The 58,281-nt window shown below is 42.9% G+C and overlaps 1 protein-coding gene across 1 annotated transcript; it reads left to right on the top strand.

The window, feature by feature from the left end:
• Nucleotides 18,978-26,476, top strand: LEUTX (leucine twenty homeobox). The gene is made up of 2 exons (XM_018063175.1): nt 18,978-18,983; nt 25,997-26,476. Exons 1-2 carry the CDS (start codon nt 18,978-18,980, stop codon nt 26,474-26,476), a joined length of 486 nt encoding a protein of 161 aa, XP_017918664.1.

Genomic DNA, 58,281 nt, shown 5'->3' on the forward strand with positions numbered 1-58,281 from the left:
TCAGATGTTAGAGAATAATGCAAGAATGGTATTTCAGAAAGGGTCGTTCCTTTCTGAGAGTTGCCCCCAGTATGTGCCAGTGATTAAGCTAAAGGTTTCACATATACTAGCTCATCTGTTCCTGAGAATGCCCTGGAAGGAGGACTTTCTGATAATCCTCCTTGTGCCAAGGAAACTGAGACCGGGGGAGTTTAATGAATCTTAAGGTCTCACTGTTAGGAAGGAACCAAATCAGCACTGAATGCAGGCAGCTGACTTCTGAATCTGTGCTCTTAATCTGATGTGAGGGGCCAACTCAGTGCAAAAGACCCTCATGCTGGGAAAGACTGAAGGCAAAAGAAGAGGGCAGCAGAGGGTGAGACGGTTAGATAGCATCAGTGACTCAATGGACATGAATCTGAGCAATCTCCAGGAAATAGTGAAGAATGGGGGAGCCTAGCGTGCTGCAGTCATGGGGTCACAAAGAGTCGGACACAACTTAGCGACTGAACAACAGCAAGAGTCTGCCCTTTGGTGTCTAACCTGCTGCCCCCCTGGGAACTGCTGTAGGGCAGGAGCCCACACCTGGCCTTGACCATCATTCACTCTCATTTCCCCTGGTAAGTCCCTTACACACAGGGTATGTCCTTGACTGTTGGATCTTCAGTGACAATCAAAGGGAAAACTTGCCATCTCCTTCAGGTAGGTATGTTATAGCCCATGGGTGTGGAGGTGGAGGAGGAGTGAGAATACTAGAGTACGTGTTCAGTTCAGTTCAGTTGCTCAGTTGTGTCCGACTCTTTGAGACCCCATGAATCGCAGCACGCCAGGCCTCCCCGTCCATCACCAACTCCCAGAATTCACTCAGACTCACGTCCATCGAGTCCTTGATGCCATCCAGCCATCTCATCCTCGGTCGTCCACTTCTCCTCCTGCCCCCAATCCCTCCCAGCATCAGAGTCTTTTCCAATGAGTCAACACTTCACATGAGGTGGCCAAAGTACTGGAGTTTCAGCTTTAGCATCATTCTTTCCAAAGAAATCCCAGGGCTGATCTCCTTCAGAATGGACTGGTTGGATCTCCTTGCAGTCCAAGGGACTCTCAAGAGTCTTCTCCAACACCACAGGTCAAAAGCATCAATTCTTTGGGGCTCAGCCTTCTTCAGAGTCCAACTCTCACATCCATACATGACTACTGGAAAAAACCATAGCCTTGACTAGATAGACCTTAGTTGGCAGATTAACGTCTCTGCTTTTGAATATACTATCTAGGTTGGTCATAACTTTTCTTCCAAGGAGTAAGCGTCTTTTAATTTCATGGCTGCAGTCACCATCTGCAGTGATTTTGGAGCCCAATAAAATAAAGTCTGACACGGTTTCCACTGTTTCCCCATCTACTTCCCATGAAGTGATGGGACTGGATGCCATGATCTTCGTTTTCTGAATGTTGAGCTTTAAGCCAACTTTTTCACTCTCCTCTTTCACTTTCATCAAGAGGCTCTTTAGCTCCTCTTCACTTTCTGCCGTAAGAGTGGTGTCATCTGCATATCTGAGGTTATTGATATTTCTCCCAGGAATCTTGATTCCAGCTTGTGTTTCTTCCAGTCCAGCGTTTCTCATGAATATAAGCAGCATTTCTCTGCATGTAAGTTAAATAAGCAGGGTGACAATACACAGCCTTGACGTCCTCCTTTTCCTATTTGGAACCAAGTCTGTTGTTCCATGTCCATTTCTAACTGCTGCTTCCTGAGTGTGTGTGGGGATGGCCAGTTCACACGTGAGTGATGTTCAAGTGTGTAACCAGCTTCAGGGACACACAGTGCAGGCGCAGGGCTGCTGGCAGGTTTCGGGGTCTGGGAGAAGGCTTAGGGCTTTGGTTCTTTATCAAAGGACATAGAACGTCCAGAAGATGCAGGCCCAGGCCAGTGACTGCTGCTCAGCTTGAATCTCGGGCCAAGGACCAGGGCATCCCGCCTCCCTGGGCAGGGTGAGTTGAGGAAGCAGGTCCCCAGGAAGAAGGATGACAGCACCCCCAGGAAGGCCGGCCTTCCAGGAGGGAGGAGCTGGCAGAGGAGGTGTGTGTGTGTGTCCAGTGTGGGTTCCCACACAAAGCTGTAATTGGTTGTTTGTTCTAAGGATGTTTATGTATATCAAGCCCCTGCCTGGCTTTGTGCAAAATGCATGGGAGAAATTAGAGAGAAAATGACCAAGTCAGCACTTGAAATTTTTAATGAAAGACAGAGTTAGAGAACCATAGAAAACTGACCTTAAAGAATCTCTTTTTTTCTTGTATCCAAACAATTGCAAGTTTTTTTTTTCCCCAATTTTTGTGGTCAGAAACCTAGGTCTTTATGTTTGGAAATGAGTTGTCAGCATTTTAGACTGAGGAGGACAGAATTTATTGTTAGAACAAGTACAGTTATACACATGGATGCAGTGACCAGACTCTGGTTTTGATGTTCCACTTACTCATTGCAGAATAAGAAATCTCCTGAGAATACATTGGTTCAAAGCAATGATTTATTATCTCTCCCAGTTTTGCAGGTTTGTTGCACTCATATGGGTATCATGTGGCTTTAGTCAGATTATGGTGGGAAATCCAGTTTAATTTAAATCTACTTTTAATTGGGTTATTGATATGGTTAAATATTGAGTCTAACATATTGCTACTTGTTTTCTATTTGTCTCAGCTATTGTTCCCACCTTCACTTTTTCTCTGCCATTTAAAAAAAAATTTACTTTATTTTGCTTTACAATACTGTATTGGTTTTGCCATACATCAACATGAATCTGCCACGGGTGTACATGTGTTCCCAATCCTGAACCCCCCTCCCACCTCCCTCCCCATACCATCTCTCTGGGTCATCCAAGTGCACCTGCCCCAAGCATCCTGTATTCTGCATCAAACCTAGACTGGTGATTCATTTCTTATATGATATTATACATGTTTCAATGCCTTTCTCCAAAATCATCCCACTCTCTCCCTCTCCCACAGAGTCCAAAAGAATGTTCTATACATCTTTGTCTCTTTTGCTGTCTCGCATACAGGGTTATTGTTACCATCTTTCTAAATTCCATATGTATGTGTTAGTATACTGTATTGGTGTTTTTCTTTCTGGCTTACTTCACTCTGTATAATCGGCTTCAGTTTCATCTACCTCATTAGAACTGATTCAAATGTATTCTTTTTAATAGCTGAGTAATACTCCATTGCCAACATCTGCTGGATCATGGAAAAAGCAAGAGAGTTCCAGAACAACATCTATTTCTGCTTTATTGACTATGCCAAAGCCTTTGACTGTGTGGATCACAATAAACTGTGGAAAATTCTGAAAGAGATGGGAATACCAGACCACCTGACTTGCCTCTTGAGAAATCTGTATGCAGGTCAGGAAGCAACAGTTAGAACTGGACAAGGAACAACAGACTGGTTGTTGTTTCCAATTTTCCAAATTGGAAAAGGAGGACCTCAAGGCTGTGTATTGTCACCCTGCTTATTTAACTTATATGCAGAGTACATCATGAGAAACACTGGACTGGAAGAAACACAAGCTGAAATCAAGATTGCTGGGAGAAATATCAATAACCTCAGATATGCAGATGACACCACCCTTATGGCAGAAAGTGAAGAGGAGCTAAAAAGCTTCTTGATGAAAGTAAAAGAGGAGAGTGAAAAAGTTGGCTTAAAGCTCAACATTCAGAAAACGAAGATCATGGCATCCGGTCCCATCACTTCATGGGAAGTAGATGAGGAAACAGTGGAAACCGTGTCAGACTTTATTTTATTGGGCTCCAAAATCACTGTGGATGGTGACTGCAGCCATGAAATTAAAAGACGTTTACTCCTTGGAAGAAAAGTTATGACCAACCTAGATAGTATATTCAAAAGCAGAGACATTACTTTGCCGACTAAGGTCCATCTAGTCAAGGCTATGGTTTTTTCCAGTAGTCATGTATGGATGTGAGAGTTGGACTGTGAAGAAGGCGGAGCCCCAAAGAATTGATGCTTTTGACCTGTGGTGTTGGAGAAGACTCTTGAGAGTCCCTTGGACTGCAAGGAGATCCAACCAGTCCATTCTGAAGGAGATCAGCCCTGGGATTTCTTTGGAAAGAATGATGCTAAAGCTGAAACTCCAGTACTTTGGCCACCTCATGTGAAGTGTTGACTCATTGGAAAAGACTCTGATGCTGGGAGGGATTGGGGGCAGGAGGAGAAGTGGACGACCGAGGATGAGATGGCTGGATGGCATCAAGGACTCGATGGACGTGAGTCTGAGTGAACTCCGGGAGATGGTGATGGACGGGGAGGCCTGGCGTGCTGCGATTCATGGGGTCGCAAAGAGTCAGACACGACTGAGTGACTGAACTGAACTGAATACTCCATTGTGTTACGTACCACAGCTTTCTTATCCATTCATCTGCTGATGGACTTCTAGGTTGCTTCCATGTCCTGGCTATTATAAACAGTGCTGCGATGAACATTGGGGTACACATGTCTCTTTCAATTCTGATTTCCTCATTGTTTATGCCCAGCAGTGGGATTGCTGGGTCATATGGCAGTTCTATTTCCAGTTTTTTAAGGAATCTCCACACTGTTCTCCATAGTGGCTGTACTAGTTTGCATTCCCACCAACAGTGTAAGAGGGTTCCCTTTCCTCCACACCCTCTCCAGCATTTATTGCTTGTAGACTTTTGGATCACAGAGATTCTGACTGGTGTGAAATGGTACCTCATTGTGGTTTTGATTTGCATTTCTCTGATAATGAGTGATGTAGAACATCTTTTCATGTGTTTGTTAGCCATCTGTATGTCTTCTTTGGAGAAATGTCTATTTAGTCTTTGGCCCATTTTTGGATTGGGTCATTTATTTTTCTGGAATTGAGCTGCAGGAGTTGCTTGTATATTTTTGAGATTAGTTGTTTGTCAGTTGCTTCATTTGCTATTATTTTCTTCCATTCCGAAGGCTGTCTTTTCACCTTGCTTATAGTTTCCTTTGTTGTGCAGAAGCTTTTAATTAGATCCCATTTGTTTATTTTTGCTTTTATTTCCAGTATTCTGGGAGGTGGATCATAGAGGATCCTGCTGTGATTTATGTTGAAGAGAGTTTTGCCTATGTTCTCCTCTAGGAGTTTTATAGTTTCTGATCTTACATTTAGATCTTTAATCCATTATGAGTTTATTTTTGTGTATGGTGTTAGAAAGTGTTCTAGTTTCATTCTTTTACAAGTGGTTGACCAGTTTTCCCAGCACCACTTTTTAAAGAGATTGTCTTTAATCCATTGTATATTCTTGCCTCCTTTGTCAAAGATAAGGTGTCCATAGGTGTGTGGATTTAACTCTGGGCTTTCTATTTTGTTCCATTGATCTATATTTCTGTCTTTGTGCCAGTACCATACTGTCTTGTTGACTGTGGCTTTGTAGTAGAGCCTGAAGTCAGGCAGGTTGATTCCTCCAGTTCCATTCTTCTTTCTCAAGATTGCTTTGCCTATTTGAGTTTTGTTGTATTTCCATACAAATTTTGAAATTATTTGTTCTAGCTCTGTGAAAAATACCGCTGGTAGCTTGATAGGGATTGCATTGAATCTGTAGATTGCTTTGGGTAGTATACTCATTTTCACTATATTGATTCTTTCAATCCATGAACATGGTATATTTCTCCATCTATTAGTGTCCTCTTTGATTTCTTTCACCAGGGTTTTAGAGTTTCTGCCATCTTTTAAACTAATCAAGTTTTATTATTGTTTTATCTTCTTTGTTGGCTGTTGAGCTAAAAATCTTCATTTTGTTATTTTAGTGGTTCTTCAGGAATTTTAGTGTACATGTTTAACTTACACAATCTATGTCAAATGATATATCACCTTATAAGCAATATAACTTTACAATAGCACATTTTCATTTCTCTCCTCTAACATATGCTATGATTCTCATGTGTGTTATTTTTGTGTTTTCTTTTTAACTAGAGGATAATTGCTTTACAGTGTTGTGTTGGTTTCTGCTGTACAACAATGTGAATCAGCCCCAAGTATCCATAGAAGCCCCTCCCTCCCTCCTGAGCCCCTCCCCATGCCCATCCCATGCCTCTAGGTCATCACAGAGCTCCCGGCTGAGCTCCCTGTGTTATACAGCAACTTCCCAGTGCTATCTCAGTCTGTCACTTTATTTTTATATGTTATAAGCTCTGCAATGCATTGTTATAATTTTTCTTTAACAATTATGTTTTCCGATGTAACACCCATTTCCATTGCTCTTCATTCTTGTGTAACTCCAGATTTCCAACTGGTATCCTTTTCCTTCTGTCTGAAGGATGTACTGTAACATTTCTCTAGAAGGGGTTTGTTACTGATGACCTTTTCTGAAAAAGTCAAGGTTTCCCCATTGCCTTTGAAAGATATCTTCCCTAGATTGAAAAAGTACACTTCAGATTCTGTTGGAGAATTCAGATGTAATCTGTGCATCAGATGATATCCAGGGAGTTTTCTGGAACATTGTAGTGGTAGTTGTGATTATGTTTTCAAAGTCCTTATCTGTTAAGATAAATTCTGGAGTGTTATATGAAAAATGATAGTATGACTGAGATTTATTTTAAAATTCCCCCCCCAAATAAGTGGGAGGAATAATGAGACAAGAATATTCATAATTAAAGTGGGAGAGTAGGTACATAGGCATTCTTTCTATTATTTTTTCTTGTGAGAATTAATCAAGGAAAAACCTCATTAAAATGAAGTTGGGCAGCCAGAAGAGGGAGCTCTTATGCACGTGCCACTGGCTGTCATCACAGATCCCAGCAGGAAGAGATGTACCTCAGCTCTCTGGCAGAAGGGACCTTACTTTACGACCCCCAGCAGGAAGAAGATTTTCTCTCTGCCTGGAAACAGCTCAGCCAATGAAAATACACTGTACTTCAAACTCTCAGTTTCCTCCAATGGACTTTTTGTTTACAGCAGCTCCTCGAAACTTTCCCTTTTCCTCAGTAAGAGTTTTCTTTCCTTTTTCTTTAAAAAAAAAAAATTTTTTTTTAAATTTTTTTGTCACGCCATATGACCTGTGGGACCTTATTTTCCTGATCAAGGATCGAACCCATTCCCCCTGCATTGGAAGCTCAGAGTGTTAACCACTGGACCTCCAAGGAAGTCCCTCTTTCTTTCTTTTTTTTTTTAATTACTTACTTGCTTGTGCCAGGTCTTCGTTGTAGCAGGCGGGATGTTCCATTTTGTTGTGTTGTATGGGGGTCTTTAGTGGTGACACACAGGGCCTTTTACTTGCAGCGCTTGAACTCTTAATTTGAGAGCACGGAATTTTAGCCACTGGACCACCAGAGAAGTCCCCTCCTCTCCTTTTGTTTATGGCCTTGCATGTGGTTCACCATAGCTGCAAGTCTTGGATCGTACTTCCTTCGGTGCTTCTGAATAAATCTGTTTGGCAGGTAAAATAACTGACTGTTTTATTATTTTAGGTTAACATTCTTCTTCTTTTGGTGCTTGTTGGAAATTTTTCATTAGAGAATGGGGGAAAGCAGTTAGAATCACTGCTTTCCTGTTCTAGATATGGAAATGTTGCTCAGCAACCCCTCAAAAAAAAAAAAAAAGTCAAATGTGATGATTGTTACAAAGGGTAGGTACAGGGCTTTGAGGGCTAATTCTAGGATGGGTTGACCTGGCCAGGGAGGTCAAGAAATATTTTCCTGAAGGAGATTGTTTAGGCTCTGAGAAAAGAGTAAAAGTTAGGATAAAAGGGAAGAATTTACAGGTGGAAAAGCAGTTTGTGCAAAAGTGTAATCAGCATGACAGACCTAAGCGTGAGAGGGACTTCCCTCATGGTCAGAGGTTAAGAATCCACCTGCCAATGCAGGGGCACGGGTTCAATCCCTGGTTCAGGAACTAAGATCTCACTTGCCATGGAGCATCTAAGCCTGCAAGCTGCAACTACTGAAGCCCTCACTCCCTAGCTGTTTTTGTTGTTTAGTCCTTAGTCATGTCTGACTCTTTGTGACCCCAAGGACTGTAGCCTCTGTCAATAGGATTTCTCAGACAAGAATACTAGAGTGGGTTGCTGTTTCCTTCTTCAGGGGATCTTCCTGACCTAGGGATCCAACCTGAGTCTCCTGCATTGGCAGGTGGATTCTTCACCACTGAACCACTGGGGAATCCCACGCTTGATGGGCTCACTCCCTAGAGCCCATGCTTAATACCACTGCATTTAAGACAGGGAAATTTGGGTTCAGACTGGCTAGGTGCAAATCTAATTTTGCCACTTGATGTGAATAACATGAATAACATGAGTAACAACAAGTTACTTAAGTTTTAAGGCAGAGGTCCTCTACCCCCAGGCCAAGGACTGGTACCAGGCCACAGCCACTCCCTCTCTCTCACTTTACCACCTGAACTCCATGCCTTGTCAAATCAGTGACAGCATAATAAATGTAATGTGCTTGAATCAACCCAAACCATCCCACTCCTCCCCGCCCACCATCTGCAGAAAAACAGTCTTTCACAAAACTGGTCCCTGGTGCCAAAAAGGTTGGGGACTGCTGCTTTAGGGTCTTCATCTGTAAAGCCTAAACATCAGTAAACCTGCAGGACATAGTTTCTATGAAGATTAAAGGAAATATATGAAATCACCTTAAAATTTTAACTCTTATCCTGAAACTGTGAGAGTATTGTCTTCTCTAGTAAATAAAATAATCGTGGGATGCTGGTTTCAGAGCTTTGAGTCATTTAAAGCAGTTAGATTTTACAAATTTAATTTGTGCAAGTAGATTTGTATGAAAAGATCTCCTGGTACGCCTGCTAGATTTTTAATAAAGGGAGTGTTTATATATATATATATATATACATATATATATGTATGTATTTTAGATGCAAGTGTTCTTAAAGCTTTAAATTCTGTTATCAACCTCTACGTGGATTAACTTTTCTAAGTGGATTAACTTTTCCAGACAAGGAGATCAAACCAGTCAGTCTTAAAGGAAACCATTCCTGAATGTTCATTGGAAGGACTGATGCTGAAAGTGAAGCTCCAATACTTTGGTCACGTGATGCAAAGAGCCGACTCTGAAAAGACACTGAAGGTGAGAAAGACTGAAGGTGGGAGAAGAAGGGGACTGACAGAGGATGAGATGGTTGGATGGCATCATCAGCTCAACGGACATGAGTTTGAGCAAGCTCTGGGAAATGGTGAAGGACAGGGAAGCCTGGCGTGCTGCAGTCCATGGGGTTGCAAAGAGTCAGACACTACTGAGCAACTGAACAACAGCAAGAGTGAGGACACATTCTTTCATCCAGATAAAAACAGAGCTGATTAGATTCAGTCTTACTTGCTTTGAGAGGTGATTGATACACTTAATCTCCAGGACAGGGATCAAGACCATCCCCATGGAAAAGAAATGCAAAAAAGCAAAATGGCTGTCTGGGGAGGCCTTACAAATAGCTATGAAAAGAAAAGAAGTGAAAAGCAAAGGAGAAAAGGAAAGATATAAGCATCTGAATGCAGAGTTCCAAAGAATAGCAAGGAGAGATAAGAAAGCCTTCTTCAGCGATCAGTGCAAAGAAATACAGGAAAAAAACAGAATAGGAAAGACTAGAGATCTCTTCAAGAAAATTAGAGATACCAAGGGAACATTTCATGCAAAGATGGGCTCGATAAAGGACAGAAATGGTATGGACCTAACAGAAGCAGAAGATATTAAGAAGAGGTGGCAAGAATACACAGAAGAACTGTACAAAAAAGATCTTCATGACTCGGATAATCACGATGGTGTGATCACTCATCTAGAGCCAGACATCCTGGAATGTGAAGTCAAGTGGGCCTTAGAAAGCATCACTATGAACAAAGCTAGTGCAGGTGATGGAATTCCAGTTGAGCTATTTCAGATTCTGAAAGATGATGCTGTGAAAGTGCTGCATTCAATATGCCAGCAAATTTGGAAAACTCAGCAGTGGCCACAGGACTGGAAAAAGTCAGTTTTCATTCCAATCCCAAAGAAAGGCAATGCCAAAGAATGCTCAAACTATGGCACAATTGCACTCATCTCACACGCTAGTAAAGTAATGCTCAAAATTCTCCAAGCCAGGCTTCAGCAATACGTGAACCGTGAACTTCCTGATGTTCAAGCTGGTTTTAGAAAAGGCAGAGGAACCAGAGACCAAACTGCCAACATCCGCTGGATCATCGAAAAAGCAAGAGAGTTCCAGAAAAACATTTACTTCTGCTTTGTTGACTATGCCAAAGCCTTTGACTGTGTGGATCACAATAAACTGTGGAAAATTCTAAAAGAGATGGGAATACCAGACCACCTGACCTGCCTCTTGAGAAATCTGTATGCAGGTCAGGAAGCAACAGTTAGAATTGGACATGGAACAACAGACTGGTTCCAAATAGGAAAAGGAGGACATCAAGGCTGTATATTGTCACCCTGCTTATTTAACTTACATGCAGAGAAATGCTGCTTATATTCATGAGAAACGCTGGACTGGAAGAAACACAAGCTGAAATCAAGATTGCCGGGAGAAATATCAATAACCTCAGATATGCAGATGACACCACCCTTACGGCAGAAAGTGAAGAGGAGCTAAAGAGCCTCTTGATGAAAGTGAAAGAGGAGAGTGAAAAAGTTGGCTTAAAGCTCAACATTCAGAAAACGAAGATCATGGCATCCAGTCCCATCACTTAATGGGAAGTAGATGGGGAAACAGTGGAAACCGTGTCAGACTTTATTTTATTGGGCTCCAAAATCACTGCAGATGGTGACTGCAGCCATGAAATTAAAAGACGCTTACTCCTTGGAAGAAAAGTTATGACCAACCTAGATAGTATATTCAAAAGCAGAGACATTACTTTGCCGACTAAGGTCCATCTAGTCAAGGCTATGGTTTTTCCAGTAGTCATGTATGGATGTGAGAGTTGGACTGTGAGGAAGGCTGAGCACCGAAGAATTAATGCTTTTGAACTGTGGTGTTGGAGAAGACTCTTAAGAGTCCCTTGGACTTCAAGGAGATCCAACCAGTCCATTCTGAAGGAGATTAGCCCTGGGATTTATTTTTTTTTTAATTTTTATTTTTACTTTACTTTACAATACTGTATTGGTTTTGCCATACATTGACATGAATCTGCCACGGGTGTACATGAGTTCCCAATTCTGAACCCCATTCCCACCTCCCACCCCCTGACAGCAGGAATAGAAGGAACATACCTCAACATAATAAAAGCTATATATGACAAACCCACAGCAAACATTATCCTCAATGGTGAAAATTTGAAAGCATTTCCCCTAAGTCAGGAACAAGACAAGGGTGCCCACTTTCACCACTACTATTCAACATAGTTCTGGAAGTTTTGGCCACAGCAATCAGAGCAGAAAAAGAGATAAAAGGAATCCAAATTGGAAAAGAAGAAGTCAAACTCTCACTGTTTGCAGATGACATGATCCTCTACATAGAAAACCCTAAGGACTCCACCAGAAAATTACTAGAGCTAATCAATGAATATAGTAAAGTTGCAGGATATAAAATCAACACACAGAAATCCCTTGCATTCCTATATACTAATAATGAGAAAGTAGAAAAAGAAATTAAGGAAACAATTCCATTCACCATTGCAACGAAAAGAATAAAATACTTAGGAATATATTTACCTAAAGAAACTAAAGACCTATATATAGAAAACTATAAAACACTGATGAAAGAAATCAAAGAGGACACTAATAGATGGAGAAATATACCATGTTCATGGATCAGAAGAATCAATATAGTGAAAATGAGTATATTACCCAAAGCAATCTACAAATTTAATGCAATCCCTATCAAGCTACCAGCAGTATTTTTCACAGAGCTAGAACAAATAATTTCAAGATTTGTATGGAAATACAAAAAACCTTGAATAGCCAAAGCAATCTTGAGAAAGAAGAATGGAACTGGAGGTATCAACTTGCCTGACTTCAGGCTCTATTACAAAGCCACAGTCAACAAGACAGTATGGTACTGGCACAAAGACAGAAATATAGATCAATGGAACAAAATAGAAATCCCAGAGATAAATCCACACACCTATGGACACCTTATCTTCGACAAAGGAGGCAAGAATATACAATGGAGTAAAGACAATCTCTTTAACAAGTGGTCCTGGGATTTCTTTGGAAGGAATGATGCTAAAGCTGAAACTCCAGTACTTTGGCCACCTCATGCGAAGAGTTGACTCATTGGAAAAGACTCTGATGCTGGGAGGGATTGGGGGCAGGAGGAGAAGGGGATGACAGAGGTTGAGATGGCTGGATGGCATCACTGACTTGATGGACGTGAGTCTGAGTGAACTCCGGGAGTTGGTGATGGACAGGGAGGCCTAGCATGCTGCAATTCATGGGGTTGCAAAGAGCCTGACATGACTGAACAACTGAACTGAACTGAACTGAAGGTGCTTATCAAATCTCCCTTTGGCAATCACCAAGCTGCACTTTTAATACCTTCCATAAGATTTCTAGGTGTTCAACTCTGCTCTTGCTTAAGAATTGGCAACTAATACATAACTCATATTTACATTTCCCCCAATTGTCCAAAAATGTCTTTTATAGCAAATTTTAAGCCCAGGATCCAGTCAGATTCTGTGCATTCCATTGGGTTCCTATATCCCTTTAGCCTCTTTTTGTTGTTTTTCACTTGCTCAGGCACGTCTGACTCGTTGCAACCCCATAGCGGCATTGCAGGCTTCCCTGTCCTTCACCATCTCCTGAAGTTGCCTCAGACTCATGTCCATCATGTCGACGATGCCATCCAACCATCTCATCCTCTGTCGGTCCCCTTCTCCTCTTACCCTCAGTCTTTCCCAGCATCAGGGTCTTTTCCAGTGAGTTGGCTCTTCTCATGAGGTGACCAAAGTATTGGAGTTTCAGCTTCAGCATCAGTCCTTCCAATGAACACCCAGGACTGATCTCCTTTAGGATGGACTGGTTGGATCTCCTTGCAGTCCAAGAGACTCTCAAGAGTCTTCTCCAGCACCACAGTTCAAAAGCATCAATTCTCTGGCACTCAGCTTTCAGGAAAGCATCTGCTGGAATTGCAGGAGACCTGGATTCAATCTGGGTTGGGAAGCTCCCCTGGAGAAGGAAATGGCAAACCACTCCAGTATTCTCGCTTGGAGAATCTCATGGACAGAGGAGGCTACAGTTCATGGGATTGCAAGAGTCAGACACGACTTGGTGCTATCTTTCCTTTTTCTTTATGATCCAGTTCTCACATCCATACACTGGAAAAACCATAGCTTTGACTTAATGGACCTTTGTCAGCAAAGTGACGGTTCTTCTTTTTAATATGCTTTCTAGGTTTATCATAGCTTTTCTTCCAAGGAGCAAGTGTCTTTTAATTTCATGGCTGCAGTCACCATCTGCAATGATTTTGGAGTCCAGGAAAATAAAGTCTGTCACTGTTTCCATTGTTTCTCCATCTATTTGCCGTGAAGTGATGGGATCCAATACCATGATCTTAGTTTTTTTGAATGTGGAGTGTTAAGTCAGCTTTTTAAAAAAACTCTTCTCTTTCATCTTCATCAAGAGGCTCTTTAGTTCCTCTTTGCTTTCTGCCTTTAGGACGGTGTCATCTGCATATCTGAAGTTATTGATATTTAGCCTCTTTCAATCGAGAACACTCTTCTGCCTCGTTGTACCATTTTTGTTAAGTTTCCAGGAGCGTTCTTTCAGTAAGGGTTTGTGTACCCATGGCCAAGAAAGACAAACTCTGTTTGGGGGTGTTTGTAGCAAAGTAAGGGTTTATGCAGGGCATCCAGGCAGGGAGTGGAAGACAAGCCCTTACATTTGCTCCAACCTGGTCTTTGAGTTAGGGGGCTTCATAAGGGGGAAGAATGCAGAGACAGGGATTAATCGTCATCTTGTGACATTCCTGAATGTAATTTCAGGAATCAGGATGTGCCTGGTTATGATTCTCTGGCCATGGGGTCCATAGCTCTGGGGTTTCTTAGCTCATTTTGCTCTGGAGAAACAACCTGCATTTGTACATTAGTAATGATACCTGTAACAGCAATGTTAGTACATTAAAGATGTTATCGAAAACAGCAGTTACAGCCATCTGACTCTGGTGGAGAAGTGTTCGGTTAGCACAGGATTGAGATCCAAGGGGACAAGAAAGAAGTTTTGAATAGAGAGATTAATCAGAAACTTGGTAAGGAGACTTGGTTTTAGAGGAATTTGGTTTCAATCCCTGCTCCTGTTTTAACTTCCCCTGAATCTTTGAGGAAACAAGACCACAATTGCTCTAGCTAATTCTTGCTGAAACAGATCATCATCCTGCCTCAATCTGGGGAATTGACCCTGCTTTGGGATCTTCCGTGTTCCAAGTACTGGATCGGAATCTTTCATGGTTTAAGGTTTTTCCCTTGGTCCACAGACCCAATTATGAGTAAGTGGAAGAGGGACGATTGGAAATTTAATAAGTTTCGGGAAGCAGATCTCATTCCCTGAGGAAAGAAGGAGAAGAATCCTGAAGAACAGGCTGGCCTGGGCCCTTCTGGGGAGACTTGTTTTAAGCCTGATAGGCAGCTGTCTAATTTTATCTAAGTAGGTCTAACTTTGTAATCTGGCCATTAAATATAAAACACTTATGACTACTGCCCATACATGTCCTTTTTCTGCTAAAATCTAATCTAAAGCAATTGTCTAGCACTATTCATGATACAAAATCTAGTGGTTTATTCTGAGAGGCTGTAGCTTAAGCTCTATCATTTGTTACTACTGTTTTTGTTTATTTTATGTATTTTTGGCTGTGCTGGGCCTTCACTGTGGCTCTTGGGCTCTCTCTAGTTGCAGTGAGTGGGGACTGCTCTCTCGTTGCAGAGCTTGGCTGGAGAGCGCAGGCTCAGTAGTGTGGCACCCGGGCTTAGTCGCCCCATGGCACATGTGGAATCTTCCAGGACCAGGGGTCGAACCAAAGCCCCTTACATTGGCAGGCGGATTCCCACTGAGCCACCAGGGAAGTCCTGTGAAGAGAAAGATTTCATTGTTACCTTGAGATTATAATGCTGTAGTTGGAAGCTGCTGGCAGATATTGTTTTGAGAATTGATGGTGGTATTCTTGATTCTGATACGCTTCAAAAAATTCACGTTCACAGTAATACAGGCATTTGTCTGAAACCATGTCCACAAGGGCTATCCAGCTTTGTTTTGATTTCTAAATGTATTTTTTCCTTAATGGTTAAAGCAGATGTGCAGTGTATAAGCCAGAATGACTTCCCCATACCTCACTCAATATGTGAACATTTCTTCTGTCATTTCCTGTTTTGATTACAGATCTTTTGCTAGGTCAAAATATTTGCTGCTTGGTGCCAGGGTGGTTGATACATCATGTCCTGTGGTGCTAAGCCTACTTTTGTTTATATATATTTTTTTCGCCTAGCTATCCACATTGGGAGAAAACGGATCAGACATAGTGAACAAACTCAGAGGCATTTTTATGAGGAAACACTTTATAGGCTGTACATTTTATCAATTATACCAATTTATCACAGAAACATTGTATTAATATGCTGCTTTTAGCATCGACTTAAAACAAGCAGTGACGTGTTATGAGTAGCTACACTCTTACAACTTCACTGGACAGTTTTCTTTTCATCTTAAATATTGGGGGTAACAGAATGGTTGGAAGTAAAAAAATAATAATAATTTTCAGTGTTGTAGGAAGAGAGACAACTTGTGAACTGTTCAGTCACATGAACTGGATGGGTCTCACAAGCCTGGCTCCGATTCTTGGATTAGCCACCTATCACTGCTGTGGTCTTATCCTGATGTGGGTGTCTTTTGGTATCAGCAGGCCTTTCTATAGGCCAGTCCAACACAGAGCCCTTTCTTGAGTGGGAAATAATAAACTCAGCAGTCAGTTCCCTTCAGTTTTGTTGCAGATGTGCTTTTTAAGAGTACCTGATGAAGGCCCTTTTATGTAGGTTTCAGACAGTCCTTTACGTGCTGCCTTCTCAAGTATACACAGTCTCCCATTTGAAGTTCTTAGGGCATCTGATCATCCAAAGATAGACTGGTGTGGTCAGCTTCAGAAGTAAACTTAAAGTGTCCTTCAATAATTCAGTTAAACTTTACACAATAATGTAACATAACCATAAGCAGGTGTCTTTGGAGGTGAGTCTTGGGCAGTAAATACAGATCTCAAAACTAGGATTTAATATCTACTGAAACATAATCTTTTTTCTGAGCATCAGTGTGTGTTTGCAGCCAAGTGAAAGCTTATTGAAGGGTGCCAAGCACAGGGGTGTGAGACAAGTCTCAGATCCCTCTGACCTGGTCTTTGAGTTAGGTTTGTTGTTGTTGCTCTAAGAGGAAGCACAAACTGAAATTGTATGGCTCAGGGAGTCCCTGTCCTGACACCTACTGGTAGGTGGGGCTGGGAAACAAGGCTGCTGGCCAGGGCGTCCCAAGGGTCCTGGTGTTAGTGCTGGCCCATTGGCAGGCAGAGCCAGGTTCTGGTATGAATGGCTGAGGGACCAGGGTCCCAGAGCTGGTGTTGTCCTGCTGTTGTATGGGGCCGGATTCTGGGGCAGGTGGCTCAGGAGCCCCAGGTTGCTTGAGGCTGGTACCAGCCAGCTGGTGGGTGATCCAGGTCCCAGCCTGTCTGGCAGCGGGTTGAGGTGGTCCTGGGGCTGATCCCCACACATTGGGGAGTGAGGCGGTGTCTTAGGGCCATTGCTGAACCACTGGTGGGTGGAGCCAGGTCTAGGGGTTTCTGGCAGAGGGCTTGGGGTTCCCAGAACTGGTGTCAGCCCACTGGTGGGTGGAGATGTGTCCTAGGACCTTTGTCGCAGGGTCCTGGGAGTCCTGGAGTTGGTGTCACCCACTGATGGACTAGCTGTGGGGCCCCAGGAGTCCCAGAGCTAATACCAGCCCACTGGTGGATCCTGGACCCTCTGGTTGGTGGGGCCAGGTCCCTGGGGAGTCCGCTGATTGATACTGGGTATCCCGGGACTGGGGCCAGCTAACTGATGGGTGGGTCCAGGTCCTGTGCTAATCGGCTAGAGGGAAGATTCCAGAAGGACACGCACCAGCAGCAGTATCCTTGTAGAATGAGCTCCTCAGAAGGGCTGCTGGCAGGTGAGTCCCAGTCTCTCCTGCCCCTCCAGGAGGCTCTCCCGGATCTATAGGTGCGTCTGACTCAGGTTCCTTTCAAACAACTGCTCCTGCCCTGGGCCTCAGAGCATCAGGGATTCCGTGTGCATCCTTTCAGTTGAGTCTGTTTCCTACACCAGCTGACTCTCCCAAAGTAAGTCCCACTGGCCTTCTTCTGGGGGTTGGTCTTCCTGATGTAGAACCTCTAGGTTGGGGAGTTCAGAATCCTCACTCCTCCGGAGGAATCTCTGCAGTTGTAATTATCCTCTTGTTCGTGGGTTGCCTACCTAAAGTAGGTCTTGACTGCATCTCTGCTTATCTTGTCGTGGTTTCTTTTTTATACCTTTGTATCTTTAGTTGTAGAAGATCTTTTCAGTTAGTTTTTGGGTCATTCTCATGGACAGTTGCTTTGTAAATAGTTGTAGCTTTTGTGTGTTCATGAGAGGAGGTGAGCTCAGGGTCTTCCTACTTTGCCATTTTGGCCACTCAGCCAAGGTTTTTTTGTTTGTTTGTTTTTGTTTTTTTAGTATACCACAACTGACTCAAGAAAAATATATATAATAATATAAACAGAACTACACAAGTAAAGAGATTGACTCAGTAACCTCCCTACTGGAACCCCCCTAGATGAGATGGCCTCACTGCTGAATTATGCAATACATTGTATGAAGCCAACATTACTCTGATACCAAAGGCAGACAAAGATATCACAAGAAAGGAATGTTACAGATCAATATCCGTATGTATTTTTCCACATGCCTGGGAAAGAGGAAATGTGACTGGTGAATATCTAGCTATCCTCTCCCACAGTGACTCATCTGTGATTTTTACAGGTTTGCAAATGGCCCCTTCTAAACTAAATTCTCTCCAAATTATGGAAAATACACAATTTCAGAAAATGTTAAAATTAAATTATATCCATTGTATAAGGTTATTGAATATTGCTAATATTTCTGTGCTCTACAATGACCTAAATTAAAATGGTTCTTTAAAAGAGAAAACTGCCATCAAATTTGGATGCTGAAAATATTTATAACAGATACAGAGTTGACCTGAGGCTTTATAGTTCATCTAGAAAGTCATGAGCAGGTTTCAATATATACGAAAAGACTACCCTGGGATTACAAGAACAGTGGTCCTCTAAGTGTGCTTTCCAGATCAATAAATCAGCTCATCTGGGAATTTATTAAAATGTGTATTTATGGGTCCCAATCTATATCTACATATATAGTGATATATTGAATTCTGGGGGTGGGACCCAGCTTTATATGTTTTTATAAACCTTCAAGGTGACTCTCATGTATGCTAAAGTTTGAGAACTACTGGCTGACAAAGATCTCTCTTCTGGTGAAAAAAAAAGTCAAAACCTTGCAAACTCAAGAGAATGAGAAGAGAAGACACACAAACTGGGAGAAAATAATTGCAGAACACATATCTGATAAGACTCTTGTCAAAACAAAGAATTCTCAAATACACAACAAGAAGAAGAACAAATCAATTGAAAAATGGGCCAAAGAGCTGAAGGAGCTTCTCTGGTGGCTCAGTGGTAAAGAATCTGCCTGCCTATGCAGGGTTCAATCCCTGGGTCAGGAAAATCCCCTGGAGAAGGAAATGGCAACCCACTCTAGTCTTCTTGCTGGGAGAATCCCAAGAACAGTGAAGCCTGGCAGGCTACAGTCCATGGGGTCTGAAAAGAGTCAGACACAACTTAGTGACTGAGCAACAGCAAAGATCCGAACAGATACCTTAACAAAGAAGATACACAGATGGGAAATAAGTATATATGCTGCTTAACATCAGACATCTTTAGAGAACTGTAACTTACAACGACAGGATAACACCACAAACCCTTTAGTATGTCTAAAGCTAAACACAGACGACACCAAACAGTGATGCAGGTATGGAGGGGCAGGGACTCTCTTGTGCTCGTGAGGGTGCAAGATGGTACAGCTACTTTGGAAGACAGTTTGATGCTTTCTTACAAAACCAAATGTATTCTCACTGTGTTTACCGCCAGCTGTGCTCCTATATATGTTTACCCAAAGGGGTTGAAAACTTATGTCCATTGGAAAACTTGCATGTAAATATTTATAGCAGCATTATTCATAATTGCCAGAAATTGAAAGAAATCAAGGCGTTTCTGTGTAGGTAAATGGGTAAATAAACTGGTACATTCAGACAATGGGATATTATTCAGCACTAAAAACTGTGAGCTATGAAGACATGGAAGAATCTTAAAGGTGTGTTACTAAGTGAAAGAACCCAATCTGAAAAGGCTACATACTATATGATTCTGACGTAGGACATTCAGTAAAGGGTACAACTGTGAGGATGGTAAGACGATCAGAGGTTCCCAGGGGGCAGGAGATGAGTAGGTGAGGCACAGAAGATTTTCAGGTCAGTGAAAACCTCCTGTATAATATTTTAAGGATGAATGTATGTTAGTACACATGTCTCTAGACCCACAGGATGTATAACCCCAAGAGTGAACTCTCAGGTAAGCTGTGGATTTTGGATGATTCTGATATGTCAGTGTAACTTCATCTGTTATAAAAAATGTGCCACTCTGATGGGGCATGTGGATAATGGTGAGGGGTGCCATGTATGTGTGGCAGCAGAGGGCACATGGGAAGCCTCTTTATCTTACTCTCAGTTTTGCCTGGGACCTAGAACTGTTCTTTAAAAAAGTCTTTTAAAAAAGACATTAGGGGGAGAGCTAGTGAGATAAAAAATAGTCTGGTAACTTTCCTGGTGGTCCAGAGGTTTAGAATCTGCTGCCAGTGCAGGGGACATAGTTCAGTCCCTGATAGAAGAATTAAGATCCCACATCCTTCAGGGCATCTAAGTCTGCACACCACAACTAGAGAGCCTGCATGCTGCAGTGAAGACCCAGTGCAGCAAAAGAGAAGAAAAAAGTCTGAAATTTAGTTAATATACCAATGTGAATTTGGTTTTGGCAAATGTACCTGGGTATGTAAGACATTAACATTAAAGGGAGCTGGATGAATTGTTTGTGGAAACTCTCTAATTATCTTTGCCACTTTTCTGTAAATTTAAAATTATTCCATTATAGAAAGTTTATTCACACAAACAAAAAACCACTACAAACCCTAAGTGGATAGCTAGAGTTTAGCAGGCTCCAGTGGCCAGTTCAGCACAGTGCATAACAAACTCAGCAAGGTACATATGGTTTTTGAGAAAGTGTAATCTCCCAATCTGGGTCCTGGGAAAAAGTCCTCAGAAAATACAGAAATGTTTACATATGTTCACCAAAATACATGAGTAATACCTCTGGCAGAGAAAAACACTGAGGAAGGATAAATGAAGGTGAGAGGAAAAAAACTGAACAAAGGGTCAGGGAAAGGGAAGCTAAGAGGCAAGAGAGCAGCATGATTTTTTTTAATTTAATTTGAGGATTTCCCTGGTGGTCCAGCAGAATTCCTGTCTTCCCTGGTGGCTCAGCTGGTAAAGAATCTGCCTGCAATATGGGAGACCAGAGTTCAATCGCTGGGTTGGGAAGATCCCCTGGAGAAGGGAATGGTTACCCACTCCAGTATTCTGGCCTGGAGAATTCATGGACTCTATAGTCCATGGGGTTGCAAAGAGTAGGACACAACTGAGCGACTTTCACTGGTGGTCGGTCCATTGGTTAAGAATCCACCGTGCAATGCAGAGGACTCAGGTCCGATCTTAATCAGGGAACTAAGATCCCACATACTGTGGGGCAACTAAGCCCATGTGTTTCAACAAAAGAACCCATGAGATGCAACAAAGAGCTTGAAATGGCCAAAAACAAAAAAATCTTTAAAAATTCAGTTTGTTAAGTTCACTTGTTTAGAATTGTTCATGGACTTTCAGCTGTCCCGAATTTGAAAACTCCTTAACCTAAGTTACAAGGACCTCTGTGATTCAAGCTCTGCCAAGTTCTTCCCCCAAGTCAGCTGCTGTCTTGTGTGGGAAGGCTGGGAAGACCTGATGTTGGGGGGCTTTGACAGTCCATCTCCTCCACAAGCTGTCCCTTAGGCATTCATTCTTGCCCCCCAGTTCACACCGAGAGCTGCCCACCCACAAAACCCCTTCTTCACCTTTTGATTTCAGGTATCTTCCCAACTTATTCTTTCTCCCAGCACCCTGTTTATTTATTTTATTCTGAGTGACAGTGTTGAACATTGTATCCATGTCCTTCTTGACTTTGATTTCTTTTCCTCCACTATTTGAGGTCAGAAATGAAATCTGGACTCACACCGTTATCCCCAGGACCCTGGACAGCACCAGGCACAGCCTAGGTTCTCATTAAGCCTGTTGAGTGGATGATGGGAGGGTGTGGCATTAGGGAGGGGCAGGGTGGGGCATGATTTTGTTAAAATTTTGCTTAAATATTAGGCCTCTAAACCCAGCAGATATATAAGGCTACAGTTCAGAGTCAGGCAACACCTGGTTGAATCACTGTGCTTCTCAAGGATTTCTCATGGCAGGTAAGCTGGGTGAGAGCAGTGCATGCTGAAGATGCTAGAGGTTGAGTAGTTGGGTTGTGATAAACTGAGGTGAGAGGGGTGAGAGTTTTTGGTAGTCTCTGGACTTTGCCAACACTGGCTCATCAGTTTTGGGAACCATTGGGTTATACCAACAGGGAGCATTTGAAAAACATAGTGCTTACTGCATGACAGGTCAATAAATCGACAGACGATTTTCTTTTTGTTGTTTTTGGCTGTGCTGGGTCCTTGCTGCTGCTCGAGGGCTTTCTCTAGTTGTGGCGAGTGGAGGCTGCTCTTTGTTGTGGTGTCGGGTCTTCTCGTTGCTTCTCTTGTTGAAGAGCACAGGATCTAGGGGCTTTGAGGGATGTGGAATCTTCCCAGACCAGGGATCGAACCTGTATACCCTGCATTGGCAGACAGATTCCTATACCCAGGGAAGCCCACAGACAAGTTCTTGGGACAAGGAATATTGACTTTATTCAGAAAGCTGGCAGACCAAGAGGATGGTGGGCTTGAGTCCCAAAGAATCTCCGTGTCTGAGTTACAATTCAGGCTTCTTCTAAAAGGGGAGGAAGTAATGTCAAGCATTTCCTGGTTCCCATCAACCTCTGGAGGGAATGTGTTAATGACGTTCCTGCAGTCATTCTCAGGTGAGCCTGGTTAAGATATTTTCTATATGGTAAAGATATTTTAGCTTAATGACCATTACCTGGGAGGGTTCCCAGAGAGGGGCTGTTATGTATAATTGAAGCTTATAGGCAACATTCCTTTAGTGATTAACACGTAGTAGAAAATTACATCACCAGTAATGTAAGTTTTTGTTTCTCCACCTCCTTTTGAACAAGTGGTACTGTCATACTTCTAAATGTCAACCATTTGGTGGTGTTCCGAAAACAAACTTCAACTGAATAAATGTTAAAGATTTTATTGGCTTTATTCAGTGATTCATGAATCAGGCAGGACCCAGTCTGGCATACCAAAAAGAGCTCAGAGGAGCTGTGTAAAATGAATGATTTTTATTGTACAGGCAGAAGGGAATAGGAACTAGGTTATACAAGGTGGAAAATCAGATTATTACAGGAACTAGGTTATACAAGGTGGGAAATCAGATTATTGCAGGGTTACTTCCCTTTACGGGATAGCAGGGGTCTATCAGGCAGTTACCTAACTAGTGCTGATTGGGCAATTCCTGATTGATGGGCTTAAGATTCCATTTCTGGGAGAGCTGAAACTGTGAATTAAATCTGTTGGCAGTGTGGAGCATAAGTGACTCCATTTTGGGCCTTTTGTTTTCAATAGTGGGTATGTGAAATTTGATCCAGTTCCATTTCTTTATTAACCAATGAAATTCAGACTCTTCACTCTATTTTAAAGTCTGTTTTGCTTTTCTCTTTTGCTAATTTCCTACTTCTTTCCTTTGGCATGTTTCTAGTGTTTTTTTTCTCCCCTTTGAGGCTTAGTAGAACATTTGTGTTGTATTCTGGACACCAATAATTTATTTCTTATATTGGTTGCAGATGTACATGTACATGTACTCAGTCATGTCTTGACTCTGCAATTCCATGGACTGTAGCCCGCCAGGTTCCTCTGTCCACAGAATCTCCCAGGCAAGAATACTGCAGTGGGTTGCCATTTCCTCCTCCAGGAATCAGCTCTGCTTGCTTTCCAGGCCTGTTGTGTAGGACTCACCCTGGAAGTTCCCCTTGTCACCCTCTTGTGAGGATTCTCCTTTCTTCTACACGAATTCCCCCTTGTTTGTTACCACCACCCCCCAACCCCTGCACTGGGTGGCATGGGAGATCTCAGGGTTTGACCAGGGACTGAACCCAGACCTCCGTGCGTGGGAAGCTCAGATTCTTAACCACTGGACCAGGAGGGAAGGCCCCTCCCTCTTGTTCTTCATTTTGTTGAGTTGAGCTATATCCTCGGGTAGCACACAAAACAAGTTGATTGACCCTATGAGTATCTGAATGTATCTTTATTCTGTTCTCACATGGAAGGATAAATTTGACTGCATAGAGAATTTTATCTTGAAAGTCATTTCCCTAAGGGTGTAATATGAAAGTCCCCAACTATTACTCTGTTGCTGTATATTTCTCCCCTTATTTCTTTACTGTTTACTTTCTATATTTATGTCCTCCTAACTGAATGAACTCCGGGAGATGGTGATGGACAGGGAGGCCTGGCGTGCTGCGATTCATCGGGTCGCAAAGAGTCAGACACGACTGATCGACTGAACTGAACTGATGCTGGGGGCAGAAATGTCTGCAAACGTATCTTCTTGTTGGATTGACCCCTTTATCCTTCTGTGATGCCCTTTTCTGTCTTTTGCTACAGTCTTTTGTTTTAGAGTATGTTTCTTCTGATACAAGTATTGCTACCCCAGCATTCTTTTCCTTCCCATTGGCACTGTTGTTGCTCACTCAGTCATGTCCGACTCTTTGCAACCCCGTCAACTGCAGCGCACCAGGCTTCCCTGTCCTTCACCATCTCCGGGAGCATGCTCAAACTCATGTCCACTGAGTCGGTGACATCACCCAACCATCTCGTCCTCTGTCATCCCCTTCTCCTCCTGCCTTCAGTCTTTTTCTCCATCAGATCTCTTCCAGTGAGTCAGCTCTTCTCATTAGGTGGCCAGAGTACTGGAGCTTCAGCATCAGTCCTTCCAGTGAATATTCAGGGTTGATTTTCTTTAGCATTGACGCCATGGCATGGTATATCTTTTTTGATCCTTTCACTTTCATCCTCTGTCTGCAGTTTTGAAGTGTATCTTTTATAGACAGCATATAAAAGGCATATATTAATAGAAGCTTTAAAAAGTCCATTTAGCCACCCAGGTTTTTTGATTGGAGAGTTTATTCCATTTACATTTAAAGTAATTATTGATAGAGTGTAATTGCCATTGCAAAAATTGTTTTCTGGCTTTTTTTGTAGTTTCTCCTCCTCTTTCTCTCTTACCTTGTGGTTTGATTGTTTTCTTTAGTGTTCTGTTTATATCTTTTCTCATTTTCTTTAGGTATCTAATATAAGTGTTTTCTTGTTACCATGAAGTTCACATATATAATATCCTATATATTTTTAACCCCCCCCCATATTTTATATTTGTATGACACATTTTACATCTTTTTATTTCATGTATCTCTTGACAGGTTATTAATCTTGACTTGTTTTTACTATTGTGTCGTTTACTCTTCCTGCTTGCTTTGTATGTGACTTATCCACTTCTTTTATTATTGAATATATATATATATATATTTTTAAAAATATTTATTTGGCTGCATTGGGTCTTACTTGCAGCAAGCAGGATCTTTTATTGCCATGCAAAGACTCTCTAGTAGTGGTGGACCAGCTCCAGAGCATGTGGGCTGAGGAGTTATGTGGACTCATGGGTTCAGTTGCTTTGCAAAGTGTGGGGTCTTAGCTCCCCGATCAGGGTTCAAACCCATGTCCTCTGCATCGCAAGGCAGATTCTTAACCACTGGACCAATGGGCAACTCCCTTGGAAGTATTTTTTAGCAAAGATTTTCATCTATTCTCTTTTAACAGAAAAACGAAATTCAGCTCGCCGATTCCGCACACGCTTTAATGGAGAACAGCTAGGAGCACTAAGAGATGTATTTGAAAGGACCAGGTACCCACATTGGTTCCTCATAAGAACACTTGCTTCAACTACTCATCTTGATGAGTCAGTTATAAAGGTATGTACTGAGGTCTGTCTCTGTATAGCTAGATAGCACACCTAACCCGGAGTTTCACACACATTTAGTCATCATGTAATTCTCATTGCTTGAAAAATTGCTGTGTGCCAGGACAGATGTTAAGCATTTTATATATTTGTTCCAAATATTTTTGAAGAAGAAGAGTCACAGAGAGGAATCATGTTCCAAGAATTATAAACAGTAGAGCCAGAATTTGAACCTAGGCCTTTCTGACTCCAGACCCACAGTGCTAGATGAGATCCTTTGGTGATGGATTTGGGTCTGTTCCTGTTTATTTCTAGATTCTCCTTAATCACAACATTCAGTTATCCATATACCTTGTGGCTAAGTTCCCTTAGAGTATTCAGGGCAGAAGAACCGCTGGATAAATCCTGAAGGCACCCCAAGCTACACTCCCACTCCTTATTCTCAGGCTTCAGAATCCTCTCTGAGGACGCAGAGTATCCACCAAGACAAAACCCACTTTCTAAATACACCTCCTGTTCTTGGCTGAAAGCAGTCTGTCCTGCCGTGCCCGTTGCCAGTGCAATCCTATGCCCCCTTTGCCTCCTGGATTCCAGGGCCAGGAGAGAATAGAATTCTCCTCACTCAAATTAAACATGAAGACGTGTGAGAGTAACTTGCATATACCAGAAACAACCAATTTCTGGAGTATATGAGGATTCTCCTTTGGATGCTTCCCCCTCTTATTAACCTGCTCATCTCTTCCCTCTCCAGACTTGGTTTAAAAACCAACGTGTCAAAAGGAGGAGGGAGGAGAATCAGACTCAGCAAAATCTGTCACCAGGAGACCCATGCCAGGTTGTCTCAGTAGAGGAGGAAGAGATGTCCTTACCGGGCACTTCCGGAAGCACTCATCCCACGAGTCTCAGCCTTGCAGATGATTCTCATCACGAGCTACCTGAGCTTTCTTGTGCTCAGCAGTGTGAAGGGGCTGCTGCCACTCCTTGCCCTTCATCCTGCAATTTCCTGACTGTTCATCTCCACCAGATAAGTCTTGGAGACTCTGATCCTCCTTGGGCCTCCAGTCCTTATGACATGGATCAACTTATACAGTTATACGACTTACCTGGGGATGATGACCCCAGCAGTCTGGATCAGTACCTCTTCCCAGAGTGCTCCAGCTGGGGGACTGTGGCCGGCACTGATCACCATCGTGATGGCGAACACAGCTTCAATCCTGAGAAAGTTCCGTGATCCACATATTTTTTTAATAGTTTTATTTACTTGTGTTCGGCTGTGCTGGGTCTCTGCTGCCGCGTGGGCTCTTCTCTGGTTGCAGGGATGGGCGCCGCTCTCAGGCTGTGGTCTCGGGCTTCTCGTTGTGGTGGCTTCTCTCGCTATGGAGCACAGGCTCCAGGTGTGCAGGTTCAGTAGTTGCGGCCCCCTTCTGTCCTCTAAGCACCTCCTCGACCAAATTTCAGTATAAAGGCACGTCATCAGGTGTCTTTGGAGAAATAGCAGAAACTAGCTAGTTCGCTTAGTTTGTCCCAGTTGAGCTATCTCCATTCATACCATGTAAAAATACCTATTTTTCATGGGCCTCTTTGTCTTAAAAAAAAAAAAAAAACCAATTAGGGACCTTCCTAGTGATCCAAGGGTTAGGACTCCACGTTTCCAATGCAGGGGACATGGGTTCAGTCCCTGGTTGGGGAACTAAGATCCCACATGCCACATGGCACAGCTGAAAAAATAAACACCCAAATAACAACCCCCCCCCCAAGAAAAGCGTTTAAGAGTGTGACATTAGCAATAGATTGGATGAGAAGGTCCCAGCACTTGTACCTGACAAAAAACCCCAATGATTTAATAATTATCTGCTGATGAAAATAGCTCTGGGAGAGCTCTGGAGTTCAGTTACTACTCAGCAGGGTAGCAGGTACATGAAAGATGCTCAGCATGGCTTATCATCTGGGAAATGCAAATCAAAACTGCAGTGAGGTATCACCTCACACCCAGTCAGCATGGCTGTCATCTGAAAGACCACAAGAAATGTTGGTGAGGACAGGGAGAAAAGGGGAGCCTTCAGACACAAGCAAGAGCACATCCCCATAGGAAATGGAAGCCTTTTACCTGGGTCATCACATAGCCCGCGGCCAAGACTGATCCCTCTGGCTGTGACCTCACACCAGAGCAAAGAAGAGCAGGCAGCTCTTGTCCACTTTCACCGAGGAGTACCAAGGAGCCCTGGGGCTGTCGGTGACACCGGAAGATTTTGCAACTGATGACTCCCCAAGTCTTCCCGCATGCGAATCCCAGCTGACGGAACTGTGAGGCATCCATGCCTGAGCCCTCAAGAGCAGGAGCTGATGCTGCAGCTTCATCAAACACTGGCACTCACCTATGGTGCGAAAACCCACATCACTGATCAGAGGATGTGACTGCCTGTTGACCTGTGAGATGGACCTAGCCAGCGAGGGACCCCTCACCCCATCTTCTGTCCTCTGCATGTCCATTCTGCCTACATTTCCCATGGCGGGAGCTGTCACAAGAACATAGTCTTGAGAGAGTAATGCGTTGATGAGACCACCTGGACTGAATACATGACTGAACCCAGTTAAGGCCTCCATATAAACATTTTAAGATTTGGTGGGTGCATGTGGAGACCTATTTGTCTTGCGCCCACCCAGGATGAACTTTGTAATTAAATTTCTTTGTTCATTTAAGCTGCCACCCACCAGTCTGTTGTGATCTGCCTCTTTCTTCACTCTTCTGGGGACCAGTTTATGAATCATTACTTTGGTACTAAGAAATGGAAGATTAAATTGAAGAAAGTAGGGAAAACCACTAGACCATTCAGGTATGACCTAAATCAAATCCCTTGTGATTATACAGTGGAAGTGAGAAATAGATTTAAGGGACTAGATCTGATAGACAGAGTGCCTGATGAACTATGGATGGAGGTTTGTGACATTGTACAAGAGACAGGGATCAAGACCATCCCCATGGAAAAGAAATGCAAAAAAGCAAAATGGCTGTCTGAGGAGGCCTTACAGATAGCTGTGAAAAGAAGAAAAGCGAAAAGCAAAGGAGAAAAGGAAAGATATTCCCATTTGAATACAGAGTTCCAAAGAATAGCAAGGAGAGAAAAGAAAGCCTTCCTCAGTGATCAATGCAAAGAAATAGAGGAAAACGACAGAATGAGAAAGACTAGAGATCTCTTCAAGAAAATTAGAGCTACCAAGGGAACATTTCATGCAAAGATGGGCTCGATAAAGGACAGAAATGGTATGGACCTAACAGAAGCAGAAGATATTAAGAAGAGGTGGCAAGAATAGATAGAACTGTACAAAAAAGATTTTCATGACCCAGGTAATCACGATGGTGTGATCACTCACCTAGAGCCAGACATCCTGGAATGTGAAGTCAAGTGGCCCTTAGAAAACATCACTATGAACAAAGCTAGTGCAGGTGATGGAATCCCAGTTGAGCTATTTCAAATCCTGAAAGATGATGCTGTGAAAGTGCTGCATTCAATATGCCAGCAAATTTGGAAAACTCAGCAGTGGCCACAGGACTGGAAAAGGTCAGTTTTCATTCCAATCCCAAAGAAAGGCAATGCCAAAGAATGCTCAAACTACCTCACAATTGCACTCATCTCACATGCTAGTAAAGAATGCTCAAAATTCTCCAAGCCAGGCTTCAGCAATACGTGAACCGTGAGCTTCCAGATGTTCAAGCTGGTTTTAGAAAAGGCAGAGGAACCAGAGATCAAATTGGCAACATCTGCCAGATCATGGAAAAAGCAAGAGAGTTCCAGAAAAACATTTACTTCTGCTTTATTGACTATGCCAAAGCCTTTGACTGTGTGGATCACAATAAACTGTGGAAAACTCTGAAAGAGATGGGAATACCAGACCACCTGACCTACCTCTTGAGAAACCTATATGCAGGTCAGGAAGCAACAGTTAGAACTGGATGGAACAACAGAGTGGTTCCAAATAGGAAAAGGAGGACGTCAAGGCTGTATATTGTCACCCTGCTTATTTAACTTCTATGCAGAGTACATCATGAGAAACGCTGGGCTGGAAGAAGCACAAGCTGGAATCAAGATTGCCGGCAGAAATACCAATAACCTCAGATACGCAGATGACACCACCCTTATGGCAGAAAATAAAGAACTAAAGAGCCCCTTGATGAAAGTGAAAGAGGAGAGTGAAAAAGTTGGCTTAAAGCTCAACATTCAGAAAACTAAGATCATGGCATCTGATCCCATCACTTCATGGGAAATAGAAGGGGAAATAGTGTCAGACTTTATTTTTGGGGGCTCCAAAATCACTGCAGATGGTGACTGCAGCCATGAAATTAAAAGACTTACTCCTTGGAAGGAAAGTTATAACCAACCTAGATAGCATATTCAAAAGCAGAGACATTACTTTGCCAACAAAGGTCCGTCTAGTCAAGGCTATGGTTTTTCCTGTGGTCATGTACGGATGTGAGAGTTGGACTGTGAAGAAAGCTGAGCGCCGAAGAATTGATGCTTTTGAACTGTGGTGTTGGAGAAAACTCTTGAGAGTCCCTTGGACTGCAAGGAGATCCAACCAGTCCATCCTAAAGGAGATCAGTCCTTGGTGTTCATTGGAAGGACTGATGCTGAAGCTGAAACTCCAGTACTTTGGCCACCTCATGCAAAGAGCTGACTCATTGGAAAAGACCTGGGATGCTGGGAGGGATTGGGGGCAGGAGGAGACGGGGATGACAGAGGATGAGATGGCTGGATGGCATCACCGACTCAATGGACGTGAGTTTGGGTAGACTCCAGGGGTTGGTGATGGACAGGGAGGCGTGGTGTGCTGCGATTCATGGGTTCCCAAAGAGTCAGACATGACTGAGCAACTGAACTGAACTGAACTGAAGAAATGGAATGAATGAAATGGAACTTGATTAAAACTAAAGTTGTTAAAAAAGAAAGAAAAAACTAAGGTTGTAATCCAGTACTACAAAGGTTGGGTGGGCCAAAAGGACTCCTCTACTGTCCCATCAGCTCTGTTTTCTGTAGTTCAGAAAAAATTTAAAACTCAAAGATGATAATGAGAAATCTGACCTGCTATCACTTGGAGCATAGGTTAGTCAGACTGATCCAAATGAAGATTGACAAAGAGTCAGGGTCTCTTCGCTGGGGACCCAAAGCCTTTTTACACAACAGTGAGTAAAAAGGATCAGTGGTGGAAAGAGAAGTTTCCAGGTCTCCTTGATGTGTGAGCCCCACCAGCTGGGATACCAGAACCCAGTGGTGAAGTCCTGACATGAACTGTAGTGAGACTGAGAACACAAACATGAAGGGCTGATGGGAAAACAGAAGGTGGAACATTTAAACAGGCAGTAGGTAAAGAAGCTGTGTCTCCTTTGCCTGAATGCTTTCTGGGAAAGGATATTACCTCAGGTCATGAAACACATCCCCTACCTAGTGTTAGAAAAGTAAAACTGGCAATCGAATCCTATTGGAGGCTACAGTGAAGAATGTAAGGTTTGGTTGAAATAGTGTGAAAGTTTGGAGGTGAACAGTTACATTTCAACAGTCTTTATGTAAAGTGGTTGCATTTCCCTTACCTGATTGTGTTAGAGGGTGGACGTTGTATCTGACTGGGAAATGGTACCCCTACCAAGTGCGGTAAAACATACATTCGCCCTTCTACACTATTAGTTAAAAATGCTAAATAAGAATGAGTAACGTTGCACGTCCCAAGGGTGATTCATTGGAAGAGAGAATTTCCGCTTGAGAGGCAAGCTTGCTATTCCTTTAAAAAGATGTTTATTTGGCCACACTGGGTCACGCTGTGGCACATGGGATATTCCTTGTGGTGCGTGGACTCTAGTTTGAACACTCTGGCTTAGCTGCCCCGCAGCATGTGGGATCTTAGTTCCTCGACCAGGTATTGCCCCCATGTCCCGTGCATTGCAAGGTGGAATCGTCACCACTGGACGGCCAGGGAAGTCTCAAGCTTGCTATTCATATTAGCTGGCTAATGGATACACTAGAAACTGTCCCTTTGACTAAAGGATTTGAAATAATCTTGGGACCTGAAATAGCCATGATATCTTGGATGATGTTGAAGAAATGCTCTAAGGGAATGGCTGTACTTAGAAGAATGTGTAACAAAATGAAAACGGTTTATACCAGAACATGCTGCCTGGGGGATGCAAGGAGGAGGTATGATCAGGCAGCCTCTTTAACCCTGGGACTCACTTTGGAGCCATGCGAGGACCCACTGGGTCTCTCGTGACGTGGATAGGGCTGTATGTGTGGCACAAACCAGTCAGCGAAGAGCTGCTAGACCGTGGACCGCAGTTCCAAGGCAAATGGGCAGCATCTTGCTTGGAAAGACCTCCGCTCTGGTCAAAGGAAATTAAAAATGAGCTCAGTGGGCTGCACTGCTTGCATCTTCCTAGCAGGATAAACGTATTCAACAGTGGTAAAGGTTCCTGTATTTCATTTTTCTTTTTAAGTTACGTGTTTGCGCTGGGTCTTAGTTGCGACACGTGGGATCGTCCATCTTTGTTGCAGCGTGTGGGATCTAGTTCCCTGGCCAGGATGGAACCCAGACCCCCTGCATTAGGAGCGTGGAGTCTTAGCCACTGGACCACCAGGAACATCCCTGCATTTTGGTTTTACTGACTCACTGGCGGTACCCAGTGGCTTGGCTGTGTGGTCAGGCAGAGGGGCAGTGGTTACCTGGCCTCTGAAAGGATGCTGAGATAAGGTGTCATAGAAATCGCTATGGGAATTTGAAGGGTGTGTTAAAATAAGACCTATCTATGCTCCCCGACTCTTACAGGTTTGCAAGATGTTTGGACTCAACACGCCGATATCCGTGTGCTTGCCTCACCTCAGTCTGTGAAATGAGTGGGTCTGGAAGCACTGCTGCGCTGCAGAGATGGGCTGGACCTAGACTGTTCATCTTGCTCCATGTGAGACAAGCAGAGCCAACAAGAGCTGTCCATCCGCCAGCAAAGAGCCCGAGACTGCAGGTGAACATGTGGCCTTTCCCTGGGGGAACCTTGATCATAGCTGGAGCGTGAGATGTGACTACACATGCTGGGAGCAGGAAGGTTGCTAAGCAGGAAACTGTACTATAATGTATTATTATTTTCGATATTTACTTCCTTGACTGCACTGGGTCGTAGTTGCAGCAACGTGAGATCTTTGTCGAGGTTCATGGGCTTAATTGCCCCAAGGCATGTGGGATCTTAGTTCCTTGATCAGGGATTGAAAGCACATCCCCTGCATTGCAAAGCCCATTCTTTTTTTGGCTGTGCTGGGTCTTGTTGCTTTGTGTGGGCTTTTCTCGAGCTGCGGTAAGTGGGAGCTGCTCTCCATTGCGGCGCTTGGGCTTCTCACCGTGTCGGCTGCTCTGGTTGCGCAGCGCAGGATCTAGACCCCCAGGCTTCCGCAGTTGAGGAACACAGGCTCCGTAGTCGTGGGGCATGGGCTTACTCGCTCCACGACATGCGGGATCTTCCCGGACCAGGGATCAAACCCATGACCCCTGCATTGCAAGGTGGACTGTCAGCCACTGGACCACCAGGAAGTACATGACTGAACTCTTAGCCTGTGGGATCTGATGCTGTGTCCAGGTCCATCATGTCAGGACCGTGTTAAAATTGTAGAACTCCTAGCTGGTGTGGGAGAACTTCTTGGCATTGGGAAAACCCACACACACCTGGAGCCAGAAGTGAAGTACTGAAGTTCGAGGAGAAGCAGGAGTTTTCTTTACATTTCTGTGTGTAGGAAACCCCAAAGAGTCAGAACTTCAGAACGAATAAATTTAGTAAAGTTGCAGGATACAAAATCTGCAGATATTAGGCACATCTCTATACACAAACAACAGATTATCTGGAAAGAATTTTAGATAGCACTCCCGTTCCCAAAAGCAACAAGAGTAAAATTCTTAAGAATGTACTTAACCAAACAGGTGAAAGACTTGTACACTGAAATTTATAAACATCTGGAAATAGATTAAAATTAAATAAGGCCCAGTTAAATGGAAAGATGACCAGTATTCACGGATTGGAATAATTAATATTGTTTATACTTGAATTATAAATAGAAACAAGAATTAACTTGTTTATACTTCCCAAAGTGATCCACTCTCCAGAAGTCACCTCATGAACATAAAAGTCACTTTTATGGCTCATCTCAGGAAATGCCAAGGGTTTTATGCCAAGAGCTTTGTGCCAGGAATGGGAACAATGACCTCATATGTATTTATCATAGATAACAGTATCACAATTAAAGTGCTCAGGTGCTTGGAAAAGAGTACAGAAGTTCAGACAAATCAGAAGATTGCAGAACAGGAATTCTGGGCTATAAGGAGAAGTTTTGAAGGAGACTGCAGAGGAGGTGAGCTACAATTTTGGTTCTTCCCTGTACAACATGTCCCATCTTCCCCTTCAGAAACAAGCTGTTAATTGAGTTAGACTCCCCCTACCTAAATTTGAGAGGCATGCTGAGATTGACCAGGACAAGACTGAGCAAAAGTACATTGCAAAGTCCGGGCATAATAGATGAAGAGAGGGAAAGACAGGGGAGAGTCAGAGTGGAGAGAGGGTCTCTGCTGGAAAGTTGAGGATGGCGTGTGGGCAGAAGGAGGGATTGAGAGACATGGAAAAGGACCTCTCTGGTGGTCCAGTGGTTAAGACTTTGCCTTCCAAGGGGAGCAGGTTTGATCCCTGGTCAGGGACCTAAGATCCACATGCTTTTTGGCCAAAAAAACAAAACATAAAACAGAAGCCATACTGTAACAAACTCAGTACAGACTTTAAAATGGTCCACATTAAAAAAAAATCCTAAAAAAATAAAGGGGGAGAAACAGTAATAAGGGAGAGTATAAAAGACAGAACAGAAACAGCTGGATTTATGGAGCAGTGATAGAAGATCAGTGGGAAGGGCCAGCACTGACTCAGACTTGGATGTTTGAAGTGAAGCCAGTACACCTGAACCCACTCAAGGTGATGGCAATATCCTGAATGCGTGTGCAAGGCAGGCTGAGGAAGGAGGTCACTTGGAGGTGAGGGGTTAGAGGGATAAACTCATCACCCACCTGAATTCAACTCACTCTGGGTTATGGGGAGAGCCTGCGGTGCAGGGGTGTGGGGAACGTGGTATTTTGCATAAAGATGAGGAGGGTGGACTTAGAACTCAGCTCCTGATTCAGAGGGAAGAGGAAGAGAGAGGGAGGGATCTTACTCAAGAAAGCTACAGGGAGGGAGACAGGGCTGTTTCAGAGTCCGGATAGGTATTATACTTGTGTGGCTCTCTCTAACAGCGCTTTTTAAACTCGAATGTACCTTTCAGTTCCCTGGGGATCTGTTTAAACTGCTGATTTTGGTTTCACGGGTATGGTGATTCTGTTGGCTGAGACTGTGCCTAGTAACAAGCTCCGAGGTAACACAGATGCTCCTGGTCCACAGGCCACAGCTAGACTCTGTGGTACATTTTTATAGCAGTTACCACATTATCCTTGTATTTCTGTGACTTACAAATGGTCCTTTTGTTTTTCAGACTCTTGAGTTTCCTAAGGCCAGTGTTTTCCTTAAAGTTGAACCCAGAGGCCAAGCCACAATACAAGGTAGGTACTCTGCAGTCTCGCGAATGATTACGTTTAAAAATACGGTCATTTAAATTTGCATATATGACTTGTCAGGATGCATGCGTAGTCTTGTGTGTACAGAACTTTCTCCAGTGTACTTGTTCCTGAACCAGACTTGGGTCTGCTTGCCCAGTGCTCAGGGAAGCCAACCTTTTGCCGCTGTTTGTGGTAAAGGAAAATACAGGGTTTATTGCAAGGCTCTGCAACACGAGGAGCATGGGCCGTGGGAAGCGTTTGCAAAGAGGGCGTGAGGGAGAGGGCTGCCAGCATCAGCTCGTGGACATTCTTCTGATTGGTTGTTGACAGGGTGGTATTTCAGGAGTTAACCTCGTCAACCTTCTCGTTCCGACTGGTCCGAGGTCTACGTGCTTATGGTCAGCATGCAGTTAACTACTTCCACTTGGTGGGGCTTCAGTATCTGCAAAACAGCTCACACCCGTGGCTCCAGATATCACCCACGGCCCTTTAGGAGGAGGGAGAGGCCCTAGATTCCTTTCATGGGTAAACTGTTATTATTTTGTTGTCTGTTTTTGTTTCTGAATTTTCTCATTCTCTGATTAAATTTGCTCTTTGGAACCGAGGGAAGAGTTAGGAGGCTAAAGCTTTTCTGCGAACAACAGGCAAGGGAAATGGAGGCAGGATCTGTCTCTGGGTGGCACAGAGGGGGAGCCCTGCAGGTTCCTGCTCAGTTTCACAATGATTGCCTTGTTCCTGGTCCCCCCCATGAACTCGGACACACAGCACCCTATCTTCAGTTCTGGGTATCTCCCACCCACGGGAGAGGCAGTGGGTGGTGGCTAGCGTTCTCCTGGTGGGATCACCTGAAGTGATCTGCCACCTCTTTCATGAAATCTTGTTACCCGTGTCAGCTTAAAACGCACAGCATGAGAGTTGCGAGTTAAGTTTCGATTTGGGGCCAAATGAGGATCATAGCCTGGGAGACAGCTCTGAGAAACTGCTCCAAAGAGGTAGCGGCGAAGGTCAGTATATATGTGATTTCGATGAAGGGGGAGTACATGTAGTTGGTCAAGCACATGCTTTCTCTAAAAGATTTCTACTAGTCTCATGAAGCTTTTGCTAGTCATGAGGAACAGTCGTCACCATGAAGGATTTTAGTGCTTTTCTGGATATGGGGAGACACAAGAATTGGGTTCATAAAATCAGTTCCTGAAAATATCTATTTGAAGGCCTATCCTGCCAGTTTCCCCCAAGAACAGAGTGCCTCATTTCTTCCCTCCACCCTGGACTCCTTTCAGGGGCTGCTGAAGGTCAGCAGCAGCTGCAGCAAAGGACATAATTAGAGGTAGATGGCAAGCGCCGATTTGTAGTTGACACCTGTCATTTGACTGCTTTCTGCTAAACGTGGTCATAATTGATGAATTTCATAAATTAAATTAGGAAATAGACAAAGAATATTGCTAAACTGATCCAGGAGCCATCAGGTGGCCTGGGGAGGAGACAGAATGTGGTCGGAGGGAGGGAACAGGATGAGATGTTAAAAAGGCAGACCTCAGAATTTCGGCTTCTAATTGGCATGTGAGGAGCTTGGAAGTTGCCAATCAATCCTAACAAAAAATAAGAAAGACAAACAGGTTGAAAAGCCAGAAACTCTTCCTGAATGTCTATAAGAGAGGAGAGGACACAGGGCATACTGCAGCTCCCAAGATTGGAGAGATAGACAAGTATCAATCGGTGACATCACTGCTTGCTGGGACAGAGACGAGGGGAAAGCACCATGGGGACCAGCGCTGGGGTGGGAAAACCTAAACTGCAGCCGACAAATTGTTAGAGGGTAAGTGTGGACAGTCTGGGAGTTAACTCTGAGGAGGACGCAGTTACAATGGGGCGCCTATAGTACTGTGGAATTTACCTGGAGGAGTTTGACCAGATTCCCACATTAAATGTGGAGGAAAAGGAAATCCTCTTTGCTTCCAGCTTGGGGAAGGGAAGAAAAACCTTTTTTGTTTGTTTGTTTTTTTTGTCATGCTTCATGGCTTTTGGGATCTCAGTTCTTCGATCAAGGATTGAACTCAGGCTATGGCAGGAATCACTAGGTCACCAAGGAATTCCCAGAACCATTTTGAAGTATGCTAGAATGCTCTCTTAACAAGACCTGCCCTCAGGCAGCGGAGCTAACCAGAGCTTAAGCTGCTAGGGTATGATCAGAGTATCACCAACCTGGAGGAAGGAGACATCTAACTTCAGCTGGCTCAAGCCTCATGGGAGAAGGGAAATGCCCACTCCGGCCGTCTTGTGCAGCCTAAGAGGGTGGAATCTGAGAAATATTTGTGAAGTTTATGGTCTAGAGCCACAGACTTAGACCCAATCATAGGACTCTAGAATACTTCTTCTCCTTCCCCCACCTAACTACTACATGACGGAGGCATCTTTGGATGCAATTTTAAATGGGATTTTTAAAAAACTTTATCTTGTGCTACTTCTTAGTGGAAAGAAATGCAACGGATTCCTGTATATGAATCATGTAACCTACAGTCTTGTTGAGTTCATCTGTTAGTTACAGTAGTTTGTGGGTGGAGACTTCTGCAGATAGTGACAGTCTTACCTCGCTCCTTCCAAACTCAATACCTTTTATGTCTTTTTCTTGTGTGATTTGCTGTGGCTAGGGCTTCCAGTACTATGTTAAATAGAAGTGATGAGAGTGGGCCTCCTTGTCTTGTTCCTGAATTTACTGGAAAGACTTTCAGCTTTTCATCACTGAGTGTCATGTTGGCTTTAGGTTTGTAATAAATATTCAATAGCTTTCATTATGTTGAGGTATGTTCCCTCTATGCCCACTTTTATGAGAGTTTTTGTCATGAATGGAGATTGAATTTTGTTACTTTTTTTTTTTAGTCTATTGAGATGATCATGTGATTTTTCTTTAATCTGGTGTATTACATTGATTTGTATATGTCGAACCATCCTTGTGACTCTGGAATAAATTCAGCTTGATCATGGTGTATAGTTCCTTTTTATGTACGGTTGACTTTGGTTTGCTCATACATTGCTGAAAATTTTTGCATTTATATTCATCAAACATATTGCCCTGTAATGTCCTTTTTTGTTGTAGTGTTTTTGTCTGGCTTTTGTATCAAGGTAACGGTGGCTTGTAGAATGCATTTGGGAGTGTTCCTTCCTCTTCAACTTTTTGAAATAGCTTTAGAAGGATCGTTGTATGTTTTTCTCTATATGTTTGGTAGAATTCCCAGGTGAAGCTGTTTAGTCTTGAACTTTTGCTTGCTGGGATTTTTTTAAAAAAAAATTAGATTCTATTTCACTTTTAGTGATCTGTTCAAATTATCTGTCCCTTCTTTATTTCAGTCTTGGTAGATTGTAAGTATCTAGGAACTTGTCCGTTTCTTCTGTGTTGTCCAGTTATAGGCATATATCTTCACAGTATTCTCTTGTGACTGTATCTCTGTAGTATTAGTTGTTATTTCTTTCATTTCTTGTTTGTTTGTGTGTGTGTACATGTACCTGCTGGGTCCTCTCATTCTTGGTAAGCCTGGTTAAAAGTTTATCAGTTTTATTTATCTTTTCAAAAAAACACTATCCCTTGGTTTCATTGACCTTTCTATTATTTTTATCTCTGTTTAATTTACTCTGACTTTTCCTTCCTTCCTTCTGCTGACTTTGGATGTCGCATTTTCTTTTTCTAACTGTTTCAGGTAATAGGTTAGGTTGATTTTTTTTTTTTTCTGGTTTCTTGAGGAAGGCCTATGTCACTCTGAACTTCCCTCTTAGGATTGCTTTTGCTGCGTCCCATAGATTTTGAAAAATTGTGTTTTCATTTTCATTTGTCTCAATGTAAGGGCTTCCCTGGTGGTGCAGAGGTTAAAGCGTCTGCCTGCAATGTGCGAGACCTGGGTTCGATCCCTGGGTCGGGAAGATCCCCTGGAGAAGGAAATGGCATCCCACTCCAGTATCCTTGCCTGGAGAATCCCATGGACGGAGGAGCTTGGTGGGCTACAGTCCACGGGTCGCAGAGTCGGACACGACTGAGTGACTTCACTTTGTCTTGATGTATTTTCTGATCTCCTTGTTAATCCATTGCTTTTTTGTTGTTGTTGTTAAGTACCATGGTGTTTAGTCTCCATGTTCTTTTCCTGTTTTAATTTCTATAGTTGATTTCTAGTTTCATACTGTTGTGGTCAGAAAAAAAATACTTGATATAATTTGTATCCTATTAAATTTGTTGCTTGAATTGATCTCTTACTGTATTGATCCCTATGTCATTAATAGTATAGGCTTTGTCTCAGGCCTATTTGTCTGAGTATGGCCACCCTTGTTTTCTCGTCATTTCCATTTGCGTGGAATCTCTCTTCCCTTCCTCTCGCTTTCAGTCTGTGTGTGTCTTCTGCCCTAAAGTGGTCTCTTGTAGGCAACATGCTGAAAGTCTTTGTTTTATATCCAATCAGCTATCCTATTTCTTTTCTATAGGAGCAGGTAGCCTATTGACCAGAGAAGGCGATGGCACCCCACTCCAGTACTCTTGCCTGGAAAATCCATGGACGGAGGAGCCTAGTGGGCTGCAGTCCATGGGGTCACTAAGAGTCGGACACGACTGAGCAACTTCACTTTCACTTTTCACTTTGATGCATTGGAGAAGGAAATGGCAACCCACTCCAGTGTTCTTGCCTGGAGAATCCCAGGGACGGCGGAGCCTGGTGGGCTGCTGTCTATGGGGTCGCACAGCGTCAGACACGACTGAAGTGACTTAGCAGCAGCAGCAGCCTATTGACATTTAAATTATTCATCAGTATGTGCTTATTTCCATTTCATTCCTTGATTGCCAGTTGTTTCTGTAGTTCTTCTTTGTTCATTTCTTCTTTTTGTTTTTCCCATTGTGGTTTGATGATTGTCTTCTGTAGTATGCTTGAATTCCTTTTTGTTTTTTGTCTATCTGTTGTAGGTTTTTGATTTGTAGTTCCCATGGAGTTCATATATGTTGACCCATAATTGTACCTCTGTGTGTTAGTCACCTAGTCATATCTCTGACTTTGCAACCCCATGAACTGTAGCCCACCAGGCTTCTCTGTCCATGGGAATTCTCCAGGCAAGAATACTGGAGCAGGTTGCATGCCTTTCTCCAGGGGATCTTCCCAACCCAGGGATTGAATTCTGGTCTCCTGCATTGGCAGGTGGATTCTTTACTGTCTGAGCCACCAGGGAAACCTCATGGTTATAACCTACCTGCTTTAAACAGATAACTATTAAATTTCAAACATATTCTAAAAGGTCTAAATTTTTTCTCCTCTCCCTCACATTTTGTTTTTATGTCATATTGTATATCTTCATGCTTATCCTTTTGCTATTTATTGTAGTTACAGTTGCTTTTACAATTTGTTTTGTTTTTTTTCAGTCTACACACTGGCTTAAGTGATCTTCAATCCTTACTATATATTTGCCTTTCTTGGAATTTTTTTCTTTCCTGTTGATGCTTATTTCTCTCCATTTAGAGAAGAACCTTCAACATTTTTTTTAGAATGGGTTTAGTATTGCTGGATTCTTTTAGTTTTTGCTTGTCTTAAAAATTCTTTCTGTCTCTTTCTGTTCTAAGTGATGATCTTGCTGGCGGAAGTATCCTAGGTTGTAGGTTCTTCTCTTTCAGCACTACCATTTCTCTTTCTGGCCTGCAAGGTTCCTGCAGAGAAAGCTGATAGCACTATGGGGATTCTCTTGTATGTGTGTTTCTCATGTTGCCTTGGGAATCCTCTTGATCTTTAACTTTTACCAGTATGTAATGGTTGTGGTTGTCCCAGCTCTAATGCAGGGTTCTGGTGTGGAGTGGGTAGAGCCCGGGCATTTGCCAGCTGGGAGTGGGGCTCATGGCATGGTGGTTGCTGGGGTCCCGGGGGCTGTGCTGCGCTGGAGGCCTGGGCTGCATCCGTGGTGCTGTTGGAGCACCAGCAGTGCTCACTGCTGCCCCACCTGGACTACCCGCAGGCCCTCGGGTTGCCTCTACATCTGTTAGAGCAAGTCTTTTCTCAGCACTTGGCTGCCCTAGATTCAGTCAAGTTGTGGCATGAGGTCAGTAAGCCAGGGTGTTCACTCAGTTAGGATTGGGGAATGTGGCCACATAGGCAGAATACTGTCTGGGATACATCACAGTAATATTTTTTTTTGATCTGTCTCCTAGAGAAATAGAAACAAAAACAAAAATAAACAAATGGGACCTAATTAAACTTCAAAGCTTTTGCACAGCAAAGGAAACGAAACAAAAGGAAAAGACATCTTGGATTGGGAGAAAATATTTACAAATGATGTACTGGATAAGGAGTTAACATTCAAAATATAGAAACAACTCCCACAGCTTAATTGAAAAAAGAACCCCATCAGAAAGAGCAGAAGGCCGGAAACAGACACTTCACCAAAGAGGACATACAGATGGCCCGCAGGCATGTGAAAAGACGTCCAACGTCACAAATTATCAGGGAGAAGCAAAGCAAAACCACCACAAGTTGGTGATCTGGCTGTCATCCTTTGGCTCAGCAGGTGTGGGGATGGTGGGACTATGAGTGGGTGATTGGACCCGGAAAGGTACCTGTAGAGACCCAGTACCTGAACGTTTGGGACAGTGAGCGATCACTATGTCGCCCAGCCCCGAGGTCACTACCAACATTGAGCTCCAGGTGGCGCCATTTGTATATAATATGAAAAGTCCTGCTCAGTGAGGGTGTGGTCCTCTCTTCCATCTGTGGGTGGGTAGCTCTCCTCCGCCCTCTGTACCGGCATGGCTGTTGCTCAGGTTCACAAACCGGTGGATAAACACAAGTGGACACAGGCTGAAACTCAACCAGCTGCTTTCCAGTGGGGATGCTCTATCCAAGTTCCCTGCCTGTTTCCAGCATTGTTGCTCAGAGCTGAGAACTCACTCACCCCTTACCCTTGCTGTCCAATCAGGATGAGGGCTAGATCCTGAGAGGCATTAGCCAGGCAAAGGATATTTTAGGCCAAAAGAATAAAATTTAAGTTAAAATGGAGTTTCTCTTTGGAAGTATTAATGATAATAACTGACATGCAAAAGAGTAAAAAATCTGAATTGACCAATAAGTGAATAAGTTATAAAGGAAGTAAAAAGATCTATACTCTAAGAAAGGCATTAGACTTTAGATTTTAATTAGGTCTAAAGGCATTAGACATTAGATTTATTAACCAACTCATTGTGCATTCAAAGAAAGAATTCCTAGGTTATAGAAAGTGGTCCAGAGAATATGGACATTACTCAAATCATTTTAATTGTTAGCATAAGTCTCTTAACAAATCTAGAAAAACAAAATAGAATAAAATCCAGGTCAATGTCCCCCATAAATGGAAGGAAAATTTCCAGATAAAATACTAACAAATTGAGCTCAGCAATGTTTTGACAAGTACTCAAAATAACTGATAGGGTTGCTTTCAGAAATACAGAAATACCTCAGTGTTAGAAACTTCGTCAGTGCATTCCAGCACATTCACGTGCTGAAGATGGAGTAACACTTCGATCATCTTGAGAGATGCAGAAATGCTGCAAAGTTAAGGCAGAAGTCTGAAATTCAGTCATCTCCTCCCTTGACTGTTCTTCCAGCAGTAGGAACAGAAAGCTGGAGCACAAATTCATCTTTTTTTAAAAAGTTTGAGAGAGGACAGCTGAGGGTGTCTGAATCCTCAACTACCTTGACTGCAGATGGCAAAAAAGGGAGAGCTGTGGGGAGAGAGGGTGAGAGACACTGGAAAAGTGATTGAGGCAGAGACACGGAAATGTAGAAATGGAGCAGAGACAAGAGCAGAGGGAAGGACTGAGGCTCAGAGAGAGGGGGTCCTCAGAGACATTTCCTCATCTGAAAACCATGATCCTGACGATTGCCAGCCACAGAATTGAGGGCTGAGTCATGTAGTAGCTACATGATTTCATCAATTCTGAGCTGCTCTGTTTTCAGCCTCTAGAAATTGTATTTATCCTATAACTGAGGACATCCTACAGTTGCTCTGTGTTGAACAGCAATCACAATGCAATCATCCTTGCCTGGCTGTTGTTTCCAATAATGTGATGGACCACTACAATCTCATATTCTTTAAGCCCAAATATTTTAAAACCATTTGAAGAAGGAATTTGAATCCAGTTGTTGTCTGGAAACCCTTCCATTGACACATGGCGACAGGAATAAAGCTGAGCTCGGAAGCAAATCCATGGACAGGAGTTGAGCATTCTAGCAGATGTTCATCTGTTATGCTCTTGATAGCGCAAGGACAATATTTATGGGAAAGCAAAAATGTTCATAACTCTAAATCAGAAAATAAGTCAAAATGTTTGCAGTTTACTTTGAATTGCACTGCTGGGTGGATACTTGTGTATAAAGCAAGTCCAGGAAAAAAATTCTAGTGGGACAACCTTGGCAGATGATTCCCTTCTCTGGGATTCAGTCTCCTCACATCTGTGAAACAGGAATAATAATAGTTAATATCTGCCTTGTGGAGTCATGAAGATTAAATGAATTAAAATGTATACAGCTTTTAGAGAAATGCTTGGCACATATTGAGCACCATGTAAACATTTTATAGCACTTTTAGAAATACACAATGTTCTGTACATTATTCCAAATGAAACTGACTTGAGTTGAAGTTTTTTAAAGAACATGTTGCTTTTCACTTGACACCTTTCAGTACCTTAATTTTTTTGTTACTTTTATGTATTACTTTATTGAAAAAAATTTTAATCATGGCTATTTCTATTTCTGGATAGCAGAAATATCTATCTTCTTGGGACAGACCTTCTGTCTTCCAGAAAAGCCTAGAACAACAGTTTAGTGACATCAGCGTACAGCAGGTATTCACCCCTGACTGCTAAGATTGCGGGGGATCAGCGTAAGGGACAGAGGTCTTCTGGGAGGAAAGGGATTAGCTCCCAGACTCCTTCACTTTGAGATACAGAAGTTTTAGAACATTTCTGTTAAACTGGAGTGGCCAGATGGTAGTCATCTGTCATGAAAAGGTCAAGGGATTTCTATAGGAAAACTCACCATAACGTGTGCAGGTGTGTGTGTTTGGTAGTTAGACACAAAGTAGCTTGAATAGTTAGAGGATTTGTATTCCTCTGTGAGGGGTATAGCAAGTTGATTTCCATGTAAGGGGGAAGGTAATTATTACCAATAGGACCACCACAATGGAGGACCACAGTCTGGCATAAACAACAGAAGTTTATTTTTCTTGGTCCTGGAGGCCATGAGTCCAAGGTCAGGATGCTGGCAGGGTTGGCCGCTGAGGGCTGTGACGGAGCTCCACGCCTCTCCTGTGAGCCGCTGGCTTCCAGGGGTCTGCAGGCAGTCTTCGGTGTTCCTTGGCTCGTTAAGTGCCGTCACCTCATCTCTGCCTTCATCTTCATGTGTCATTCTCCGTGTGTGCACGTCTGTCTCCATGGCCAAATTTCCCTCTTTTGATAAGGACGCATCCCAGGCAGGCATATCCTCGGAGTCAGAAATACTTGGCACTAAGAAGTCACCATCTGGGTATTTATATTTACCTGGACTTGAGAGATAAAAAGAAATCTCAAGTTTGTTAACTACTTTTTCTGTTTTGAAAATTAGTTTTATTGTGTACTTCTAGTACATTTTCAGTTTCTTAATTGAGGTATTGGGTTTACAATATTATATAAGTTTCAGGTGTACAGTAGTGATTCGTAATATTTAAAGGTTAACTCTAATTATAGTTATTATAAATATTGGCTATATCTGTGCACTGTATAATATATCCTTGTAGCTTATTTATTTTATACACAGTAGTTGTGCCTCTTAATCTTCTACCCCTTTCTTGGCCCTCCCCCTTCCCTGTGCCCACTGGTAACGAATATGTTCTTTTGGTAGGAACATAGAACAAAACTGGTAACCCCTTTATATCTGTGAGTCTGTTTCTTTTTTGTTATAGTCACTAGTTTGTTTTACCTTTTAGATTCCACCTATGAGTGATACCATACTAGATCTAAGAAAATATTGCTGCCAAAACCAATACAGTATTGTAAAGTAAAATAAAGTAAAACTAAAAATTAAAAAAAATATATTGCTACAATCCATGTCCAGGAATAAACGTTTTGCCTATGCTCTCTTCTAGGAATTTGATGGGGTCATGTCTTATGTTTAGGTCTTTAAATCATTTTGTTTATGGTATGAGAGAATCCTCAAATTTCATTGATTTACATGAAGCTGTCTAGCTTTCCCAACACTACTAGTTGAAGAGACTGTCACTTTGCATTGTATATTCTAACCTCCTTTGTTAAAAGTTAATTGACCATACAGGTGTGTGGGTTTATTTCTGGGCTGTCTATTCTGTTCCACTGATGTGTGTGCCCTCACCACAGTGTATAGACCACTACAGTTTTGTAGGACAGTCTGAAATCTGAAAAGCTTATGCCTCCTGCTTTGTTCCTTTTCCTAAGGATTGCTTTGGCGACTCTGGGTCTTTTGCGTTTCTGTATAAATTTTAGGATTATTTGTTCTACTTCTGTGAAGAATACTGTAGGTATTTTGATAAGGGATTGCATTAAATCTGTATGTTGCTTTGGGTAGCATGGCTGTTTTAACAATATTAATTCTTCCAGTCCAAGAGCATGGGATATCTTTATACTTCTTTGAATCATCTTCAGTTTCCTTTATCAGTATTTTATAGTTTTCAGCATATAGGTTTTCTGCCTGCTTTGTTAAGTTTATTCCTAGGTATTTATTTTGTGTGATTTAACTTTTTTTTACGTTCCCTTTCTGATATTTCATTGTTAATGTAAAGAAATTCAACAGACTTCTGTATATTAATCTTGCATCCTGCCATCTTGCTGAATTCATTTATTAGTTCTGATAGTTTCTGTGTGGATACTCACTAAAGAGCATCATGTCATCTACAAATAGTGAGTTTTACCCCTTCCCTTTCTATTTGGATACCTCTTTTTTTTTTTTAATTATTTTGTTGCTGTGGCTAGGGCTTCCCATACTATGTTAAATAGAAGTGGTGAGAGTGGGCATCCTTGTCTTGTTTCTGAATTTGATGGGAAGGCTTTTAGGTCTTCACCATTGAGTATTACATTGACTGTGGGTCTGTTGTAAATGGCTTTTCCTCTGTTGAGATATGTACCCACTTTGGTGAGAATTTTCACCCTGAATGGGGACTGAACTTCGTCAACGCTTTTTCTGCATCTTTGAGATGACCATGTGCTTTTTGTCTTTTCTTTTGTTGATGTGTTGTATCACATTGATTCGCGTATGTTGCAAATCTGGAATGAATCCAACTTGATCACGGTATGTGATCCTTTTTATGTATTGTTGGATTTGGTTTGTTAATACTTTAAGGATATTTGCATCTATATTCATCAAAGATACTGGTCTGTAATTTCCTTTTTTTGTAGTGTCTTTGTCCAGGTTTGGTGTCAGGGTGATGGTGGCTTCATATAATGAATTTGGGAATATTCCCTCCTTTTCAGTTTTTTGGAATAGCTTAAGGAAGATAGGTATAACTTTTTCTTTGTATGTTTGGTAGAATTCCCCCAGTTAAGGCATATGATCCTGGGCTTTTGTTTGCTGGGATGGTTTTTTTTAATAGATTCCATTTCACTTCTAATGACTGGTCTGTTCAGATAACTTGCTGCTGCTTTACTCAGTTTTGGCTGGCTATGTTTTTTAGAAACTTGCCCAGTTCCTTTTTTTTTTTTTTTTTTTTTTTGGCTGAGAATTGTACATAATATTCTCTTAGGATTGCCTCCCCCCCCACCCCATGGCATCAGTTGTTCTTTCTCCTCTTTCTTATTTTATTTGGGTTGCTTCTCTTTTCTTCTTGATGACCTAGCTAGAGGTTTGTTGATTGTTTTTCTTTTCAAAAAACCAGCTCTTGGTTTTATTCATCTTTTTTTCATTGTTTTTAATCTTTATTTATTTCCTCTCTGATCTTTATTTCCTTCCTTCTGCTGACTTTGGGCTTTGTTTGTTCTTCATCTTCTAGTTCTTTTAGGTGGCAGGTTAGGTTGTTTATTTGAGGTTTTTCCTGTTTCTTGAGGAAATCCTGTATAGCTACGAACTTCTTTTTTAGAGCTGCTTTTGCTGCATCCCATAGGCTCCTCCTGCAATGCAGGAGACCCTGGTTCGATCCCTGGGCTGGGAAGATCCCCTGGAGGAAGGCATGGCAACCCACTCCAGCATTCTTGCCTGGAGAATCCCCATGGACAGAGGAGCCTGGTGGGCTACAGTCCACGGGGTCGCACAGAGTCCGACGCGAGCGACTGCTCGGAGGGACTAAGCACAGCACATAGACTTTAGTGAAGTTGTGTTTTCATTGTTGTTTCGAAGTATTTTATGATTTCCTTGATTTTATCATTGACCCATTGGGTTTTTAGTAGCATATTATTTAGTCTCCATGTGTTTGTTTTTGTCCCAATTTTTCTTAAATTAAAAAAAAATTATAAAGTGTTTAGTATTTCTGCCTGTGCTGGGTTCCTGTTGCTGCGTGGGCTCTTCTCTAGCTGCAGCGAGCGGGGCTACTCTGCTTGCTGCCTGCAGCTCTCTCTTGGGGCAGAGCGTAGGTTCTAGGGTACTCAGGCGTTAGTAGTCTTGGCTCCCAGCTCTAGAGCACAGGCTTGCAGGTTGTGGTGCTTGAGCTTAGTTGCCCCTCAGCATGTGGGATCTTCCTGGATCAGGGGAGGAACCAACGTCATCTTCCTTGGCAGGTGGATTCTTTACCACTGGGCCAACAGAAAAGCCCTTTCCCATTTTTCTTTCTGTGCTTAATTTCTGGCTTCAGACTATTGCGATCAGAAAAGATGCTTGAAATAATGTCTATCCTCTTAAATTTGAGGTTTGGTTGGTGACCCTTTTTATACTCCCTTCTTCCACATTTAGTGACTTTGTTCTATTTTACATCTTCATGCTTATACTTTTGCTGTTAATTGTAGATATAATCATTTTTATAATTTAAAATTTTTTTTAAAATCTATATACTGGCTTATTTAATTGATCATCAATTCTTCTATATATTTGCCTTTCCTGCTGTAATTTTTTTCTTTCCTGTAGATCATTACTTCTTTTCTATTTAGAGAAGTACTTTCCATATTTCTTTTAGGGTAGATTTAGTGTTGTTGAATTCTTTTGGTTTTTGCTTGTCTGAGAAATCCTTTACCTCTCCTTCTATTCTAAATAATACTGTTGCTGGGTAAAATATCCTAGGTTGCAGGTTTCTGCCTTCTGGACTTTGAATATATCATTACCACTCCCTTCCAGCCTGCAAAGCTTCTGCAAAGAAATCAGCTGACAGCCTTGAAGGGCTTGCCTTGTAACTGACTGTTTTTCTCTTGCTGCCTTTAGAATCCTTTCTTTAACTTTTGCCATTTTCGTTATATGTCTTGATGTGGGTTTATCTACTTTGGAACCCTTTGTGCTTCCTCTACCTGAGTATCTATTTCCTTTTTTAGGAATGTTTGGGAAGTTAGAGACACGATTTTTTCCAGGAAACATTTTCTATCCCCTTTGATCTTTCTCTTCTTTCTGGAGCCCCTGTTATGTGTAGATCAGCACGTTATATTGTCCATAGATCTTGTTTTTTTCGTTTGTCTTTGTCTGCTGTTCTGATTGTGTGATTCCCATTATCTTATCATCCAGATCACTTATTTGTTTTGTATCATTTAGTCTCCTATTCATTGCTTCTAGGTTGACTTTTACCTTGGCAGTTGACTTGTCTAATTTTGATTGGTTCATCTTTATACTTTCTACTTCCTTGTTAAAGTGACCTGCACTTCTATGATAATCTTAATTCCTGTAGCATTTTTATTACCTCATTTTTGAGCTGAAGGTCTAGTAGACTGGTGAGATCTCTTTCATTACTCTTTCAGAGGATTCCTGTTGTTTATTTAAGAGTAGTTTCTCTGATTTTCATTTTACTTTCTCTGTCTCTATAAATTTAGGAGGAATAGTTATCTCCTGTGGTCTTGAAGGGGTATTTTAATGTGGCAGCATCCCTGTGTAGACTGTGTGAATCCAGTGGTTTTGGTGCAAGGGCTGGTTTTGGTATGGATGCCAGCCACATCTTTCCTCAGAGTATGGTGGCTGGTTTTCCCTTGTTTAGGGTATTGTTGGCATTCTGGTGTCCAGAACCTGTGCTGGATGCTGGGCAGGGCCTCCTGTTTGCTGTGTGGCTGTCACTGCCCTGTCAGGGGCAGGACCTGCTCCCCAGTTGTTGGGTAGAAGCCCTGAGGGTTAGGATCTATTGGGCTCTGTTGCCCTTGAGTGCATGCCCTTCCCCAGAGGAGGTGACTGCTGTGCAAGGGAGTCCCCCGCGAACCTGCACATCACGTGCGCAGCTGTCCCTGGCGCTGCTCAGAAGCCGCCCCAGTTCACGTGCCTTTCTCTGCTGTGTTCATCCCGGACCTAGTGCTAGGCTGTGGGGAGGATCTGGCTGGGGCTTAGAGCCGAGGCACTGTGGCTGCCGGAACCAAGGTGGCTGTGCTTCCTTCGGGGACCTGAGCTGCGTCCCTGGCAGACCTCTTCCAGGACCTGTCTGCCCCAGATCCAGCTCCAGGTGGGGGTGCGGAGTGGGTGGAGCCAGAGCGTTCGCCCCTTTGAACTGGGTGTTCAGCCAGGTGCAGGTCTCTCTGCCCTGACTGGTGTGCAAACCAGCACGCATGCATTCCTCGTGAGTAGAACCTAGGCTTCTCCAGCCCTGTGTGTCCCAGAATGCATGGGCTCCCCACGGCGACGCGCTGCCCATGTGGACCTCCTCTCCCTTACAGGTCACTCCCGGGGTCACCAGTCGCTGCCCCACCTCCACCGCCCACCCCACCTGGCTACACGGAGAGCTTTCTTGCAGCATGGGTTGTATGGGAGATCTGTTAGTTTCTAGTTGGCTTTCTGTGAGAATTCTTCCACATGTAGATGTATTTTGATGTATTTGTGGGGGGAGGTGAGCTCCCTGTCCCCTTACTCCTTCTTTATCCCTCCCTCACTACATCTTCTTTACCCCTTCGTCTGTGATGGATATTAGGTTGCTTTCACAGCTTAGCTATTGTAAATCATGATGCTGCTATGAACACCGAGATGCATGTATCTATCTGAGTTAATGTTTTTGTTTTCCTTGGGCATATACCCAAGAATGGAATTGCTGGATCGTACTTTATCTCCAGTTTTAGTTTTTCAAGGGAGTCCCATACTGCTTCCCACAGTGGCTACACCGACTTACATCCCCACCTCAGTGTGCAGGGTTCACTTTCTCCACATCCTCGCTCGTTTGTTATCTGTGATCTTTTTTATGACAGGCATTCTGACAGTTGTGCAGTTCTGTCCCATTTTGTTTGTGTGTGTTTTTATTTTTATTGGGATATAGTGGCTTTACAATGTCGTCTTAGTGTCTGCTATACAGCACAGTGAATCAGCTGTATGCACACATGTATCTCCTCTTTTTTTGGATTTCCTTCCCATTTAGGCCACCACAGAGCACTGAGGAGAGTTCCCTGTGCTATCCAGTAGGTTCTTATTAGTTATCTGTTTTATACATAGCATCAATAGTGTATATGTGTGAATCCCAATCTCCCAATTCATCCCACTTTGTTTCATTTTTTAAACAGCTTCATTGAGATGGAATTCACAGGCCATAAAATTCAACCAGTTAAAGTGAGCAATTCAGTATTTTCTTAGTAGATATGTGAAAGTCACAGTAATTAAGTGTTGAACATTTTCATCAACTCAGAAAGAAACCCCATACCCTTAGCTATCACCTACCAGCCCATCCTTCTCAGTCCTAATCAACCAAGAATTCACTTTCTCAATATATATATTTGGCTATTATGTACATTTCATATAAATGGAACCCTACAATATGTGGCTTTTTGTTTTTTCCCTTTTAACTTTTTATTTTGTATTGGAGTATAGTTGATTATCAATCTTGTGTTAATTTCAGGTGTACAGTAGAGTGGTTAGGTGATAACGTGTATGTATCTGTTCTTCAAATTCTTTCCCATTTAGGTTGTCACATGATATTGGGCAGAGTTCCTTGTGCTGCACAGTAGGTCGTCATTGGCTATCCATTTCACACACGGCAGTGTGTACGTGTCCATCCCAAATTTCTCAATTATCCCTTTTCCCACCCTTCACAATATGTTCGTTCTGTTTTCTACATAGGTTCATTTGTATCATTTTTCTTTTAGAGTCTGTATATAAGAAGCATCAAACAGTATTTCACTTTCTTTGTCTGACTTACTTCACCTAGTGTAATCATCCCTGGGTCCATCCATTGTTGTTGCCAATGGCATTATTCAATTCTTTTTAATGGCCGAGTAATATTCCGCTGTATATATGCACATCTTTATCCATTCCTCTGTCAATGAATATTTAGGTTGCTTTCATGTCTTGGCAATATGTGGCCTTTTGATTTGATTTTTTGTTTTAAAGATTTTTTTGGTTGTTGTGGACCATTTTAAAAGTCTTTATTGAATTTATTGCAATCTTGCTTCTGTTTTCTAATCTTTCATTTTTTTGGCTGTAAAGCACGTGGGATCCCAGCTCCCTTACCAGGTATCAAACCTACACCCATTGCATTGGAATGGTGTCCTAACCACTGGACTGCTGGGGAAGTCCCTGGCCTGTTGTATGTGGCTTTTTTTTTTTTTAACCTTAGCATATGTCTTCAAGGTTCGTTCATGTTGTAGCATGTGTCAGCCCTTCATTCCTTTCCATTAATATTCCCTTGTGCGGCTGTATCACATTTGGTTTATCCATCCATCAGTTAGTGGACGTTTGGATGGTTTCCAGTTTTTGCTACTATGAATAATGTTGTTGTACACATTTGGGGTTTGTGTAGATAGTTTTCTTTTCTCTTGGGTATATTCCCAGGAGTGGAATCATTAGGTCATATGATAACTCTACGTTTAATAATTTAAGGAACTCCTAGACTGTTTTGGAAACTGGCAGCACCTTTCTACATTCCGTCCCACAGTGTAGGAGGGCTCTGATTTCTCCACATCTTCACCAACACTTATCTGACTTTTCAGTTATAGTTATCCTGAAAGTGAAGTCACTCAGTCGTGTCCGACTCTTTGCGACCCCATGGACAGTAGCCTACCAGGCTCCTCTGTCCTTGGGATTTTCCAGGCAATAGTACTGGAATAGATTGCCATTTCCTTCTCCAGGGGATCTTCCCGACCCAGGGATGAAACCTGGGTCCTCCCGCATTGTAGACAGACGCTTTTCCATCTGAGCCGCCTATCCTAGTGGGTGTGAATTAGTACTTTATTGTGATTTTGATTTGCATTTCCATGATGACTGATGTTGGGCATCTTTTCATATGCCTGTTGGTCTTCTGTATGTCTGCCTTGGAAAGATGTCTGTTCAGATGCTTTGCCCATTTTTAACTGGGCTTATTTACCTTTTTATTACTGAGTTGTATAAGTTCTTTATATAGTCAAGATATAAGTTGCTTTTTAGATATATAATTTGTGAATATTTTCTCACATTGTGGGTTGTCTTCCCTTTCTTGATGGTGCCCATTGATGTACAAAGGTTTTTAATTTTGAAGATGTCCAATTTACTTTTTCTTTGTTATTTGTGTTTTTGGTGTCATATCTGAGTTTCATAGTTTTTCTCTTACATTTAGGACTTTGATCCATTTTGAGTTAATTTTTTAATACGGTTTAAGGTGAAGGCCCAACTTTATTATTTTGTATGGACCACGCAGTTGTTGCAGCTTCATTTGTTGATGAGAGTGTTCTTTCCCCATTGCATGCTCTTTTGGCAACCGTGTGGAAAACCAGTCAGCTAGACACAGTCCTGTCTCCAGGAGTTGTCACATGCTACACTGTGAACCCACAAGGTCACCACAGTATGTGGCCTCTTCTTTGTCTTTGGACATGGAATATCTTTTTTTGGTGGGTTCCAGTGGCCTCCTGTCGATGGCTGTTCAACAGCTAGTTGTGATTTTGGTGCTCTTGCAGGAGGAGATGAGCTCACATCCTCTACTTTGCCATCTTGAACAAGAAGCTTTGCTTTATTCTTGCTCTTAGTGCGAAAGCATCCAGTCTTTCCCCAGTAAGTATGATGTTAGCTAAAGTGATTCATAGATGCCTTTATCATGTTAAAGAAGTCTCCTTCTATTCCTAACTTGCTGAGAGTTTTTATCATGAAGGAGATTTTTCCAAATATTTTCTTTATATCTGTTGAGATAATCACATGGTTTTTGCTTCTCATTCTATTGATGTGAAGTATTACATTAATTGATTAAGGGATATAAAACCAATCTTGCCTTCCTGGAATCAATCTCACTTGTTCTTTGTGTGTGTCCAAATATAAATTTTATTCAGAATAATTAGGGTTTGCTTATAAGCTGATGGATGTAACACATAGTGGAAAACAGCAGAGAGTTCGTGATTTTTCCTACACACGGCTGGAATGAGAACTGGTTAGAATCTTGGTTGGTTCCAGTTTTATTTCAGAAAATTTGTAATCAGTTATAGGTCAGCCATTAAGATGCAGTTCCCAGGTCCACCCAGGAAAGCTCCTACCCTCAGCCCTGGGTCTGGATCACACCTCTGCTCCTGCCCTAGACACTGGCCCCAAGGCAGCAAAGTGTATCCTTGTGCAGAGCAATACTCTGTCGACTTAAAAAAACTGCACAGTGTGAGAGTTGCAAGTTATGTTTATTTGGGGCAAAATAAGGATGATAGCCTGGGAGACAGCATTTTAGACAGCTCTGAGAAACTGCTCCAAAGAGAAGTGGGGAAGGTCAGTTTATATATGATCTCAGTGAAGGCGGGGAGTACATGCAATCAAGCACCTGTTTTTTGCAGAAAGTTTCCGCTGGTCTTGTGAGGGCCTCTGCTAGTCACGAGGAGCAGTCATCACCGTGAAGGGCTGTACTGCTGTTCTAGATGTGAGGAGTTAACAAGGATTGGGCTCATAAGACTGGTTCCTGAAAATACCTACCTACCTGAAGACCTGTTGTGCCAGTTTTCCTCTGATCACAGAGTGCCTCGTTTCTGCTCTCTGCTCTCCACCCTGAACTCCTTTCTGGGGGTGCTGAAAATCAGCAGCACACATTTTAATCCTTGTAGAGGCAGATGGCAAGTGCCAATTCATAGGTGACAATGGGAAGCCCATGTGGAGCCATCTTTCCCAGCCAGACTAGAAGGAAGAGGGAAATCTCACTTGCTCTTGGTGTGTAGTTCTTTTTATACATTGCTGGACTTGGTTTGCCTAGTGTTTGAGGATTTTTGCATCTGTATCAGTATTCATGAGAGATACTGGCCTGTAGGTCTCTCTTCTTGTGTCTCTTTGCCTAATTTAGGTAGCAGGGTGATACTGGCCTCATAGAATGAGTTGGGAAGTGTTCCGTCCTATTTATTGGAAACATTTGTGAAGAGTTGGTATTCATTCATCTTTAAATGTTTGGTAGAATTTAGTGGTGAAGCCATCTGAGTCTGGGCTTTTCTTTATGGGTAGTTTTTAGACTGTGAATTAAATATTTTAACTTGCTTTAAGTTTGTTCAGATGTCCCATTTCTTTGTTTCAGTAGTTTGTGTCTTTCTAGGAATTTGTTTTTCATCTAAATAATATATTGGCATACAGTTGTTCATAATATTCATTTTTTTAGAAATTTCTGTAAGTTGGTAGTAATGTCCCCTCTTTCATTTCTGTTTGTAATCATTTCACTCTACTCGCTTTTGTTCTTGGTGTATCTAACTAATATTGTTACTACATTGATCTTTAAAAACCCAACTTTTGGTTTTTCTGATTTTCACCATTTTTCTAGTCTCCATTTCACGTATTTCTGCTCTAATCTTTATTTTCTTCCTTCTGACTGCTGTAAGTGTAGTTTTTTTCAAACTCTTGAGTGGAAGTTTATTATTTGCACTCATCTTTTTAAATAAAGGTATTTAAAAGTATACATTTTCTTCTAAGCACTGCTTTTGCTGCACCCCATGAATTTTGGTTTATGATGTCTTCATTTTCATTTATTTCAAAGTACTTTGTTTTTTTCTTTTGGTTATTGATGAGAATATGGTTTAATTTCCACATACTTGTGACTTTCCCAAATTTCTCTGCTATTGCTATCTAACTTTATTCTGTTGTCACCAGAAAATTCTACCTTTCTCAAGATTTGTTTTATGGTCCAGCATACAGTTTGTCCTGGAGAATGCTCCATATGCCCCTGAGACAAATGTATATTCTGCTTTTCTATAGATGTGTTAGGTCTAGTTAGTTTTTAAGTGTTGCTCAAATCTTCTGTATTCTTATTGACATTTTGCCTGATTGTCCTATTTATTATTGAAAGTGGAGTACTGACGCCTCCAAATACTGTTTTTTAAAGAGATTTATTTCAAAAATATTTATTTTTATTTTTGGCCGAGCTGGTTCTTCGTTGCCGCACAAGGGCTTTCTCAAGTTGTGGTGAGTGGGGCCATTCTCTAGCTGTGGTGCTTGAGCTCCTCAGTGCGGTGGCTTCTTTCGTTGCGGAGCATGGGGCTCCTGGGTGTGCACGCTCGGTAGTTCCTGCTCGTGGGCTCTCGGGCCGGGGCTCAGTAGCTGTGGCGCACGGGCCGAGTTGCTCTGCGGCACATAGGATCCTCCCAGACAAGGAATTCAACCCATGTCCCCTGCATTGCCTGAATTCTTAACCACGAGTCCACCAGGGAAATACCCCATTTCTTACCTATGTGGTGGCCACATGTGCACTCAGAGTATAATTTTTTTCAACTGTATACACGTATTGATATGTGTCTCTGCACATAGATACACTATATGGCACAATTTTTTAAGATGAGTTTTTAAATTTTACCACTATTAGGATAGAGCCCAAGTTCTTCTCATGACATATAAAGCCTCATACAACCTGTATTCTGCCTGAATGCCTGACCTAATCTCCTGCCATCCTCCTCCCTCCCTTTCAGCTCTGGCCGCACTGACCTTCCTGCTCTAGCTGATGGGTCAAGTAATAGCAGAGCCTGTTGGAGGGGCGCTTAATTGGCCCTGCATTTAAAGCCATTTGTATTAGCAAAGCAAACAAATGTCTGTGGTGGGGTGAGTAAGTGAGTGGGGGTTGGACTGCCAGGGGCAGGAATTATGTGGCAACTGTAGGCTCCCAGAGATTAGGAGGAAAGGTGTCTGCTTATATAAGACAGCTGGAGATGGTCCTGAAGGCTGCCAAAAAAGGAGCAGTTGTGGGTGCAGGAGCCATCAATCAGGTCCCCTGAACAGGTGGAGGCTGGCGCTACTCTCAGCGGAAAGCTGGGCTCAGAGCTCCAGTTACCAGCACGGAGAATCCAACTATCAAAACCAATGCCAGAGGGGAGGGAGAGGATGAGAAAGAAGCCTGAGTCAGCGGAAAGAGTGAGTCCAGAGCACCTGAGGTGACTGCAGACCCACTAGAAAGGGAGCTGGACCCCAGTAACAGTAACATCTAACCAGGCAGTTCTCAAAGTAGGGTCCCCTGGACCAGCAGCATCACTTTGATGCAGGAACTCATTAAGAATGCAAAGTTTCAGGCTCCCCTGAGAATCAGAAATTTCAAGGGGAATGGAGGGCAGAACCTAGCAATCAATGTTTTAACAAGCTCTCCAAGGACATTCTCACGTCCAACAAAGTCTAAGAACCATGGATTTAATGTCAGTGAGTGTGTGGACTATGCGCCAGGCACTGTTCTGAACAATTTACTTCTATTAACTCACTAGGCTTCATAATGGCACTACCACAAAGGAGACCACCATTTTCCAGATGGGAAAGGTGAAGCAGAGTAACTTATGTAACTCACCTGAAATCAGGGGGCCAGACAGCAGAGATGCAGCTTGAGGCTGTGCTCTCCCCCTCCCACCACGCTCGCCTGTGGTGATGCTGACTCCAGGACACAGCCGCTGGAATGGTTTTCAAAACACTCTTGCCAGAACCCATTCCACGTTTGTGATTTTCTAAAGTTGAACCTGAGAATTTGCACTTTTTCACAAGGCTGCACACTTGGAGAACTTCTGTCCTGTTACTCTGCATTTTCCACACAGTGACTGAGTGCAGCTAATGGAAATGTTGACTGGGGCTTTTAAAAAAACAACAACAAGCTCCCTGTGTATAGGCCCCTGCTGGGATGCTTTGGGCTACAAAAGCCCAATTCAAACTGGCTTAGGCAGAAACAATATTTATAAGCTTATCTAATCGAGCAGCTTACGTCTGCCTTCAGGTACAGGTGGGTCCAGTGCCGAGGAGGTGGTCAGGATTCTCTCTCCCTCTTCATCTCTCAGCTCGGTCTTCCTTTCCGTATGGTCGTTTCCAGGTGAGCCCTCCTTGTAAACAGGCCCCAGCAGCCCTGGCCTTGGATCCTACTGGCTGGGAAGCCACCACCTTCTGTGTTTTGTGGTTTCCCCCTTCCCTACCAGCTCAGGGGAAGCCCACCCCAGCTCCCATCATCCGGGTCTGGGTCACCGGCTCATTTCTGAAGAGTTGTGGTGGTCAGGAAGATGGAATCGTCTCAGTAGGGAGGCCCAGGTTATGGGCTCAGCCCTAGAGAACCAGCAGGTGGACTTACCCGCACCCAAAACACACAGATGAAGAGGCAGAACGTGGGATGCTGCAGCCAGAAAAATGGGAGGCTACTGGGCAGGCCAGCATAACCCAGTGTCCACTGCACCACCATCAAGGGACAGGGCACCAGGAAGCCGACGTGTGTCCCACTCATTAACCTTTCATAAATGGGTCCGAGCACAGAGATGATGGTAAAAGAGGGAACCTGGAGGCTGACGTGTTGTTTCGTTTATACAGAGGAAAGGCTTGGGCAAATAACCTGTGGCCCTAGAAGTCAGCACAGCGGTTGTCCTTGGGGAGAGGGTGTATGTATCAGCCCTGCTGCTTTAACAACCCCCCCTCACCTTAGTGGTATCATCAAATACTGGTACCTGACGACTGCTATCATTTGTGTGTCTGGTAGTCAGCTGAGCTCTGAAGTATGTGATCGCAGTGTTGGAATTCCTGTGAAGTGATGGACGGACACAGCAGTGTCTGGACCGGGAGGCAACCAGTGCGGGCAGGAGCAGACAGGACAGTCTGTAGCCTGAGACCAGCCTCACGGGGGCGCTGTGAAGAGTCAGGGAATCATGCAGGTGAAGGCCGCACACGCCACCTGACACAGCGCGGGTGTCCCGGTGAGAATTAAGAAAAGGAAACCGAAACTGGAGTCAGGCCTGAAGAGGAGGGCTCGTGCCCTACCCTGCAGCGTGTTACCCCCACAGGAAGATGGCATTACTGACCCCAGCGGGACGAGGGGTACCCTGCACTCCCAGACAGGAAGGGGAACCACCTTACTACCCACAAGCGGGGATGGGGGGTGGGGTGGGAGAAGGGGAGGCTTCCTTCTTGCCTTGCAACAAACCCAGCCAATGGGAAGCCAGTATGGCTTGCTTCCTCTGCTTAACTTTCTGATAACTTTCCTGTCACGCTGTCCTTT

This window comes from Capra hircus, chromosome 18 (genome assembly GCF_001704415.2).
Source record: "Capra hircus breed San Clemente chromosome 18, ASM170441v1, whole genome shotgun sequence".
Lineage (NCBI taxonomy): Eukaryota > Metazoa > Chordata > Mammalia > Artiodactyla > Bovidae > Capra > Capra hircus.